The 72089-nt window shown below is 40.9% G+C and overlaps 2 protein-coding genes and 1 long non-coding RNA gene across 3 annotated transcripts in view; all 3 read left to right on the forward strand.

Moving 5' to 3' along the window:
- The first annotated feature begins 9937 nt into the window (after positions 1-9937).
- Positions 9938-26395, forward strand: LOC110530654 (carbonic anhydrase 4-like). The gene is made up of 8 exons (XM_021613871.2): positions 9938-10004; positions 10096-10122; positions 10307-10477; positions 12219-12367; positions 14122-14217; positions 14330-14408; positions 14577-14740; positions 26189-26395. Exons 1-8 carry the CDS (start codon positions 9938-9940, stop codon positions 26393-26395), a joined length of 960 nt encoding a protein of 319 aa, XP_021469546.2.
- A 16596-nt stretch (positions 26396-42991) lies between these two features.
- LOC110529140 lies at positions 42992-44937 on the forward strand. The gene is made up of 3 exons (XR_002474337.2): positions 42992-43103; positions 44252-44328; positions 44507-44937. It is a non-coding gene; the product is annotated as an uncharacterized LOC110529140 (long non-coding RNA).
- A 26160-nt stretch (positions 44938-71097) lies between these two features.
- The window catches only part of LOC110530655 (C-C motif chemokine 2), a 2155-nt gene continuing 1163 nt past the window's right edge, over positions 71098-72089 (forward strand). The window contains exons 1-2 of the mRNA XM_021613872.2: positions 71098-71558; positions 71769-71883. Coding sequence (XP_021469547.1) covers positions 71345-71558; positions 71769-71883 — 329 coding nt within the window. The 5' untranslated portion in view covers positions 71098-71344. The remainder of the gene's footprint in view (positions 71559-71768; positions 71884-72089) is intronic.

Below are 72089 nucleotides of genomic sequence, written 5' to 3' on the forward strand. Positions count from 1 at the left end.
GAGGAGGATGAGTTGGCCAAACAGAAGTCTACCGCATAATTTTTTTAGTGACCGGTATACACCAACACCATTCTGTTGTTGGGGTACTCCCGCATAAAAAAATGTAATGACCGGTATACGCCCACACCATTCTGTTGTTGGGGTACTCCCGCATACATTTTTTAATGACCGGTATACGCCCACACCATTCTGTTGTTGGGGTACTCCCGCATACATTTTTTAATGACCGGTATACGCCCACACCATTCTGTTGTTGGGGTACTCCCGCATACATTTTTTAATGACCAGTATACGCCCACACCATTCTGTTGTTGGGGTACTCCCGCATACATTTTTTAATGACCGGTATACGCCCACACCATTCTGTTGTTGGGGTACTCCCGCATACATTTTTTAATGACCGGTATACGCCCACACCATTCTGTACTCCCGCATACAATTTTTTAATGACTGGTATAAAAAAGCTGTTTTTTTAACATACTTAATTAGCTTTTTTCGAAAGAAAACTATTCATATTGTTATTAATTGCAGGTCCTATTTAATAGAAATCTGCAAACACTGGACAGTAAGTTTAAATGTCGACATTAGGCAAAACCACAAAAATAACAGCTTTAAACTGTATAAAATGTAATGCAATATATATATATATATAAATAAGATTTATATAAGATAAATATGATTTTGGGCTTCAGAAGTGCCATTTCTTACCAATCTCTACAGCTTCCGTACAAAAACAAATCCTGTGAAATGACGTTGTCAACACATTCTGGAGGAGTAACTGTCTAGCTACAAGTGGCTAGCTTAGCTAATGAACTATCTACGTCGGTCGTGGCGCGCATGACCAGAATGACACATCGATAAACCACCAAAGGCACACACCATTTCTGTGTGAAAATTGAGAAAGAGGAGAAGTTGGACCGTTTTTTGTGCCTAAAGTCGACCGTTAAAGTTAATTTCCTGCAATTCTACACATTTTGCCATGGTGTCATGCCCTGACCTTAAATATCTCTGTTTTTCTATATATTTTGGTTAGGTCAGGGTGTGACTAGGATGGGTACTCTAGTTTATGTATGTCTAGGGTTTTTGTATGTCTATGTTTGCCTGATATGGTTCCCAATCAGAGACAGCTGTTTATCGTTGTCTCTGATTGGGGATCATATTTAGGTAGCCATTTTCCTCATTTGTGTTGTGGGATCTTGACTATGTGTAGTTGCCTGTCAGCACGATTTTGTATAGTGTTTTGTTGGTTTGTTCAGTGAGTTTTGATTTATTAAAATTATGTGGAACTCTACTCACGCTGCGCCTTGGTCTCCTTCCGACAACAAATGTGACACATTCCTTATGACATCTGGGTCCCCACCATTGACATGCATCTTCATTAGGATCTACAAATTTTAGCCGAGAACCATTTTTTTTTAAACCTCAGGGATGATTGATTCACTTGGCATATAATGGTGTTCGCCTGAGTTTCCTTGTTTCTATTTCAATATGTTCTTTCAATTCTCCCCACAGTTTATATCAGTGAGTGGTGTAGGCTGTAATGGAAAAGGTGGAGAGACAACCCAGCTAGCACCTAATGTTCTGAGAACCATGTTTCTTACAGCTTATTTAGCATAGAACCTTCCCAGGACATTCTGGGAATAGTGCAGAATAGTTGCTTGGGTTGCTTGGGTTTGGAAAATTCTCAGCGTACATTTTTTTTGTGGTGTTTCATTACTTTAACAGAAGGTTTCCCAGAAGTTGAAACAGTTACATTTGTTTCAATTATTGTAATTTTCTAATAATGTTCTCCAACTGGTTTGTCATTGGGAATGTTCTCATATAGTTCAGAGAACGTTAAAAGTCACTCATTAGTAAGGAACTCCCATCACCTGGTTGTCTAGGGCTTAATTGAAAGGAAAAAATAAAAACTAGTAGGCATTATATTACACAGCATTACACAGGGCGAGACCCAGATGCAGACACAGGAGGCAGATGGTTTGAGTCTCTGATATTTATTAAAATACAAGGGGGTGGCAATAGGCAGGTCGATGACAGGCAGAAGTTCATTAACCAGATCAGAGTCTGAAAGGTACAGGGGGGCAGGCAGGCTCAATGTCAGGGCATTCTGAAATGTCAGGCAGGCGGGCTCAGTGTCAGGGCAGGCAGAACAGATCAGAACCAGGAGGGCTAGAAAACAGAGACTAGGCAAACAGGAGCATGGAAAACCACACTGATAAGTTTGACAAGACAAACTGGCAACAGACAAACAGAGAACACAGCTATAAATACATTGAGGATAATGGGGAAGATGGGTGACACCTGGAGGGGGGTGGAGACAAGCACAATGACAGGTGAAACAGATCAGGGTGTAACACATTAGGCCCTCCGTGGAATGTGTTTGATGCCCCTGCTCTATATTCTTTTGTTTGTCCAGTTGTATTCACCGCGCCTCCTAATTGGCCACACCTAATCATAATCATTGCTGGGAAAAGTACCCAATTGTCGTACTTGAGTAAAAGTAAAGATACCTTAATAGAAAATGACGCAAGTAAAAGTGAAAGTCACCCAGTAAAAAGTATTTGGTTTTAAATATAGTTTAATATCAAAAGTAAAAGTATAAATAATTTCTAATTCCTCATATTAAGCAAACCAGACAGCACCGTTTTCTTGTTTTTTAAATTTACGGATAGCCAGGGGCACGCTCCAACACTCAGACATCATTTACAAACGACGCATGTGCTTAGAGAGTCTGCAAGATCAGAGGCAGTAGGGATGACCAGGGATGTTCTCTTGATAAGTGTGTGAATTTGACCATTTTCCTATCCTGCTAAGCATTCAAAATGTAACTAGTACTTTTGGGTGTCAGGGTAAATGTATGGAGTAAAAAGTACATAGTGTTCTTTAGGAATGTAGTGAAGTAAAAGTAAAAGTTGTCAAAAAATATAAATAGTAAAGTACAGATACCCCAAAAAACTACTTAAGTAGTACATTCAGGTATTTTTACTTAAGTACTTTACACCACTGATCATAATGAGTGCTTGTTACCTTTGAAATGGGGTCTGTTTGAATAGAATAAAATGAAATGCTTTGTATGAGTAGAATAACATAGCATAATAGCTCCATCCTGACAAATTTTCATGGATAGAGAACAGAAGATTATACAGAATCTCACAGATGCCGTGTCACAATAAAACAGACAAGGAAATTCATTCCATGTGTCCTATCTATGCTTGGAGTTCAAGAAAGTTTCATCCACAATAAGCTAACAGTGTTATTCAGTCTTATTGAAACATTCAGTGAAGGTTTTAAGGAAGTTTTCAAAAACCTCAAAATAACCTATCATTTCCATTCTGAGTGTTAATTAAACCTCCCAGGAAAACTTTGAAAGAACCAGAATAAAATGTTCTCCCTGCAACCTAAAAATAAATGTTCCCAGTACAGGTGAAATATTCACTTTTGTTCTCAGAACGTTTATAAAAAACTTCCCAGTTTTACTAACTTCATTCCCCACAACCAATGTGAAATCCAAAAATACACGATCGCACAACTTCCAAGGAATCAAATGTGTTAGCTGGGAAGGAAAGAAAATCTAATTAAATGATTTCTATTGATTGCATGCAACAGTGCGGGCAAGACACAGAATGTGGTCATCGTTTACCATAGAATGTGAAAGAAGAATTAACAACACTTTTTCTTGTGTAGAGCGCAAACATGCTTTTATCCAATAGGGAGTCAAAGATGTGAAGATATTCCCCTAATCTATATTCATCTATTTAGTTTGTCTCTAAGTCAGGTTGGAAATAAAGTGCCATTATGGATGTATTTTGTCTGGAGCAGCTGTATTGTTTAAAATACTGTTATGAACTTCAGCCCAAATAGCCTACTGTCAAATCATGTCACTTTATTTAGGTTGACTGGGTCACTATGAGGACTACTCTGAAGTCAAGATTTTAGAGTTGGCTAAAGCTGCACTGTTTCACTTTTCTTAAGGTCCCATTTAGTCTTGAAATACTGTTATTGCCATAGGAACTGAAAAACTTTCCTGGCAAAAGTCACGTAACTTTCTGTCTTGTCAAATGGGCGTTCTTGTTACAGTACTACACAACTTTGAACCTACAACTTGAAACCCTCCATCCGGGAGAATAAAGGAGGCGTGTTTAGCTTACCTTGTTGAGGTGTGCAACTAAATAAATAGAGTGAGAGCATCAGAGGCTGAGCATACAGGACGGAGAAGTGAAGACAGGTGCAACTTCAAGGTAAGATGATTCTGGCATTGACGCAAACAGACATTTATGGCACTATATGCCCTGCTTTTAAGATATGACATGTTTGAAGTCGCGCACATCTCATTGATTAGGCTGGGCTAATGTGGTAGAGCTGTTTCACTGCATTTATGCCAAATCATGTGATGGGAAAGCAGTGGCTTGATTAATTTGTTTGTTTTCATGCTGCCTAGTATTTTTCCAAGGCATGCATTGCAGAGAGTGTGAGGTTGGGGTCTCGAGTCTAAGGAATTAGTCTACCTTAGCTCTGCAGCAGGGTTTCCCAAACTTGGTCATGGGGCCCCCCCTGGGCGCACGAGATAGTGCTAGGACAAAAAACAAAACGTGCACCCAGGGGAAGCCCTGCTCTAGAGAACCCAAGGGGGCTTACACCCGGTCCTGGTCTTGGGTTCTCAACTGATGGTATGGAGGAAAGCTGGCTACATGTCAACTATAATCCCAACGCTCTCTTTTAGCGTTTTGAAACGAGCTACACTTACTGTATGCAGTTTGGCAAAGTTGCATCCTGGTTGCACCCGCAGGAGAAAGAAAATCACTCCCCACAGCCGAGGTACAAAGCTTCCCATCCAGTTATGCTCCATTGGAGACGTTTGAAGCAGAAATTGGAGGGGATGAAGTAAAGTTTCAGTTGGAGGCGGTGTTCTTGAGAATACAGCGGGGTGCAACTTTCCTAAACTGTGTATAGTAAGTGTATCTTTCGTATTAGGACAATTATTTCTCCTTTACATGAAAGTTAAGTTCCAAATGTTTTCAATACCGTATAGTGTGGGAGACGTATTCACATTTAGACAGCTTTTGGGCAGTCTGAGTGTCAAAGTGTGTTTCTCACAAGGCTAAAGGGGACATCCAATGGCTCAATGTAATGCAATGGAATTGGAATAATGAATAAGGGTTAGCATACCTTTTTCACACCTTCATTCAATTGCTTTATGGTCACATTAGGAATGGCATTTCCAGTGGTGTAAAGTACTTGTGTAAAAATTCTTTAAAGGACCACTTAAGTCTTTTTTGGGGGGTATCTGTACTTTCCTATTTATATTATTGACAACTTTTACTTTTATTTCACTACATTCCCAAAGAAAATGATGTACTTTTAACTCCATACATTTTCCCTGACACCCAAAATTAAATCAAATCAAATCAAATGTATTTGTCACATAGACATGGTTAGTAGGTGTTAATGCAAGCGTAGCGAAATGCTTGTGCTTCTAGTTCCGACCATGCAGTAATATCTAACAAGTAATATAACTTAACAATTACACAACAACTACCTTATACACACAAGTGTAAAGGAATGAATACGAAATTACTCGTTACTTAGCTGCTTAGCAGGGCAGGAAAATGGTCTAATTCACACACTTATCAAGAGAACATCTCTGATCATCCCTACTGCCTCTGATCTGGCGGACTCACTAAACACATGCTTCGTTTGTAAATGATGTCTGAGCTGTCAATTAAAAATGAAATTGCGCAATCTGGTTTGCTTAATTGCTTAATTACATTTACTTTTGATACTTAAGTATATTTGAAACCAAATACTTTTAGACTTTTACTCAAGTAGTACTTTACTGGGTGACTCACGTTTACTTGAGTCATTTTCTATTAAAGTATATTGAACTCAAGTATGACAATTAGGTACTTTTTCCACCACTGGGCATTTCCCACCCCTTGTTGTAGCTACTCATACAGTCAGTCGTATAAACCCTTGATAAATTATGGAGTCTGGAATTATTTTTGCCTATATAGACAATTATGTTGCTTTGCATTTTCATCATCTCACAGGGAGCCAAATTATGTTGAAAATATCTATTTTCTAGACATAAAATCACGTACATGTTCAGTTCTGAATTAAATTTTAAAAGGCGTCTATTCCGAATGTTGAAAAAACATTGTTTTTGGACATTTAAAATACTTTTCCTGATGTTAAAAATACTTATTTTGGGGGGATTAATTGTGTCTATGGCCTATTTTTAGCCTTAAATAAATTTCCTTTCGCTACTTTCACCTTAAAAAAACTTATGTCACATTCAAAAGTTTTATTTCCAATTCAAATAATATTGCAGAATGGAATTACAAACAAGATTGCAGTAGAACTTTTTGAAATATTTGTGACTTGCTTGCCTTTTTCAAATAGCATCAACTGGCAGTGGTCATTTTCTGACACAAAAAAACACAACAATTTAACTACAACCACATTCTCAGTAACAGTTACAGAATCATTTTTGAAAATGAGTGTGGGCACTTGGGTGACTGGTTAGGCCAGGAGGAGAAAATTGGTGAACAGGTGAACCACGGTAAGATGTTTTGGCAGAAGGAAGGACACTGAGAGTTGGCTATTCCTTAGCCTCACCCTTGGTGAGTAAATTTATTCAGCATGTGCTGGAATGAAAATCCGAGAACAAACAATCAATAAAATGTCATAATGCATAAATCAAATGATCATGGACCGTCTCTTTACATTTCAATGCCACATTAAGATATTGACTCAGATACAGACCAAGCCCCTCTCAGATAATACCTCCCATCCTTTCTAAGTGTTATCGTCGTACTGTTGTCTATACTGATAGGGGTGTTGTCATTTGAGTTGGAGACAACATGTAACTTGGTAAAGAACTTGGGTTGATACATCTGAACATTAGGGGCTTACTTGCTAAAGTGAAATACATCAAGATCTTGGCTATGCAGACAAAACGGCACATTCTTCTATTGACTGAAACTTGGATCTCAGGGGACATTCTGGAATCATATCAATATTGAGGGTTATAATGTGTTCAGAGCTGACAGACAGGGTAGAAGTGGTGGAGTGTTCCATTCTTATTCAAAATGTTTTATCTGTCACTTTACTGAAATTAATTTCCCTTATCAATATGTTGGCTATATTATGTAACAGCAACACTTAGGAGTGACAGACAGACAGACAGACAGACAGACAGACAGACAGACAGACAGACAGACAGACAGACAGACAGACAGACAGACAGACAGACAGACGAGCACAAGAAAAAGCAAAGCCAGACAGTGACAGAGAAGAGCAAGGAGAAGGACAGACAAACAGACGATTCAGACTGCACAACAAGGAGGCAACAAAGGCCCAGTTATAGTGGTGAGTTGTATCTCCAGTGGTGTTTTTACATGTTGTATTAGTCTTAAACATGAGAAGGTTGAAAAGAGGACTATGTTTCACCAGTCACTGGTAACATGTTATAAACGCATTACTATAGTTGTTAATGTTATGTGTCATTAGCATTACTTCATGTGTGTGTAAGTAACAGGGGGCCTTCAATTACTTTTTTGTGATGATAAATTAGAGCAGATGGTGCTAACAAACTATAGCCTTCTTGTATTCTGTTTCAATCCAAGCTGAATCTGTCTAGTGACGTGTGCTGTTGAGTTTTGGCCACATAATAATTCTGGGGGGGACTACACAGCTAATCCTCATAAAATCTCATAAGAAATTACTGATGTGGTGTTTTTGATGTAACAGTAACGTTATACTATGCTACTATGCTATTCTATTGGGTTATGTTATATAGAACACTAATTAATATTTATCTGAAATTCTAAGGCAGGGATTCAGCATTGATCTAACTTTACTAAAAGAGCACCATTGTGAGAAGTGGCTGAGTGTCTATAAGCTCCAGCACTACACCCCTACTCCCACGGCACCAAACCAACTAATTGAAGTGCATGTAGCCTACTCTTTTACCTCGCGGAAAATTTGGTCATGCAGAAACAAAAGACCACGTGTGGCTGTTTTATGAAAATCTTGGAATATTTTGCTAAGGAAACATTTCAGGTTGGTCTTTGGGAATGTAAAGCAGTTAGGAAGGGGAATACTTGGCTGAAATGCCAGGGCTGAACTTGTCCCAGTCCGCCCCTGAATATAGCCTAATATGTAATTAGATTGGCTTTTATAACACATAGGTATAGCCATCTACATGACATTTATACAATGCTTTATATTAAACAGAAGTCATCATGTATTACAATAAAACACTAAAAGAATGCCCAAATGCTTAAAAATCCTAGTTAATATGTTAAATTAAAAATTGGGGGCTGTCTGTATATTTTCATTGTTTAATCAATGTTAAATCTATTTGCTTCGCTTCTAAATCTTAGTGTTTCTTCACCCAGTGAGTCAACTAGGGGTTTTGAACTGTAGTGGAGAGGAAGAGTTGTGTATCTGCCCTCTCATTGGTTAGAATATTCAGAACTGATCTCTCCTCCTCCTCCTCGTCTTCCATCTTTGAGGACACGTAGTTCCATTGTTAGAGCGGTCAATCGACATGTCCATATAATACAGTGGTTCCCAAACTTTTTATGGTCAAATGTTGTTTTTTGCCATCATTATAAGCCTGCCACACACACACTATACGATACATTTATAAACATAAGAATGAGTGTGAGTTTTTGTCACAACCCGGCTCGTGGGAAGTGACAAAGAGCTCTTATAGGACCAGGACACAAATAATATAATAATAATACATCATTTTTCTCTTTATTTAGCCATCTTACATATAAAACTTCATTTGCTCATGGAAAATTGTGAAAAACTCACCACAGATCAATGATAAGGGTGTGCTTGAATGGATGCAAATAACTCTGCAATGTTGGGTTGTATTGGAGAGAGTCTCAGGCTTGAATCATTTCCCACACACAGTCTGTGCCTTTATTTAGTTTTTATGCTAGTGAGGGCTGAGAATCCACTCTCACATAGGTAGGTGGTTGCAAAGGGGATCAGTGTCTTGACAGCGCAATTTGCCAACGCAGGATACGCGTTGGGCCAGTAACCGAAAGGTTGCAAGTTCAAACCCCCAAGCTGACGAGGTACAAATCTGTCGTTCTGCCCCTGAACAAGGCAGTTAACCCACTGTTCCTAGGCCGTCATTGAAAATAAGAATTTGTTCTTAACTGACTTGCCTAGTTAAATAAAGGTAAAAAGATAGTGTTGCACTTGTTTCCTCCAGGATATTCATGTTGTTCTGCGATTGATTTGCTCTTTTCGCACCAAAGTACATTCATCTCTAGGAGACAGAACACGTCTCCTTCCTGAACAGTATGATGTAAATGGGTAATTGCACTGTAATAAGGACCTCTTAAATGAAGCATTACCGTTGAATGCACTGACTGTAAGTCGCTCTCGTTAAGAGAGTCTGCTAAATGCCCAAAATGTAAATGTAAGATAAACACTTGCAAAGAACACTGCGTATTATACTAATGAGCTCCACCCCCGAACAAGACCAAATTTGGTTGACCAAATCTGAACCAATCATAAATGTCTGTGTTTAAAGAGTTAGTACAGTACATGGCAGTACAGTAGAGCATAGTTGAGTAGAGACCAAACTTGCCAAGGATGTTAAAAGGTGGTTGAAATTGGGTCAGTCCACCCTGGACTTGATTTCAACATCCACAGATGGCCTTGATTTTAGCATCCATAACGTCCGCAACGTCCACAAACATAGACGTCTATGTTTGCGTCAAATCAAGGCTGGTCCGGACAGGACCAAATCTGAACCAATCACAGACGTCTATGTTTTTGGACGTTGTAGATATTGTGGACATTGAAATCAAGGCTGGTCCATACTGGATCAAAACTGGACGTCTGTGGATATTGAAATAAAAGTAAAATGGATGTCCGGCTTCATTTATAATTGCCGTTTCCTTGCTTTCAGATGAATGGACTTGTGGTTATCAATGCAGCTCTATTTGTCCTCACTGCAATCAGTGCTGCAGGTGGTTGTAAGTGATTATTATATTATTTTGTTGCCCTGTGACTGTCTTCTACTATTATTTTTGAGACACTTTGCATAACTTTTTCCCTTTTTATCAGCGTGGTGTTACCATGATCCTAGCTGTGGTAAGTATTTGTTTTACCCACTGGTTACAGTGTTTTTATTCACAAATTGTACATGAAGCATTTGCTTTGAAATGATTGTGATGGTGGTGGATAACAGACTACAGAATTAATGTGTTAGCATATAATGTGACCCTTATAAACATACGATACATTGACACCATGGTATGATTGATTCCATGTTAAGATGACACCACTTGGTCCACCATTGCCTCAGAACATTGCAATGGATCGCGACAGTCTCCCATCAACATCGTCTCTGCATCAGCAGTGGGCGATGAAACCCTGACTGCCTTCACCTTCACCAAATACGGAGACAATTATACAATGAACAAGATCAAGAACACTGGCAAAACAGGTGAGGCGAATTGATGGATGCCTTGCCTCTCAATCCATAGACTGAAAGTCCCCACTTGAGGAAAATTCCTGGTTTGGTAGAAATAGTGCATTCGGGAAAATATTCAGACCCCTTGACTTTTTTTCTTACATTACAGCCTTATTCTAAAATTGATTAAATAGTTTTTTACTCTTATCAATCTACACAATATCCCATAATAAACAGACATTTTTTGCAAATGTATTAAAAAAAAACAATACGGAAATATCACATTTACATAAGTATTCAGACCATTTACTCAGTACTTTCTTGACGCACCTTTGGCAGCGATTACAGCCTCAAGTCTTCTTGGGTATGACGCTACAAGTTTGGCACACCTGTATTTGTGAAGTTCCTCCCATTCTTCTCTGCAGTTACTCTCAAGCTCTGTCAGGTTGGATGGGGGTGCGTCGCTGCACAGCTATTTTCAGGTATTTCCAGAGATGTTAGATCGGGTCAAGTCTAGGCTCTGGCTGTGCCACTCAAGGACATTCAGAGACTTGTCTACTCCTGCCTTGTCTTGACTGTGTGCTTAGGGTCGTTGTCCTGTTGGAAGGTGAACCATAGCCCCCAGTCTAAGATCCTGATAACTCTCACAGGTTTTCACCAAGGATCTCTCTGTACTTTGCTCCATTAATCTTTCCCACAATCCTGACTATTCTCCCAGTCCCTACCGCATCCCAAAGCATGATGCGGCCACCACCATGCTTCACCATAGGGATGATGTCAGGTAGCCTCCAGTTGTGACGCTTAGCATTCAGGCCCAAGAGTTCAATCTTGGTTTCATTAGTCCAGAGAATCATATTTCTCATTGTCTGACAGTCTTTAGGTGCCTTTTGGGCTGCCATGTGCCTTTTACTGAGGAGTGACTTCCGTTTGGCCACTCCAACATAAAGGCCTGATTGGTGGAGTGCATCAGAGATGGTTGTCCTTCTGGAAGGTTCTCCCATTTCCATAAAAGAACTCTGGAGCTCTGTCAGAGTGACCATCGGATTCTTGGTCACCTCCCTGACCTAGGCCCTTTTCCTCTGATTGCCCAGTTTTGCTGGGCACCCAGCTTTAGGAAGAATCTTGGTGGTTCCAAACTTCTTCCTTTTAAGAACGATGGAGGCCACTGTGTTCTTCGGGACCTTCACTGCTATAGACATTTTTTGGTACCCTTCCTCAGATCTGTGCCTCGACACAATCCTGTCCCGGAGCTCTATGACAATTTCCTTCGACCTCATGGCTTGGTTTGTCAACTGTGCACTGTCAACATGCAACCGTGCACTATCAACATGCACTGTCAACTGTGGGACCTTATATAGACAGGTGTGTGCCTTTCCACATCATGTCCAATCAATTGAAATTACCACAGGTGTACACCATTCAATTTTTAGAAACATCTCAATGATGCTCAATGGAAACAGGATGCAACTGAGCTCAATTTCGAGTCTCATATCAAAGGGTCTGAATACGTATGTAAATAGGGTATTTCAGTTTTAAATTTTTAATACATTTGCAAAATTCAAAAAAGCAGTTTTCACTTTGTCATTATGGGTAGTGTGTGTAGCTTGAGGACATTTTTAAAAATGTATTATCTTTTAGAATAAGGCTGTAACTAACAAAATGTGGAAAAGGTCTGAATCTGAATACTTTCCAAATGCACTGTACCTACCAAACATGGAATTTGTTCGAAATTGAACTAATTCCTCTCGTTTTGTTGGTGTTTTCTTTCTTTCAGTCAAAGTCAAGCTGACGAGTGGAGTCCAGGTTACAGGTGGGGCACTGTCTGAGGCCTATGACAGCCTGCACTTTCACCTCCACTGGGGGAATGGTACCTCAGTACCTGGGTCAGAGCACACAGTGGATGGAACCCGCTACCCCATGGAGGTATTTGGAAGGTTCAACACGACATTGCTGCGTTCTGATTCTCTATCTTTCTCCAGAAGTGTCCCCTCATTCACTCCCCACTCTTTCATGGATTGATGCAAGCATGGCTGGAGGGAGTTTCCACTATATTGCAAACTCTAGTCCATTCCTTTTAAATTCATGAAAGGAAGTGTATGAGTACAGTTATGGAGAAGGGTAGAGAATCTGAATGTAGCCCATGTCACATGGGGTGACACTTCTCATACTGATGGTGCCATTTAAGATGAGGGAGGACGATTAACACAAATTATGAGCATGGCCTTATTTCTATTATAGCATATTGGATGACTGTCATTTATTTTCCATTCACCAAGCTCAATGTAACACAATAGGTTTAGGCTACTACATGATACTCTAGCCTATGAATAAAGTGTTTACAACGTACAGTAGGTGCACAGGTTGAGAGAAAATGTTGAGATGTGACAGACAGTGACACATTCAATACTGCCTTGCACACTCTTGCCTGCATATAGCTGATCTAGGGTGTAATCCTTAGTCCATAAGTTGCAAACAAGAGTTTCTATTGGACAAATGCAGGTATTTTTAGCCCTGTTTCATTCTGTTTGCTTCTGTTTAAGAAGCATTTTTTTCAACAGAATCGGCAGTATAAATACACCCCTGATCACACACAAACACAGTTCACTTTCAAGCAGCCACATAAACAGCATGACTCATTTGCTCATTGTATTGTTCCTTCGCACATCTAAGTGCTCTCCTCCACTCACCTTTTCTATTCGCTTGTGGACTTCAGTGGACAACACATCAGCTGTCTGTAACCAGGCGAAAAAACCTTTCCAAGAAAAACCTTCATATCATAACCGCTAAACCACTACACACAGCCTACATCGTTGTCACCATATTAGCTAATGTCATAGTCAGCATAGCTACTAGAACTAAAGCATTAGTAAACCTGCTACAATCATGCAATCATCTAGTACAGTGTACAGTCAGAAAGCAGTTTAGCAGTTACAATAAATTAATAAAAACAAAAGCTTACCTTGACTTGGAAGAGTTCCAGTGTTGGATAGCCATAGCCAGCTAGCTAACATTACATCCCTCTCTGTTTGAGTAGATTTAACGAGCTAGCTGCATTTGCTAGCTAAGTAAGTGACAGTGAATGTGAACATTTTTTTTAAATAGCTAGCTAGCTCGCTCTCAAACCCCTCTCTTTCTTCTCCTTCATTTTTGAAGAAATACATTTTTTCAAAGCTGTTCAACTATTGTCTTTCTCTCTCTTTGAGTAAACTACTCCCCACATGTTATGCACTGCAGCGTTAGCTAGATGTAGCGTATGCTTTCAGTACGAGATTAATTATCTGATCCATTTATTGGGTGGACAACATGACAGAGCAAGAGCTCTGTTAGGTTGGAGGACATCATCAAGGAGTTGTCATAATTACTGTGTATGTCTATAGAGGGAGGTGAGAACCGGAGGAAGAGGAAAACTAGCTGTCCTTTGGCTGTCCTTTGGCTACAACCCCCCCCCCCCCCCCCCCCCCACGCAACTTGGTTTACTAGAAAACTGACTAATGGGTAAACGTTACCACTCTCAGATTTTCATAGATAGTGCAATAGTCTGACGGTTGACCTGAACTTATGAGGCATTTATAAGTTCTATTCCTCCTCCTACCTTTTTAAATGTATCATTACAACATTTTAATTTTCCAGTGGATTCAGATAACTTTTTAGATCAACTGTTATGCTTCACCTTTCAGTTGCACATAGTAAATGCAAAGTCTTCGCACAACGGTAACACGACCATGGCCTTTACAGACAGCACGGGACTCGCTGCTCTTGGCTTCTTCATAGAGGTGAGAGGATGCTTTAACCTTCCTAGAAATGGCATCCATTTTTCCATTTTAGATTGGGCATTTCCATGTTTTATTGCTGTTTTTTGTTATTAAAGTGATGTTTTTGCAACAGCCCGTACCAGGCAATGTGACTGGTTCACCAGCAGCCTGGAATACTCTGACATCCTACTTGGCCAACATCACACTAAAAGGTGAGAGGAGAGATTTGACTGGTTCTGATTTGATCAAGAACTACTTCCTCAAAATAAAGTTAGGAAGAGGGATTTGTTTTTCTCTTTGAATTCAAAATGAGTGATTTTATTGTTCAATTTCAGTAGCATATGATTTTATTTACGTTTTTTCGTTCTCTCTTCCTCAAGATGATATTGTGAACATTACTCATGCTATTTCATTGGATGAGCTCCTGGAAGGGGTGGACCGTACCAAATACTACCGTTACCTTGGCTCCCTGACCACTCCAAATTGCAACGAGGCTGTGGTTTGGACCGTGTTCAAGGACCCTATCAAAGTCAGCCAGGACTTGGTGAGTTTGTGAAACAATTTCACAATAAACTGAATAACATTTATACATCCTAGAATTGTTTTAAAATATATATATATATATATATATATATATATGTGGTGCCTTTGGAAAGTATTCAGACCCCTTGACTTTTTCCACATTTTGTTAAGTTACAGGCTTACATTTTGAAATGGTTTTTTCCTCTCATCAATCTACACAATACGAAAATATCTATTTTTAAATAATTAGAAAAACGGAAATATCACATTTACTCAGTACTTTGTTAAAGCACCATTGGCAGTGATTACAGCATCGAGTCTTCTTAGGCATGATGCTACAAGCTCGTCACACCTGTATTTGGGGAGTTTCTCCCATTCATCTCTGCAGATCCTCTCAAGCGCTTTCAGGTTGGATGGGGATCGTTGCTGCACAGCTATTTTCAGGTCTCTCCAGAGATGTTCGATCGGGTTCGAGTCCGGACTGTGGCTGGGCCACACAAGGACATTCAGAGACATGTCCCAAAGTCTTTCCTGCATTGTCTTGGCTGTGTGCTTAGGGTTGTTGTCCTGTTGGAAGGTGAACCTTCACCCCATTCTGTGGTCCTGAGCGCTATGGAGCAGGTTATCATCAAGAATCTCTCTGTACATTGCTTCGTTCATCTTTGTCTCAATCCTGACTATATATCAGTCCCTGCCGCTGAAAAACATCCACACACTATGATGCTGCCACCACCATGCTTCACCTTAGGGGTGGTGCCAGGTTTCCTCCGGACGTGACACTTGGCATTCAGGCCAAAGTCTTTAGGTGCCTTGTGGCAAACTCCAAGCAGGCTGTCATGTGCCTTTTACTGGGGATTGGCTTCGATCTGACCACTCTACCATAAAGGCCTGATTGGTGGAGTGCTGCAGAGATGGTTATCCTTCTGGAAGGTTCTGTGTTCTTGGGGACCGTCAATATTGCAGAAATGTTTTGGTTTTGGTACTCTTCCCCCAGATCTGTGCCTCGACACAATCCTATGCCAGAGCTCTACAGACAATTCCTTCGACCTCATGGCTTGGTTTTGCTCTGACATGCATTGTCAACTCTGGGACCTAATATAGACAGGTTTCCAAATCACTCCAATCAAGTTGTAGGAACATCTCGAGGATTATGTTGTTAAGGCTGTAATGTAACAAAATGTGTAAAAAGTCAAGGGGTCTGAATACTTTCTGAAGGAACTGTGTATACATATACTGTATATAGACACTATATATAAAAAAGTATTTGGACACCCCTTCGGCTACTTCAGCCACACCCGTTGCTGACAGGTGTATAAAATCGAGCACACAGCCATGCAATCTCCAAAAACAAACATTGGCAGTAGAAGGGCCTTACTGTACAGCTCAGTGACTTTTAAAGTGGCACCGTCATAGGATGCCACCTTTCCAACAAGTCAGTTCCTCAATTTTCTGCCCTGCTAGAGATGCCCGGTCAACTGTGAGTGCAATTATTGTGAAGTGGAAATGTCTAGGAGCAACCATGGCTCAGCCACCCAAGGTCACAGAACAGGACCGCCGAGTAGCGAGTAGCACGTAAAAATCATCTGGTTGTAACACTCACTACCGAGTTCCAAACTGTCTCTGAAAGCAGAATTAGAATTAGAATTAGAGAGAGCATACTTAAATTCACACAGGACACCGGATAGGACAGGAGAAGTACTCCTGATATATCAAACTGACCCTAGGCCCCGACACATAAACTACTGCAGCATAAATACTGGAGGCTGAGACAGGAGGGGTCAGGAGACAATGTGGCCCCATCCGATGATACTGTTTGGACAAAGCCAAACAGGAAGGAGATAGTGGTCTGGGGCTGTTTTTCATGGTAAGGGCCCCTTAGTTCCAGCGACGGGAAGTTTTAACGCTACTGGTCCTTTGTACTGTAAATCAGTTGGTAGAACATGGTTCTTGTAATATTAGGGTAGTGGGTTCATGTCCCTTGACCACTCATATGTAAAATGTATGCTTTCATGACTGTACAGTGCCTTGCAAAAGTGTTCACCCCCTTGGCGTTTTTCCTATTTTCTTCCATTACAGCCTGTAATTTAAATAGATTTTTTATTTGGATTTCATGTAATGGACATGCACAAAATAATCCAAATTGGTGAAGTGAAATGAAAAAAATTACCTATTTTTACGGAAAAGTGGTGGGGCTGAATACATATGCACCCTTTACTAAAAATCCCCTAAATAAGATCTGGTGCAACCAATTACCGTCAAATAGTTCAACATTAGTTAAATAAAGTCCACCTGTGTGTCACATGATCTGTCACATGATCTCAGTATATATACACCTGTTCTGAAAGGCTCCAGAGACTGCAACACAACTAAGCAAGGGGCACCACCAAGCAAGCGGCACTATGAAGACCATGGAGCTCTCCAAAAAGGTCAGGGACAAAGTTGTGGAGTGTGGCGGAAGAATCAGAATAAGTTGTGTAACAGAAACAGTCTTATCTGCATAATATGCTTGTTACTAGAATGTATCCCTTCGGACTCTGGTGTTGGCAGTTGCACGTCTTCCCTCAGCTGGGGCTCAGTCACCTGGAGCCCAGAGAGGGGAGAGGTCAGACTTATATTTCACATGTCCCTGGTGCAGAATATCAGAAAGGGAAGAGGACAGGAGGGAACATTGTCTTCTTATGTGAATGTGACTACCTATTTGTAAACCATGTGAAGGGATGGCGTGTTGGGGAACCAATTACTTGTCTCTACAATGTCTGTGTGCCAGTCACTCCCTCCTTTGGCATTGGGGATGTGTGTGGTAGTGTCTGGAACCATTGTATGTCATCTCTGATGTTGCACTTCTCCTGGGATAGTGTATGACCTAGAGGCTCACTACCCTCAGTGAGCTTGTCCAGGAGTAGGGTCAAGAAGTAGTTTTACTTGAGATGGGAGTATCTGGAGTTGACAATTGATTTATGCGATTGGATGAGTTGGTGTTTTTGTGCAATTAGGGGCCAAACTGAATGATAATTTATAGCGAATGCTGTCTGGCAACGGGATACTCAATTCTCATTTAAAACATCTTACCTTGTGACTCGTTCAAAACATCTGTGGTTTGTTATGTTGACTAGGGGGTGGATCTTGGCTATGAAAGACCTTTGTACTTTTGTCTCGCCTCTCTCAACGAATCATCAAAAAGACGGTGTTTCGTTGACAAGCCATTGCTATTGCAAAGCTCTCACTATTAAAGATTTAGTTTAAGTGTAACTCTGGCTTGTGTGATAAGTTTGTCTCTCCTCATTTGATAATAAAGATATGAACCACCACAGGAGAAGTACAGATCATGGTTGGGCTTTAAAAAAAATCTGAAACTTTGAACATCCCACGGAGCACCATTAAATCCATTATTACATTTTTTTTAAGAATATAGCATCACAGCAAACCTGCCAAGAGAGGGCCACCCACCAAACTCCCGGACCAGGCAAGGAGGGCATTATTAATCAGAGGCAACAAAGAGACCAACGATAACCCTGAAGGAGCTGCAAAGCTCCATAGCGGAGATTGGAGTATCTGTCCATTGGATCACTTTAAGCCGTACACTCCACAGAGCTGGGCTTTACAGAAGAGTGGCCAGAAAAAAAGCCATTGCTTCAAGAAAAAAATAAGCAAACACGTTTGGTGTTCACCAAAAGGCATGTGGGAGACTCCCCAAACATATGGAAGAAGGTACTCCCGTCAGATGAGACTAAAATTTTGCTTTTTGGCAGTCAAGGAAAATATTATTTCTGACGCAAACCCAACATCTCATCACCCCGAGAACACATCCCCACAGTGAAGCATGGTGGCGGCAGCATCATGCTGTGGGGATGTTAATCATCGTCAGGATCTGGGAAACTGGTCAGAATTGAAGGAATGATGGATGGCGCTAAATACAGGGAAATTATTGAGGGAAACCTGTTTCAGTCTTCCAGAAATTTTAGACTGGAAGGGAGGTTCACCCTCCAGCAGAACAATGACCTTAAGCATACTGCTAAAGCAACACTCGAGTTGTTTAAGGGGAAAAATTTAACCTGTTGATCCTACTTGAGACGCAGACCTGGAAATGCAAATGTGCTACGCTAAATGCTAAATGTACTCATTAAAACTCAAACGTTCATTAAAACACACATGCAGGGTATTGAATTAAAGCTACACTCATTGTGAATCTAGCCAACAAGTCATATTTTTAAAATGCTTTTCCGCGAAAGCATGAGAAGCTATTATCTGATAGCATGCAACACCCCAATATACCTGAAGGGGACGTAAACAAAATAATTAGCGTAGCCGGCGCTACACAAAACGCAGAAATAAAATATAAAACATTCATTACCTTTGATGATATTCTTTGTTGGCACTCCTATATTTTCCATAAATATCACAATTGGGTCTTTTTCCCCATTAAATCCATCCATGTATGCCCAAAATATCCATTTGTATAGCCTGTCTGGTTCAGGAAAAAAGCTATCTTCCAACACGCAACGTCATTTTAAAAAATTATATAAGTTGCCTATATTCTTTGACAAAACACTTCAACCTACTTTTGTAACCCAACTTTAGGTATTTGTAAACGTTAATAAGCGATCAAATTGATCACTGGGCGATCTGTATTCAATAGCAGCTACTCAAGAAAACAATGTCCCTTTTTCTCTCTTCCAAAATCGATTGCTGTAGGCTGGATGGAATGAAGGATCTATTTGTCATGACACAAAGGATTTTTGTCAATGAAAATGACGTTTTTGGCTACATCGTGTGGAAGCTGTAGGAATTGCAATCTCCGCCCTATTTAATTTGGTGCCCCTTAAACAATACATGCAAGTGGCGCATGGATATTTTTTTCAGTTTTCAGTGACCAGTTTTTCTTGCGCTTTTCGATGAAACACACGCTCTGTTATAGTCACAGCCGTGATTTAACCAGTTTTAGAAACTTCAGAGTGTTTTCTATCCACACATACTAATCATATGCATATACTATATTCCTGGCATGAGTAGCAGGACGCTGAAATGTTGCACGATTTTTAACAGAATGTTCGAAAAAGGAAGGGGTAGACTCAACAGGTTTTAAATGTCTTGTTAGGGCCTAGTCAAATCCCAGACCTCAATCCAATTGAGAATCTGTGGCATGACTTAAAGATTGCTGTACACCTGCGGAACCCATCCAACTAGACGGATCTGGAGCACTTTTGCCCTGAAGAATTGGCAAAAATCACAGCGGCTAGATGTGCCAAGCTTATAGAGACATACCCCAAGAGACTTGCAGCTGTATTTGCTGCAAAAGGTGGCTCTGCAAAGTATTGACTTTGGGGGGGTGAGTAGTTATGCATACTCAAGTTTAATTTTTTTGGTCTTATATCTTGTTTGTTTCACAATAAAATATATTTTGCATCTTCAAAGTGGTAGGCATTTTGTGTAAATCAAATGATACAACAAAATAGGAAAAATGCCAAGAGGGGTGAATACTTTCGCAAGCCACTATAAGTCACTTTGGATAAAAGCATCTGCTAAATGGCATATACTATTATACAGTATATTATAATGACATTCTAGACAATTCTGTGCTTCCAACTTTGTGACAACAGTTTGGGTAAGGTCATGTTAAGCCATGAATCGACCTAGAAGGTCTATTTGTCATGTATGATGAGGGAGAAGTGGGTATTTTTTTAACGATAAAAAAAAACAACGTCCAAAATGACCAGAGGCGTCCCCAATTGGATGGGCACAGGTGGGGGGTGCTTCCTACCCAGCCGTGGACCCCTTGCACCCTCCTAAAGGCATTCAAAACTGTTTCAAAATTTGCTCCTGGTAGCCCGTTCCATTCACCAGGCTCACGGCTGTCCATTTGCAATATGTTTTATGTTTTTTGTCCGGGCAGTGATAGTGGTTCCTCTCCATCGCTCGTTGTGTTGATTTCATCATGTCCATTTGGTGATGTTTTGTCACTGTTTAAACTTATTGCAAATGTACAAAAGTCAGCCAGCAAGTCAGCGTCCATCAGTCAATAAGATATAATTCTGACACCAAACTAACACCAAACCCACTTTGTCCAACCTGGTTAGAAGCCAACTGTCACATATTTCAGGGCAAGCCCAAAATTCACAGTGCCTGCCTTCTGTGTAAACCATAATAAAACATAACACACATAGTTACGTTTTAGCTGTGAATCCATTATGTGTAGGCGTAGCTGTGGCGACCCCGAATCCCGAGTTTCGGCTCGATAGGTCATTCGGTACCCGAATGATGGGGAGAGAAGTCAAACCAAACTGTTTGATGTAAACACCCTGTTTTCACTGTTAAGGGTTAATGCCACACGGTCAAGGATAGGCTTGCACAGATCGGGAGGACCTTAGGAATGTTCCTGAGGTTGAATTGTGCTGCTAACCCTAATAGTTCTGCCGCTGTCACCCAAACACCTGAAATTGTTGGTGTGTGTGAATTTTCTTGGACATCTGTTGGGCGAAATGACTGATTTACAGTTCATGAGGGTTTCCTAATCACACATATGAAGTTTAGGAAAGATATGACCTTTTTAACCCTTCGAAACAGCCCCTATTACCCCAATTTAAGGCACTTCCGGTTTACACAGGAAGCTGAAAGTGGACACATCCTCCTTGGGGTAGGCTCTTACAGAATTTTGAATTTTAAGTCTTTACGTTAAGAACTGACTGACTGAGGGTGTGTGATTTCAGAAAATCACAGAAAGCTCGTAGAGCTCCGAAATCCACCTTAACGGTTTCGTCTAAACACACCGCAACTGGATCTGTAACTTTTTTGGTTAAACACATTACTTTGACCATCACCAATTGTACGGTTTCTCGTAAATTACGATAGATAAATGTCCTTAACTCAAAAAGTGATGTTTCTTGGCTAATAGCCCATTAGGCCAAACCTATGCTCACCAAGTTTGTCTTCGAAGTCTTTTGGCCATCATCTTCGAGAAATGGCCATGGTCATGATTGGTGATGTTTTGTACATTTGCAGTAAGAAGTCATTCACCATCTGGTGGAATTAACTGGGACAGAGGAAAAATGACCAATTTGAAAATTTTATAAAATGGAAACCAAATGTCCAAGAGACTTGATTTGATGACTTTCCGGAAAATTTGACCCTGGGGCACGGCCGGAGGCCGTCGGCGAATTTTAAAACATTTGCGGATGTCTAGTAAGGGACCGTACATTTACAATATGGAGATCCTCATCAATCATACAGCAAATGTCATTTGCGTCCCTTATGTAGGGAAGGCCCTTTCCTGTTTCATCATGTCAATGCCCCAATGCACAAAGTGAGGTCCATACAAGGATGGTTTTCCAAGATCGGTGTGGAAGAACTTGACTGGCCTGCACAGAGCCCTGACCTCAACCTCATCAAACACCTTTGGGACGAATTGGAACCCTTTTTGCCAATCGCAGAGGTCAGACGTTTCTTGTAGATGGCCACCAGGTTGGCACACATCTCAGGAGGGATTTTGTCCCACTCCTCTTTGCAGATCTTCTCCAAGTCATTAAGGTTTCGAGGCTGATGTTTGGCAACTCGAACCTTCAGCTCCCTCCACAGATTTTCTATGGGATTAAGGTCTGGAGACTGGCTAGGCCACTCCAGGACCTTATTGTGCTTCTTCTTGAGCCACTCCTTTGCTGCCTTGGCCGTGTGTTTGGGGTCATTGTCATGATGGAATACCCATCCACAACCCATTTTCAATGCCCTGGCTGAGGGAAGGAGGTTCTCACCCAAGATTTGACAGTACATGGGCCCCGTCCATCGTCCCTTTGATGCGGTGAAGTTGTCCTGTCCCCTTAGCAGAAAAAGACCCCCAAAGCATAATGTTTCCACCTCCATGCTTGACTGTGGCGATGGTGTTCTTGGGGTCATAGGCAGCATTACTCCTCCTCCAAACACGGTGAGTTGAGTTGATGCCAAAGAGCTCCATTTTGGTCTCATCTGACCACAACACTTTCCCCCAGTTGTCCTCTAAATCATTCAGATGTTCATTGGCAAACTTCAGACGGGCATGTATATGTGCTTTCTTGAGCAGGGGGGCCTTGCAGGTGCTGCAGGATTTCAGTCCTTCACGGTGTAGTGTGTTACCAATTGTTTCTTGATGACTACGGTCCCAGCTGACTTGAGATCATTGACAAGATCCTCCCGTGTAGTTCTGGACTGATTCCTCACCGTTCTCATGATCATTGCAACTCCACAAGGTGAGATCTTGCATGGAGCCCCAGGCCGAGGGAGATCGAAAGTTCTTTTGTGTTTCTTCCATTTGCGAATAATCGCACTAACTGTTGTCACCTTCTCACCAAGCTGCTTGGCAATGGTCTTGTAGCCCATTCCAGCTTTGTTTAGGTCTACAATCTTGTCCCTGACATCCTTGGGGAGCTCTTTGGTCTTGGCCATGGGGGAGAGTTTGAAATCTGATTGATTGCTTCTATGGACAGGTGTCTTTTATACAGGTAACAAACTGAGATTAGGAGCACTCCCTTTAAGAGTGTGCTCCTAATCTTAGCTCGTTACCTGCATAAAAGACACCTGGGAGCCAGAAATATTTCTGATTGAGAGGGGGTCAAATACTTATTTCCCTCATTAATAAGCAAATCAATTCATAACATTTTTGACATGCGTTTTTCTGGATTTTTTTGTTGTTGTTATTCTGTCTCTCACTGTTCAAATAAACCTAACATTAAAATTATAGACTGATAATTTCTTTCTCAGTGGGCAAACGTACAAAATCAGCAGGGGATTAAATACTTTTTCCCCTCACTGTGTGTGTATATATATATATATATTTGTGTGTATGTTGGAGCCCATGTACTTATTTTATAACTATATATAGATATATATATTACACTACCTTTCAAAAGTTTGGGGTCACTGAGAAATGTCCATGTTTTTGAAAAACAAATCAAACATTTTTGTCCACTAAAATAACATCAAATTGATCAGAAATAGAGTGTAGACATTGTTAATGTTGTAAATGACTATTGTAGCTGGAAATGGCTGATTTTGAATGGAATATCCACATAGGAGTACAGAGGCCCATTATCAGCAACCATCACTCCTGTCATCCAATGGAACGTTGTGTTAGCTAATCCAAGTTTATCATTTTAAAATGCTAATTGATCATTAGAAAACAATTTTTTAATTATGTTAGCACAGCTGAAAACTGTAAAACAGGCCTTCTTTAGACTAGTGGAGAATCTGGAGCGTCAGCATTTGTGGGCTCGATTACATGCTCAAATAGGCCAGAAATAAGAACTTTCTACTGAAACTCATCAATATATTATTGACTAAGAAATGAAGGCCATTCCATGTGAGATATTGCCAAGAAACTGAAGATCTCGTACAACGCTGTGTACTACTCCATTCACAGAACAGCGCAAACTGGCTCTAACCAGAATATATAAAGAGGAGTGGGAGGCCCCAGTGCACAACTGAGCAAGAGGACAAGTAGATTAGAGTGTCTTGTTTGAGAAACCGATGCCTCACAAGTCCTCAATTGGCAGCTTCATTAAATAGTACCTGAAAACACCGGTCTCAACGTAAACAGTGAAGAGGCGACTCTGGGATGCTGGCCTTCTAGGCAGAGTTGCAAAGAAAAATACATATCTCAGACTGGCCAATAAAAGATTAAGATGGGCAAAATAACACAGACACTGGACAGAGGAAGATTGGAAAAAAAGTGTTATGGACAGACAAAGTTTGAGGTGTTCGGATCACGAAGAACATTTGGGAGACACAGAAAAAATGAAAAGATGCTGGAGTTCTTGACGCTATCTGTCAAGCATGGTGGAGGCAATGTGATGGTCTGGGGGTGGTAAAATGGGAGATTTGTACAGGGTAAAATGGATCTTGAAGAAGGAAGGCTATCACTCCATTTTGTAACGCCATGCCATACCCTATGGACGGTGCTTGATTGGAGCTAATTTCCTCATACTACAAGACAATGAACCAAACCACAGCTCCAAACTATGCCATAACTTTTTAGGGAAGAAGCAGTCAGCTGGTATTCTGTCTATAATGGTGTGGCCAGCACAGTCACCGGATCTCAACTGTATTGAGCTGTTGTGGGGGCAGCTTCACCCTATGGTACATAAGAAGTGCCCAGGAAGCCAATCCAATTTGTGGGAGGTGCTTCAGGAAGCATGGGGTGAAATCTCTCCAGATTACCTGAACAAATTGACAACTGGAATGTCAATGATCTACTTGGCTGTAATTGTTGCAAAGGGAGGATTATTTTACGAAAGCAAGGTTTGGAGGACACAATTTTTTTTCAATTATAAATCATTATTTAGAACCTTGTCAATATCTTCACTATATTTCCTATTCATTTTGCAACTCATTTCATGTATGTTTTCATGGGAAACAAGGACATTTCAAAATGACCCCAAACTGTGGAATGGTACATTTGGGCAGTCTTGATAAAAAAAAAAGAACATACATGCAAAGGTTCATTGGATCCGTCTAAAGCTTTGCACATACACTGCTGCCGTCTAGTGGCAAAAATCAGAATTGCGCTGGGGTGGAATAATACATGGCCTTTCTCTTGCATTTTGAAGATGGTACAAAAACATTTACAAAAAAAGTTTTTTCTTTCTATTATCTTTTACCAGATAAAATGTGTTATATTCTCCTACATTACTTTTTACATTTCCACAAACCTCAAAGTGTTTCCTTTTGAAATGGTATCAAGAATATGCATATCCCTGCTTCAGGTCCTGAGCTACAGGCAGTTAGATTCATTTTAGGCGAACATTGAAAAAAAATGGAAGATCCTTCAGAGGCAAACATATTATGTTTTGTTGATATTTGGAAAGTTTACTGACCAATTTTTCTGCCGTAAAACATTTATATCTGACATGTACTTTAGGTTGGATGGAAACCTGGTCTATGTGATTTACTTTATTAATTGGCTCTGCAAGAAGTCATTAACATACAGATCCTGTATCCTGATTTGAGCCAGTTTCGGACAGCAGGAAAATAGTCCTGCATCAACTGGAAGTATTAATTGTTATCTGAATTATACATTTTATATAGGGGTTGGTACATTTTCTGTAAGGAAAATCAACTCTGAAATGTTTAAGTGGAAATTAAACTTTATAAGTCTTTTAAAGTATTGAAGACCGTACAAGTTTGCATGTTTTACTCTGCAGGAAGGATCCTGCAACAACAGGATGATCAAATTAAGATATGGCCTATGTACACACATTTCAGAAATGTGTCTTGTTTTGATCCAATGCAATGATATGCATTAAAGTTGTTTTTGTGATCTATTTATTTATTTATTTATTTATTTATTTATTTATTTGGAGAGCAATTTGCCTTAAAGTTTAGTTGATTTCACGTTACTTTGCAGATCAACTGAAACTAGATGTTGAACTGACAGTGGGTAAACCATTGGGCCACCCTGATGTCATACTTACGTCTATGATCCAATAATTAATTAACCTTTTCCACTCAGATTGATCTATTCAGCACAACATTGCACATTGACCACAACTCCACCTCTGACTTGATGACCAACGTCTTCAGAAACAAAAAGCCTGTCAACGGCCGGGTGGTGACAACCCAGGGCAGCTCATCCACAGCCCTGCCACCGTCGGGAGCCTCTACAACGAACTCCTCTCTGGGCCTCATGGCCCTGGCCTGGATGCTGCTGATGGTTTAGTGTCTGAGTAACGCCTTACCTGAAGTGTATTGCCATGTCTCCCTTAACCCACAAGCTACCAATGTATTTCACAAACGCCAACTACCAACTTGGGTCAAATTTACCCAAAGGAGAAACTATTGGAAAAAGCAACAATCATAGAAAAATACAATCTTATTAAAACATCATTATTTAGACATGTAATTCATGTTGTCTGAAATAAATTCTACTTATTTTAGCTAGATTTCCTAAAAGAAAATATAAAAATGTTCCTTTATATAAAGTGCAGTTTTTTTCCAAAGTACAATCCATATTATTTCCATGGAAGTACAAGGCTAATTTAACATAATTTGATAAGTATTATTTAGTTTTCAGAATGTAAGTAAATATGAATGTTTTCATATTTATATGGTAAAAACAACTGCCATTTAAAAGGGTAGTACACAAATTCTAAATATACTTAATTTTATTGACACAAAGTCATTAAATTCACTTCAAAAAGTGATCCTGAGAGACATTGACTTAAGAGATTGCTTAGTTTTCTTTATTTACTTACTCCACAGCCAGCACCAGCATCACTGTTGGTGAAACAATGGGTGTGGTGGGTGCTATGGCAGCATTTTTCAGAAAGCACCCTCAAATCCTCTAAGTCACTTCAGACCAAATAGCATAGCATCCACTATGCCAAAATATGTTGCACATATACAATATTGGAGGATATTATAGGAATTCTGGTATTTATATAACCTTTTCAGTAGAAACTTACTTTTTCTGAGAATCCACACCAATGCAAACTATGTATCCATTCAGAGGGTAGCTGGTTTGTGTATTACAGTTCTAAGTATTCATACCATTGACAGACATTTATAAGCTGGTTTGACTGCAACTAAGCTACAGTGGGGCAAAAAAGTATTTAGTCAGCCACCTAGTGGTTAGAGCATTGGACTAGTAACCGAAAGGTTGCTAGTTCGAATCCCCGAGCTGACAAGGTACAAATCTGTCGTTCTGCCCCTGAACAGGCAGTTAACCCACTGTTCCTAGGCCGTCATTGAAAATAAGAATTTGTTCTTAACTGACTTGCCTAGTAAAATAAAGGTTAAAAAAAATACAAAATAAAAAAATAATAATTGTGCATGTTCTCCCACTTAAAAAGATGAGAGGCCTGTAATTTTCATCAAAGGTACAATTCAACTATGACAGACAAAATGAGGGAAAAAAAATCCAGAAACATCACATTGTAGGATTTTTAATGAATTTATTTGCAAATTATGGTGGAAAATAAGTATTTGGTCAATAAAAAGTTTATTTCAATATTTTGTTATATACCCTTTGTTGGCAATGACAGAGGTCAAACGTTTTCTGTAAGTCTTCACAAGGTTTTCACACACTGTTGCTGGTATTTTGGCCCATTCCTCCATGCAGATCTCCTCTAGAGCAGTGATGTTTTGGGGATGTTGCTGGGCAACACGGACTTTCAACTCCCTCCAAAGATTTTCTATGGGGTTGAGATCTGGAGACTGGCTAGGCCACTCCAGGACATTGAAATGCTTCTTACGAAGCCACTCCTTCGTTGCCCGGGCGGTGTGTTTGGAATCATTGTCATGCTGAAAGACCCAGCCACGTTTCATCTTCAATGCCCTTGCTGTTGGTAGGCTGTGTTACTTTGGTCCCAGCTCTCTGCAGGTCATTCACTAGGTCCCCCCGTGTGGTTCTGGGATTTTTGCTCACCGTTCTTGTGATCATTTTGACCCCACGGGGTGAGATCTTCCGTGGAGCCCCAGATCGAGGGAGATTATCAGTGGTCTTGTATGTCATCCATTTCCTAATAATTGCTCCCACAGTTGATTTCTTCAAACCAAGCTGCTTACCTATTAATTATTTAAAAATCATACAATGTGATTTTCTGGATTTTTGTTTTAGATTCCGTCTCTCACAGTTGAAGTGTACCTATGATAAAAATGACAGACCTCTACATAATTTGTAAGTTGGAAAACCTGCAAAATCGGCAGTGTATCAAATACTTGTTCCCCCCACTGTATATACAAAACAAGATAATGTTGGTTTTGTACTTACGATGAGTGGTATATAAAAGTACAATTTTAGGTAATTACATAGGGAGCTACAGTGCATTCAGAAAGTATTCAGACCCATTCGGTTTTTCCACATTTTGTTATGTTACAATCCTTATTCTAAAATTGATTAAATTGTTTATTTTCCTCATCAATCTACACACAATACACCATAATGACAAAGCAAAAACAGGTTTGCATGCATTTTAGCAAATTGATAAAAATACAAAACTGAAATATAACATTTGCATAAGTATTCAGACCCTTTATTCAGTAATTTGTTGAAACACTTTTGGCTGTAATTAAAGCCTTGGGATTTCTTGGGTATGACACGACAAGCTTGGCAAAACTGTATTTGGGAGATTCTCCCTTTCTTCTCTGCAGATCCTCTCAAGTTATGTCATGTTGGATGGGGAGCATCGCTGCAAAAGTTTGGGGTCACTTAGAAATGTTCTTGTTTTTTAAAATAAAATTGTAAAAATTGTCCATTTTTACAATAACATCAAATTGATCAGAAATACAGTGTAGACATTGTTAATGTTGTAAATTATTATTGTAGTTGTAAATTATTATTGTAGCTGGAAACGGCTGATTTTGAATGGAATATCTACAGTTGAAGTCGGAAGTTTACATACACCTCAGCCAAATACATTTAAACTCAGTTTTTCACAATTCCTGACATTTAATCCTAGTTAAAAAATCCCTATCTTAGGTCAGTTAGGATCACCACTTCATTTTAAGAATGTGAAAGGTCAGAATAACAGTAGACAGAATCATTTATTTCAGCTTTTATTTCTTTCATCACATTCCCAGTGGGTCAGAAGTTCACACTGACCCCAATTAGTATTTGGTAGCATTGTCTTTAAATTGTTTAACTTGGGTCAAACGTTTCGGCTAGCCTTCCACAAGCTTCCCACAATACGTTGGGTGAATTTTGGCCCATTCCTCCTGTCAGAGCTGGTGTGACTGAGTCAGGTTTGTAGGCCTCCTTGCTCACACACCCTTTTTCAGTTCTGCCCACAAGTTTTCCATAGGACTGAGGTCAGGGCTTTGTGATGGCCACTCCAATACCTTGACTTTGTTGTCCTTAAGCCATTTTGCCACAACTTAGTAAGTATGCTTGGGGTCATTGTCCATTTGGAAGACCCATTTGCGACCAAGCTTTAACTTCCTGACTGATGTCTTGAGATGTTGCTTCAATATATCCACATAATTTTCCTACCTCATTGTTAGGAGTGTGTATTGGAGGCGAAGACAGGTGCAGGAGAGCAGAATGTAGTGAACAGGCGCAGTTTTTAATTCCGGTCAAAATGACAGCACAAAATACATAAAATGTGCCCAAAACATGGAACATAGCCAATAAGTAATGCGCGTATCAAAATACACGTAACACAAATGATCCAACACAAAGACATGATGGGGAACAGAGGAATGCATTCATGTGAATTGATTGGGGAATGAAAACCAGGTGTGCAGGGACCAAGACAAACCAAATGGATACCTGAAAAATGGAGCGGCTATGGCTAGAAAGCCGGTGACGTCGACCGCCGAACGCTGCCCGAATAAGGAGAGGAGCCGACTTCGGGGGAAGTCGAGACACTCATGATGCCCCACAACATGATGCTGCTACCCCCGTGCTTCGCGGTTGGGATGGTGTTCTTGCAAGCCTCCCCCTTTTACTCCAAACATAACAATGGTTGTTATGGCCAAACAGTTCTATTTTTGTTTCATCAGACCAGAGGACAATTCTCCAAAAAGTACAATCTTTGTCCGTAAGTCTGGCTTTTTGCTCCCAAGGATGAACCAGACTTGTGTAGGTCTACAGACAGAAACTAAAACAAGAGGCTCCCACGCTGAGGTCTGTCCAACGCTGGTCCGACCAAGCTGACTCCACACTCCAAGACTGCTTCCATCACGTGGACTGGGAGATGTTTCGTATTGCGTCAGATAACAACATTGACGAATACGCTGATTCGGTGTGCGAGTTCATTAGAACGTGCGTTGAAGATGTCGTTCCCATAGCAACGATTAAAACATTCCCTAACCAGAAACCGTGGATTGATGGCAGCATTCGTGTGAAACTGAAAGCGCGAACCACTGCTTTTAATCAGGGCAAGGTGTCTGGTAACATGACCGAATACAAACAGTGCAGCTATTCCCTCCGCAAGGCTATCAAACAAGCTAAGCGCCAGTACAGAGACAAAGTAGAATCTCAATTCAACGGCTCAGACACAAGAGGCATGTGGCAGGGTCTACAGTCAATCACGGACTACAGGAAGAAACCCAGCCCAGTCACGGACCAGGATGTCTTGCTCCCAGGCAGACTAAATAACTTTTTTGCCCGCTTTGAGGACAATACAGTGCCACTGACACGGCCTGCAACGAAAACATGCGGTCTCTCCTTCACTGCAGCCGAGGTGAGTAAGACATTTAAACGTGTTAACCCTCGCAAGGCTGCAGGCCCAGATGGCATCCCCAGCCGCGCCCTCAGAGCATGCGCAGACCAGCTGGCCGGTGTGTTTACGGACATATTCAATCAATCCCTATACCAGTCTGCTGTTCCCGCATGCTTCAAGAGGGCCACCATTGTTCCTGTTCCCAAGAAAGCTAAGGTAACTGAGCTAAATGACTACCGCCCCGTAGCACTCACATCCGTCATCATGAAGTGCTTTGAGAGACTAGTCAAGGACCATATCACCTCCACCCTACCTGACACCCTAGACCCACTCCAATTTGCTTACCGCCCAAATAGGTCCACAGACGATGCAATCTCAACCACACTGCACACTGCCCTAACCCATCTGGACAAGAGGAATACCTATGTGAGAATGCTGTTCATCGACTACAGCTCTGCATTCAACACCATAGTACCCTCCAAGCTCGTCATCAAGCTCGAGACCCTGGGTCTCGACCCCGCCCTGTGCAACTGGGTACTGGACTTCCTGACGGGCCGCCCCCAGGTGGTGAGGGTAGGCAACAACATCTCCTCCCCGCTGATCCTCAACACTGGGGCCCCACAAGGTTGCGTTCTGAGCCCTCTCCTGTACTCCCTGTTCACCCACGACTGCGTGGCCACGCACGCCTCCAACTCAATCATCAAGTTTGCGGACGACACAACAGTGGTAGGCTTGATTACCAACAACGATGAGACGGCCTACAGGGAGGAGGTGAGGGCCCTCGGAGTGTGGTGTCAGGAAAACAACCTCACACTCAACGTCAACAAAACTAAGGAGATGATTGTGGACTTCAGGAAACAGCAGAGGGAACACCCCCCTATCCACATCGATGGAACAGTAGTGGAGAGGGTAGCAAGTTTTAAGTTCCTCGGCATACACATCACAGACAAACTGAATTGGTCCACTCACACAGACAGCATCGTGAAGAAGGCGCAGCAGCGCCTCTTCAACCTCAGGAGGCTGAAGAAATTCGGCTTGTCACCAAAAGCACTCACAAACTTCTACAGATGCACAATCGAGAGCATCCTGGCGGGCTGTATCACCGCCTGGTATGGCAACTGCACCGCCCTCAACCGTAAGGCTCTCCAGAGGGTAGTGAGGTCTGCACAACGCATCACCGGGGGCAAACTACCTGCCCTCCAGGACACCTACACCACCCGATGTCACAGGAAGGCCATAAAGATCATCAAGGACATCAACCACCCGAGCCACTGCCTGTTCACCCCGCTATCATCCAGAAGGCGAGGTCAGTACAGGTGCATCAAAGCTGGGACCGAGAGACTGAAAAACAGCTTCTATCTCAAGGCCATCAGACTGTTAAACAGCCACCACTAACACTGAGTGGCTGCTGCCAACACACTGACACTGACTCAACTCCAGCCACTTTAATAATGGGAATTGATGGGAAATGATGTAAATATATCACTAGCCACTTTAAACAATGCTACCTTATATAAATGTTACTTACCCTACATTATTCATCTCATATGCATACGTATATACTGTACTCTATATCATCGACGGTATCCTTATGTAATACATGTATCACTAGCCACTTTATACTATACTATGCCACTTTGTTTACATACTCATCTCATTTGTACATACTGTACCCGATACCATCTACTGTATCTTGCCTATGCTGCTCTGTACCATCACTCATTCATATATCCTTATGTACATATTCTTTATCCCCTTACACTGTGTACAAGACAGTAGTTTTGGAATTGTTAGTTAGATTACTTGTTATTACTGCATTGTCGGAACTAGAAGCACAAGCATTTCGCTACACTCGCATTAACATCTGCTGCATACCATGTGTATGTGACAAATAAAATTTGATTTGATTTGATCTCAATTTTTTTCTGAGGTCTTGCTGATTTCATTTGATTTTCCCATGATGTCAAGCAAAGAGGCACTGAGTTTGAAGGTAGGCCTTGAAATACATCCACAGGTACACCTCCAATTAACTGATGTCAATTAGCCTATCAGAAGCTTCTAAAGCCATGACATCATTTTCTGGAATTTTCCAAGCTGTTTAAAGGCACAGTCAACTTAGTGTATGTAAACTTCTGACCCACTGGAATTGTGATACAGTGAAATAATCTGTCTGTAAACAATTGTTGGAAAAATTACTTGTCATGCACAAAGTAGATGTCCTAACCGACTTGCCAAAACTATAGTTTGTTAACAAGATATTTGTGGAGTGGTTGAAAAACGACTTTTGATGACTCCAATGTAAGTGAAGAGGCAACTCCGGAATGTTGGCCTTCTAGGCAGAGTTCCTCTATCCAGGGTCTGTTATTTTGCCCATCTTAATCTTTTATTTTTATTGGCCAGTCTGAGATATGGCTTTTTCTTTGCAACTCTGCCTAGGAGGCCAACATCCCAGAGTCCCCTCTTCACTGTTGACGTTGAGACTGGTGGTTGCGGGTACTATTTAATGATGCTGCCAGTTGAGGACTTGTGAAGCATCTGTTTCTCAAACTAGACACAATAATGTACTTGCCAGGTGGCAATGCCTGTGAGCCTGCCAGAGGCAGGTTGGTGCTGATGTTGATTTGTTTTTATCTTTCTTACCGAACCAGCACTACTTGTTTATTGTATTTTATTGTGTATTAAATTACTATGCTGGACAAACAAGTGAAAATTATAAAATATTTTTGAATAATTATGTAATTAATTGTTGATTCTTGTCTTGAGTAATCTGTCCCAGGTACTAAATGAAAGTGGTCCTTTTAGACAAGTTTACGGTTGACCCTCCTTGTTTTGTTCAATTTGTATTCCGTTTGGTGCCTACAGTAGTAGTGAATACGACCCAAATGCTTCTGAAAGTAGTGTTGGGTGGCTTGTAGGGAGCACTCTGATCTAAATGTTATCTGACAGGGAGCACTGCCCTGCAAAGAGAGTCCTCATTTGACATTAAACTGAGTTCCTGTCTCTGGCCTTTCTACATCCCATGACACTTATACCAAGACTGGGGCTCTTAACCCTGGTTTCTAACATGGCTGCTCATCATAAAATACCATTGTGGTGAAAAAATTCCCCTCTGGTTCTATCTGGTTGGATCCCCAACTTCAATGGTTGGCATTGTTAATGTGAATGGTATTGTTAATGTGAATGCATTATTTAATCTATTCAAGCCAGTATCAGCATCAGGTCAGGATGACCCAGATACTTGCTATAAGCTTTTCAAAGAAGGGATTTTAAATGTTCATGAAACATTGCCTCAACAAAAGCTCCCATGACAACCAGCTAAATATTGTGAAGAAAAAGGTGTTCAATTTCAAACCACGAAAACAAATTCCTGTCTGCTGTTATAGTGACAATAGTGGGTGGTTCATTTGTCCTTGTGGTTTTTGTTTGCTTGGAAAGGGATTTTTTTTTTCATGCACTTGATCCATTTGATGTAATTAATAAGAATGGATTACATGTTAAGAACAGTTATTAATAGTCTTGCCCCTCAAAGAGAAGAGCAGGGCTTCGTGCTTGGCAATACAATATATTGTTTTAGGATTAGAATCATTCCACATTGTGCAATTTTTAAAATGTATTCTTGATTCATGAGAAAATGTGGTTTGGCATTTGAAATTAAACTGTTTAAAAAATATATGGAATGAAAATGGACATGAATGAACAAAATGTCAGTATATAATTTGGGTGAACTATCAAGTGCATTTCTTTAATCGCAAAACTTAGTTACAAAATTAGCAGTTGTTGAGAACATTTTCAGACGCAACGAGGGAGGCCGGATATTCTACCCTCCTTTGATCAGCACTGTAGAACAATGTTAAGAATGTGAATTTCCTTGTTGTCTGGGCAGTTTTGTTATCTTTGACATTTGAGGAGGCTGCAGGCAACAACTATTGTACAACACTGATATGTGTAACACAATGGGGAGTTTGTCTGCACAAAAAAATGGACACATAGATCTTCAGGAATAGTAAACATGAGGGAGAGCTAGAGAAATGGTTTATTATCAAGTGGAGACAGTCACTGTAAATTAATGTTGCTGTTTCTTTATTTTTTTATTTAACTTGGCAAATCAGTTGAACAAATTGTTACTTTATAATGACGGCCTTCCCCGGCCAAACCTTCCCCTAACCCAGACCATGCTGGCCAACTGTGCGCAGCCCTATGGGACTCCCAATCACAGTCAGTTGTGATACAGCCCGGGCTCAAACCAGGGTTTGTAGTGACACCTCTAGCACTGAGATGCAGTGCCTTAGACCGCTGTGCCACTCAGGAGCCCCTGTTACATTATTGCATATGTTTTATACTACAGCTCATTTTCTATCGAACATTTCTAACAGGAAAAGTCAGCAAGAACAATGATGTTCAGCTAAATTAAATAGTTTCGACACCATTCAATATCATTCACCTTTAAATGAATTCACGAATTTCAGCCCATCTAACATCCTGACAAAATAATTGGGAGCTCAAAGTCAAATTGCAATTGAAGGCAAAAAGCCCTGGAGCAGATACAGATATACACTGATGTTGGGACTTTGACAAACTTATCAGTGAGTGAATGATGATCATGAAAACACACAATATTGATGGCTATAGCTATGCTCAACAAGTATCCCACTGGGCACAGATGGCAATTCAACACCTATTCCATGTTGGTTCAACTTAATTTAAATTAAATTATGTGGAAACAATGTTGATTCAACCAATGTGTGCCTAATGGGATATTATTATTCTGGTTTATTCTATTAAGCTCTTTTTGTGATATTTTACATTGCCTCGCTGGCTCGCTAAGTAATCAAGCCTACAATGATATCTACGATGACGTAGACAATAACAATTTGATTACGTGTTGCATCTGAAGTAGGATTCTTAAATGGAAAGAAGCCTTTTTCTGGTGCGAACAACTTTTCATGATGTGGTTGGGAAATGAGTGTTCAACAGTGCACTACATGTGACCAGAGCACAATTAGGCCCTGGTCAAAAGTGGTCCTCTAAATAGGGAATATGGTGTTATTTGGGACAGGCCCTCTGTCTGGGTATTCCTCACTGTATTCAGACATGTCTTGAATCAAAAGGCTGCAATTTGAACACACACAATCAATTAACTTGGTTATTAAAGTCCAATATCCCTCGAGGAAATGGAGGCCAGGCTTGGGTAGGTTACTTTCTAAATGTATATATGTTTTATTGTCACATACACCATATAGGTGATTTGAAATGTGTTGTTTTATGCCAGATGCCAGATTTTTCACCTTGTTGGCCCGGTTATTCAATCCAGTGACTTTCAATTTACTGGCCCAATGCTCTAACCGCTAGGTTACCTGACACCCGTACAGTTACAATACCTGTCCAGAATTGTAATCCGTAACGTTTGGAATATCCAAACGCAGTAATGTAATCTGATTACTTTCCAAACTAAATCAAAAGGATCCATCAAACACATTTGGTGTGTCAATATAGTGGTCTCTGACTTGTCAGACTCGCTCAGGTGGAACAAACTTAAACTCGCGCGTATTTTCACTGCTGATTTTGAATCTCATTGATAAAACAGAAATGTGTACAAATGTATTTTTCGCAAACATCCTTTATTTTTGTGACCTTTTTTGTCCTTTATTTTCATTGGAGGTGGGGGGTTACAGGTATAATATACTGTCACTTCGGTATGAATAATCCAGGAGACAGATGCAGGAATGCGTAATAGTTTTTTTTATTGTACCCAAATTACAGCGTGCCATGTAAAGGCACGGGACGAAGACCAAACAAACACTATACAAAAACACAGGGTTGAAGACCAAACAAACACTATACAAAACAAAGGGTTGAAGACCAAACAAACACTATACAAAAACACAGGGTTGAAGACCAAACAAACACTATACAAAACACAGGGTTGAAGACCAAACAAACACTATACAAAAACACAGGGTTGAAGACCAAACAAACACTATACAAAACACAGGGTTGAAGACCAAACAAACACTATACAAAACCACAGGGTTGAAGACCAAACAAACACTATACAAAACACAGGGTTGAAGACCAAACAAACACTATACAAAAACACAGGGTTGAAGCCCAAACAAAAGAGAGAGGAGGACCTCGGAAAAATAACACATGCGCATGATGATTAACACACGGGACGGGACCTGTAATCATCTGCACAAATCCTCAATGGCACGAAAGCCAAAACACACAGCACAGGCACTCACACACACCAACGGACATAGTAACAATAATCGACAGCAACATGGTCAACAAAGGGCACACTTATACAATTACTAATCAGTGGGAATAGGGGACAGGTGTGCGTAATGAAAGTTCCGGAGGGATCCGTGATATATACAAATTCATATAATTATATAATCACTTAATATTTACCTGTGGGCTGCCACTCACAAAGACAAAAAAGGCAGATAAATACAGTACATAAATACAGTACGTTAGAGTTTATAATTGTTTTAGAATATATTTAGTATGTAAAAGAAAATAAACTAAATGGATTACGTGTTGCATATCAAGTAAGATTCTTAAATGTAAAGAAGCCTCATTCTGGTGCCCATCCCATTCCCCCAGAAAACCCTCCCCATTACCACCCCTTCCCTGTGGATCTGAAATCAAAGAAGGTAAAAAAATATGAATATATACAGTACTGTCAAAAGTTAGGACACACCTACTCATTCCAAGGTTTTTCTTAATTTGTACTATTTTCTACATTGAAGAATAATAGTGAAGACATCAAAACTATGAAAGACTATGAAAGAACCCAAATTGAATCATGTACTAACCAAAACAGTCCCCCACTGTTTTGGTTAGTACATGATTAGTACATGATTCAATATGGGTTCTTTCATAGTTTTGATGTCTTCACTATTATTCTTCAATGTAGAAAATAGTACAAATTAAGAAAAACCTTGGAATCAGTAGGTGTGTCCTAACTTTTGACAGTATTAAATAGATTTAATATTTTCCGTTCTTCAAAGTAGCCACCCTTTGCCTTGATGACAGCTTTCCACACTCTTTGCATTCTCTCAAAGCAGCTTCATGAGGAATGCTTTTCCAACAGTCTTAAAAGTGTTCCCACATATGCTGAGCACTTGTTGGCTGCTTTTCCTTCACTCTGCAGTCCAACTGATCCCAAACCATCTCAATTGGGGTGAGGTTGGGGGATTGTGGAGGCCAGGTCACCTGATGCAGCACTTCATCACCCTCCTTCTTGGTCAAATAGCTCTTACACGGCCTGGAGGTGTGTTTTGGGTCATTGTCCTGCTGATATACAAATCCAGATGGGATGGCGTATCACTGCAGAATGTCGTGGTTGCCATGCTGGTTAAGTGTGTATTGAATTCTAAATAAATTACAGACAGTGTCACCAGTAAAACACCCCCACACCATCACACCTCCTCCTCCATGCTTCACAGTGGGAACCACACGTACAGAGATCATCCCTTCACCTACTCTGCGTCTCACAAAGACACAACGGATGGAACCAAAAATCTCACATTTGGAAGCATCAGACCAAAGGACAGATTTCCACTGGTCTAATGTCCATTGCTCATGTTTCTTGGCCCAAGTAAGTCTCTTCTTATTATTGGTGTCCTTTAGTAGTGGTTGCTTTGCAGCAATTTGACCATGAATGCTTATTCACGCAGTGTCCTCTGAACAGTTGATGTTGGGATGTGTCTGTGAAGCATTTATATGGACTGCAACCTGAGTCTGGTAACGTTAATGAATTTATCCTCTGCAGCAGAGGTAACTCTGGGTCTTCCTTTCCTGTGGCGGTCCTCATGAGAGCCAGTTTCATGATAGCGCTTGATGGTTTTTGCGACTGCACTTGAAGAAACACTCAAAGTTCTTGACATTTTCCGGATTGACTGACCTTCATGTTTTAAAGTAATGATGGACTGTCATTTCTCTTTGCTTATTTGAGCTGTTCTTGCCACAATATGGACTTTGTCTTTTACCAAATAGGGCTGTCTTCTGTATACCACCCCTACCTTGTCACAACACAACTGAATGGCCCAAACTCATTAAGAAGGAAAGAAATTCCACAAATTAACTTTTAACAAGACACAGCTGTCAATTGAAATTCATTCCAGTTGACTACCTCATGAAGCTGATTTGGAGAATGCCAAGAGTGTGCAAAGCTGTCATCAAGGCAAAGGATGGCTACTTTGAAGAGTCTCACATTTGTTTAACACTTTTTTGGTTACTATATGATTATTGTGTTATTTCATAGTTTTTGTGTTTTCACTATTATTCTACAATGTAGAAAATAGTAAAAATAATGAAAAACCCTTGGATGAGTAGGTATGTCCAAACTTTTGGCTGGTACTGAATATCTACTCCCAAATACTTCAAATGGGAAACAAGATGGGAAGTAGATCGGGGTCTTGAGAGAAAGTAGGGCTGATTTGGTTAGATGCATTTTGTAACTTGCGATAAAGCTGAATTCATATATGATCTTCAATGCATTTGGAAGTGATTGAGATATATTGTCCGCGTATAATGAGATTAAATGATCAGTATATTGGGAAATTTGTGTCATTTATTTTGATTCACGGATTGCCTGGGCTCGCTTTGTCTGCTTTGTCTTCTAGTGATTCTAAACGGAGCAGATCAGATATTGCTTGTTATAATTATGGCTATAACTATAGGCATATAGTATGTTAATAAATATTAATGAAATTGAAACCAATTCCCATATGTTCCAAGACAGACCCGAGATATGACCATTTTAGTCTATCAAAATACTTTTCTGCATTAGGAGATAAAACAGCCCAAGGAGCTAATGTTTCTGATGAATCATTTCAGATATCTACTAGTCGATGGAGGTTATCCGATGATAAAAGTTTTATCAGCAAACCTGCTTTGGTCCGTGTGGACCAAAAGGGTAAGAAAGTCTCGAGACGGGATGGCAACATTTTGGAAACAGTTTAATATCTTTGTTTATCAACGCCAGGGTGCGACAGTGAGGACACTGGGTCAAATCAAATCAAAGTTTATTTGTCACGTGTGCCAAATACAACAGTTGTAGACCTTACAGTGAAATGCTTACTTACAGGCTCTAACCAACAGTGCAAAAAAGGTATTAGGTGAACTATAGGTCGGTAAAGAAAAAAAACCCAGTAAAAATACAGGCTATATACAGTAGCGAGGCTATAAAAGTAACAAGGCTACATACAGACACCGGTTAGTCAGGCTGATTGAGGTGGGAATCCTTGCCTTTTTGTTTTATATAGAACCGTAACTCTTTCTGTATTCACATCTCCCCAAATTAACCTTTGTGAATGGCTGTGTTAGTAATTTTGAGCAATAGTGGACCAAAATCAGGGGGAATACCATCCCATTCAGGTGATTTGCCTTTTTTTGTATTTATTAAGGTTCCCCATGAGCTGCCAATGCAGCAGCTACTCTTCCTGGGGTCCAGCAACATTAAGGCAGTTATATACAAATTAAAATATTAAATTACATTACAAAATATTACATGACATTACATTTCACAACACACTAAGTGTGCTCCCTCAGGCCACTACTCTACTACCACATATCTACAATAGAAAATCCATGTGTAAGTGTGTGTAGGGTTGTCTTATCATGTGTAAGTGTGTGTAGAGTTGTCTTATCATGTGTAAGTGTGTGTAGAGTTGTCTTATCATGTGTAAGTGTGTGTAGAGTTGTCTTATCATGTGTATGTGTGTCTGTGTGTTTGTCTCTTCACAGTCCCTGCTATTCCATAAGGTGTATTTTAATCTGATTCTACTGCTTGTATCAGTTACCTGATGTGGAACAGAGTTCTATTTAACCATTGCTCTACATAGTACTGTATGCCTCCCATAGTCTGTTCTTGACTTGGGGATTGTGAAGAGACCTCTGGTGGCATGTCTTGTGGGGTATGTATGGGTGTACGAGCTGTGTGCTAGTAGTTTAAACAGACACCTCGGTGCATTCAGGATGTCAACACTTCTTGCGAAAACAAATAGCAATGAAGTCAATCTCTCCACCACTTTCAGCCATAAGAGATTTACATGCATATTATTAATGTTAGCTCTCCCTGTACATTTAAGGCCCAGCCGTGTTGCCCTGTTCTGGGCCAATTGTAATTTCCTTCTGTCCCTCTTTGTGGCACCTGTCCACACGACTGAAGAGTAGTCCAGGTGCGATAGGCCTGTAGGACCTATCTTAGCTTCTGTTGAATCAACATGTTTTGACCATGACAGTTCACAATCGAGGATTACTCCAAGCAATTTACTCACCTGAAATTGCTCAATTTCCACATTATTTATTAGAATAAGGTTTAGGGTTTAGTGAATGATTTGTCCCAAATACAATGCTGTAGTGTTGCAGTGATTTCACTCACTGTAGTAGCTGACATGTATAGTCATCCGTATTCATAGACACACTGACATTACTCAAAGCATGTCATTAGTAAAGATTGAAATAAGTAAGGGGCCTAGACAGCTTCCATTAAAGAACACCCTCTGTGTTCTGTTAGACAGGTTGATCCACAATATAGCAGGGGGTATAAAGCCATAACAGATACATTTTTCTAGCGGCAGACTATGATCGATCATTAAAGAACACCCTCTGTGTTCTGTCAGACAGGTAACTATTGATCCACAATATAGCAGGGGGTATAAAGCCATAACAGATACATTTTTCTAGTGGCAGACTATGATCGATCATTTCAAAAGTGCCACTGAAGTCGAACAAAACATCTCCCACAAACTTATCATCAATTATTCTCAGCCAATCATCAGTCATTTATGGAAGTGCTGTGCTTGTTGAATATCCTTCCCTATAAACATGCTGAAAGTCTGTTATCAATTTGATAAGTGTCTTCAATATTGGTGTTACTAGAGAAATTCAAACCTTTTTGTTAGAACATAGTATATGGGTTTGATTTTAAGATATTTAGCTTAATTAATTTGATTAATATTATGGTGTTTCTATTCCAAGAAAAAAACGAAAAACAAAACCCTCAGGGTTCCCATTAGGATGGAAAGGAAAATATGGCATTTTACAACGTGACAGTCTGTAGGCTGGGAGTAGGCTGTAGTACTAAAAGCATAAGAGGTTTGGAGGATTCTAAATTAATATTTAAAGGGCATTTTTTTGTTAGGGCAAATCTGATCTGTGAGAGGGGCTTTTATATAATTCACAATAATAATAATGATAATCGCTATGTTAAAAAATGAACAATATTTTGGAGATGATTTTATTTTCATGTTAACCTAGAGTGAGCAAGAAAAAGGCCATTCTTGAACATGGCGTGAGACATTCTCACAAATTTGTAAATAAAGCCAGTTGATATTTAGAATGATTTATTTATGTTTTTAGAGGGAGAGAAACCAAAAGCCGCCTCATGGGTCTCCCAGTGGCAGCTGGCACGGGTATCGAACCAGCATCTGTAGCACCACTCGGGAGGCCCCATCCAAAAAGTTTTTAATGCTGATCAATTGCCTTGCACAAAATGTCAAAACACAGAGAGGTGTTGGTAAACATACATTGTCCTGCTAATAGCCCATTATGGGCTAAACTTCAAAACTTTGGGGTGACTGAGAAATTACCGTGTTTTGAAAGAAAAGCAATGTTTTTGTCCATTAAAATAACATCAAATTGACCAGAAATACAGTATAGACATTGTTAATGTTGTAAATTAATATTGTAGCTGGAAACAGCTGATTTTTAAAATAGAATATCTACGTACAGTGGGGAGAACAAGTATTTGATACACTGCCGATTCCTACTTAAAAAGCATGTAGAGATCTGTATTTTTTATCATAGGTAAACTTCAACTGTGAGAAAATCCAGAAATTCACATTGTATGATTTTTAAGTAATTAATTTGCATTATATTGCATGACATAAGTATTTGATCACCTACCAACCAGTAAGAATTGCGGCTCTCACAGACCTGTTAGTTTTACTTTAAGAAGCCCTCCTGTTCTCCACTCATTACCTGTATTAACTGCACCTGTTTGAACTCGTTACCTGTATAAAAGACAAAGAAGAAGTTCAAGATGACGGTCAATCACCCTCGGTCTGGGGCTCCATGCAAGATCTCACCTCGTGGGGCATCAATGATCATGGGGAAGGTGAGGGATCAGCCCAGAACTACACGGCGGGACCTGGTCAATGACCTGAAGAGAGCTGGGACCACAGTCTCAAAGAAAACCATCAGTGTTGCTTTCCAGTGAGGGTGATCATACCACACTAGAAAGTCAGGACAGAGGTCAGAGTTCATTCAAACCATTCAAATAAGTGTCTCTTATTATATTAGACAACTAATAAAAAAACAGTCAAACATTTCATACATTTCGTATCCCACGTTTACAGTACGTTTCTTTAATACATTTCTTATCAAAATCATTCACAAGGTCAATGTGTGTGTGTGTCTTTCAAATACCTCGCCACTAACCCATATCATAACCAGTAAGTTGTGTGTGTGTGTGTGCTGGTGTGTGTGTGGTAAATCATATGGCAAAAACAAACATAATTTCTTAACATACGGCCTAATCTGGATACCTTTATACTAACTACACTGCAGAATTTCACTCACTGTTCTACCAAGACCATAGCCTCAGGAAACGTTTCAAAGAGAGAGAACATGACTACCCCCATTCTCCTGGAAGATAAAGGCCAATTGCTTTAGCATTCACTATACTAATATCATAATCGGAAACCAAAAGGTTCTAACTACAAACAAAACATGATAACAATAAGCCCACTGTACTCCCTCATATCATTAATTGTTTAGACACGACAACATGTATCTCGCCACCGACTCTAACAATTCACTCCCTTATCATATGACTGGTCTCTCTTTTCCATAACCATAACCATGTAAGATTATCTTGGCATCATTACTAGACCACTGACCAACAACATATAGCTGTTTCACCTTAGATTGTTCCTATTAACCTCTATCTAACTAGGTAAGTCAGTTAAGAAAAAAATCGTATTTACAATGACTGCCTACCCCGTCCAAACCCGGACGATGCTGGGCCAATTGTGCGCCGCCCTATGGGACTCTCAATCATGGCCCAATGTGATGCAGCCTTAATATTCAATACTCATTTCAATCTACTTAAAACAGATTATAATTTTTAAATACATTAATAATTAATGGAGTTATTATTGGTAATGATTCTAATTCGATTTTGTTGTTTAAAAAAATATATATTAATCAGTAGTGTTGTTGTTTTTACACATGACTCACTGTGGTGAGTCTTGTGTCAAAATGGGGGAATTGACCAATTTTGGGGGGTTTTGGATGGAAGTTTACCCACCTTGACTGATATGTAGAAATGTATTGAATGATGTATGAAGGAGTGTATTTTTGTGTCTTCTGTTCTGTTTTGTTTTGATACATCTCACCAGATTGGGTCTGCTGGATGACTGGGATAATTTCCTGATCCTATGACTCTGCGATGAGGTTGACAGTGTGATAAGGGGAGGTGAGGTTGACCGTGTGATAAGCTACATGTGACATGTGCTTTAGAGATTTGCATTAGGAAAATTGGTAGTAGTAATAATTTGTCATACAGTAGATAATTTGTTTGGATTTCTTGAAACTTGTCTGGATTAGAAATGCACTGAACTAAACTGTTGTTCTGATATGCTGTCTCTCTAAAGGTTACTACAGATGGTGTCTTGAGGAATAGCAGGGACAATTTGACCAAAAACGGTATGGACCTCAAAACCCCCTCGAAAACGACTGAAGAAATGGCATTCACTACGGCCTTGTCCTGCACCACTTCTATCGAGAGACCTGAGTCTGAGCCAGCAACCGGTGTAAAGCATCAAGTTGAAGTTATCGACTGTCTTTTCTCTCAGGAGTGCAACAGAAGTCCACGTGGAGGTAGCATGGAGAAAGATCCCTTCCAAACTTCCCTCATATTGCTGGTATACTGGTTGTCAAATGTGCAAGACATAATGAGTTGTGGTTGGGTTCAGGTGAGACATCCAAATTGGGACATTGTCATGGGTCATCCACTTTGAACTGTGAAGCTATCTGAAGAAGAAAATTAATAAATGCCAGAAGATTGAGTGCCGGTGGATGGGGGGGGGGGGGGGGGGGGGGGTCAACTGTGCCCGTAATTGATTTAGTCTTGTCTGAAATTGTTATGGTGGGGTTTCAGGTTGATTGAGGTCTACATTGCTAAATGTATAATGATTTAGGCAAAAAATGCATTGGGATACTGATCTGTAATTATAACCCTGATTAGATAGTTAATTGGGTTAATTATGACATGAATATAATGTATGTTAATATAAATGTACATTCTGCCAGTATTGATGTGTGTTAATTAACCTCTCTGGGATATGTGGGATGCTAGCTGGCCCAAAGCCAGGGAAAATGCAGAGCGCAAAATTCAAATAAATTACTATAAAAATCAAACTTTCATTAAATCACACATGTAAGATAGCAAATTAAAGCTAGACTTGTTGTGAATCCAGCCAACATGTCAGATTTCAAAAAGGCTTTTCGGCGAAAGCAAACAATGCTATTATCTGAGGATAGCACCATAATAAACAAAGGGAGAAAAGCATATTTCAACCCTGCAGGCGCGACACAAAACGCAGAAATAAAAATATATGTCACGACTCCTATCAAAGGTGGCTCCCCTTCCAGTTCGGGTGGCGCTCGGCGGTCGTCGTCACCGGTCTACTAGCTGCCACTGATCTTTTCCTCCCCCTCCTTGTCTGTTTATTAGTTACACCTGTTGTTAATTAGGTTTATTAGTTGGGCATTATTAGCCAGCCGGCCCGCCTGCTGGGTGTGCGGGATTGTTTTATGTGTACTCGTGTACACGCCTGTAAGTCACGGTTGTTCGTATACGTGAGTTATTTTCGGGATTGTTTAGTTCCCCTGTGTTTTGGGTCATTTGTTTTGAGTGGCGTCTGTTTTCACCTGGTTGGTGAATAAAGAAGTAGCGCTACTCTGAACTCTCTCTCTCCTGCATCTGACTCCTTCCTCCACTACAACCCGGGCATTACAGAATCCCGCACCAGTAAATATGGAGTCAGCAGGAGCAGCTGCCAACCCCCTCCCATCGATGGAGGAACGTGTCCTCCACCACACCAACGTCCTCCATCGGATCGGATCCGCCATGGACCAGATGATGGAGAGAATGGACCGATGGGAGAGGAGTGGTCTCCTCTCTCCACCTTCGGCTTCCCCAGCTCAGGATTCTCCTTCTCCTCTCTCCCCATCCCCCTACTCCAGCGGCTACCATTACCTCACTGCTGAAGGGGGGCCCGGTGCGTTTGCGGTGGTCAGCAGAGGCGGACAGAGCCTTCAATAGGTTGAAGGCGCTGTTCACGGATGCACCCGTGTTGGCGCACCCGGACCCCTCTCTAGAATTCATAGTGGAGGTGGATGCGTCCGAGGCTGGGGTGGGTGCCGTGCTATCACAGCGCTCCGGGTACGCCACCAAAACTCCGCCCCTGTGCTTTCTTTTCGAGGAAGCTCAGTCCAGCAGAGCGTAACTATGATGTGGGGGACTGGGAGTTGTTAGCGGTGGTCAGGGCTCTGAGGGTGTGGAGACACTGGCTTGAGGGGGCAAAGCACCCCTTTCTGATCTGGACCGACCACCAGAATCTGGAGTATATTCGGGCAGCTAGGAGACTGAATCCACGTCAGGCAAGGTGGGCCATGTTCTTCACCCGATTCCGGTTTACTCTGTTATATAGACTAGGCTCCCAGAACGTAAAGGCTGACGCACTGTCCCGCCTTTACGACACGGAGGATCGGTCCACCGAGCCTACTCCCATCCTTCCCGCCTCGAGGCTGATGGCACCAGTGGTATGGGAGGTGGACTCGGACATCGGGGTGCCAGAGGACATCGTCTCTGATCGGGGTCCCCAGTTCACGTCCCGGTATGGAGGGCGTTCATGGAGCGTCTTGGGGTCTCGGTCAGCCTGACCTCCGGTTATCACCCCGAGAGTAATGGGCAGGTGGAGAGAGTGAACCAGGAGGTGGGTAGGTTTCTGCGGTCATATTGCCAGGACCGGCCAGGGGAGTGGGCGATATACATCCCCTGGGCTGAAATGGCCCAGAACTCACTAAGCCACTCCTCTACCAATATATCACCGTTTCAGTACGCGTTGGGGTACCAGTCAGTCCTGCCACCGTGGCATTCGAGAGACCGAGGCTCCAGGAGACCTGGAGGGCTGTCCTCGTAGTGAGGCCCCCCTTCCCGTTCGGGTGGCGCTCGGTGGTCGTCGTCACCGGTCTATTAGCTGCCACTGATCTTTTTCTCCCCCTCGTCTGTTTATTAGTTACACCTGTTGTTAATTAGGTTTATTAGTTGGGCTTTATTAGCCAGCCGGCCCGCCTGCTGGGTGTGCGGGATTGTTTTATGTGTACTCGTGTACATGCCTGTAAGTCACGGTTGTTCATGTACGTGAGTTATTTTCAGGACTGTTTAGTTCCCCTGTGTTTTGGGGCACCTGTTTTGAGTGGCGTCTGTTTTCACCTGGTTAGTGAATAAAGAAGTAGCGCTACTCTGAACTCTCTGTCTCCTGCGTCTGACTCCTTCCTCCACTACAACCTGGGCATTACAATATAATTAATGCCTTACCTTTGATGAGCTTATTTTGTTGGCACTCCAATATGTCCCATAAACATCACAAATTGTCCTTTTGTTTGATTAATTCCGTCAATATATATCCAAAATGTCCATTTATTTGGCGCGTTTGATCCAGAAAAACACTGGTTCCAACTTACGCAACGTGACTACAAAATATCTCAAAAGTCACCTGTAAACTTTGCCAAAACATTTCAAACTACTTTTGTAATACAACTTTAGGTATTTTTTAAAGTAAATAATCGATAACATTGAAGACGGGATGATCTGTGTTCAATAAAGGAGGATAACAAACTGTAGCAAGCTTTCTGGTCACGCGCCTCTATCTAACAGTACACTTCAAGTTATCCTCGTTCAAGATGGTCGTACTTCTTCATTACACAAAGGAAAAACCTCAACCAATTTCTAAAGACAGGTGATATACAGTGGAAGCAGTAGGAACTGCAAGAAGGTCCCTTAGACATCTGTATTCCCAATGAAAACTAATTGAAAAGAGAGTGACCTCCCCAAAAAAATCTGAATGGTTTGTCCTCTGGTAAATAGGTTATGTTATAGTCACAGACGTGATTCAAACAGTTTTAGAAACTTCAGAGCGTTTTCTATCCAAACCTACTAATAATATGCATATGTTATCTACTGGGGATGAGTAGCATGGAGTTGAATTTGGGCATGCATTTCAACCGGACGTGAAAATACCGCCCCGGGTCACCAATAAGTTAAGTTGAGGGTTTTCATTTTGAGTGATAAAACCAATATGAATCACTGAGCAATATCATTCTGGATTTTGCTTGTATAATTAATTGGGGTTTAAGAGTTTCTCAATCGCTTGGCTAATTTTTTAAACAGTCTTAACCTCTCTGCGCACCGGACCCGTTAGCGGGATTAAATTCGACAACATACGGTGATCGCTACATAAATAGTCATATTAAACAAGATATTTTGTCATGTAAAGATGCTCGACTATGCATATAATTGACAGCTTTGGAAAGAAAACATTCTGACGTTTCCAAAACTAAAAAGATATTGTCTGTGAGTGCCACAGAACTGATGTTACAGGCGAAACCCAGATAAAAATCCAATCAGGAAGTGCCGCATTTTTTGAAACCGACTCATGCCAATGACTCCTTATATGGCTGTGAATGAGCTACGAATGAGCTTACGTTTTCCATGCATTCCCCAAGGTGTCTACAGCATTGTGACGTGTTTTTAGGCATTTCCATTGGAGAATGGCTGTAAGGGATCATATATAGCGAGTGGTCACATGGTGTCTCCCGGAGAAAATCTTGCGTAAAATACTGAGGTAGCCATTTTTCCAATAGTTTCTTATGAGAAACCAATTGCCTCAATGGATATATTATCGAATACATATGTTAAAAACACCTTGAGGATGGATCCTAAACAACGTTTGCCGTGTTTCTGTCGATATTATGGAGCAAATTTAGAAAAAAGTTTGCCGTTATAGTTTAAGTATTTTTCGGTCGATTTCTCAGCCATGCATGATGAACAAACGGGAGCTTTTTCGCCTACAAAAATATTATTTTTGAAAAAAGGAACATTTTCTATCTAACTGGGAGTCTCCTGAGTGAAAGCATCTGAAGTTCTTCAAAGGTAAATAATTTAATTTGGTTGCTTTTCTTATTTTCGTGAAAATGTTGCCTGCTGCCAGCAGAGTCTAGCATAGCATTATGCCATGATTAACTTACACAAATGCTTGTCTAGCGTTGGCATTAACGCATATTTTGAAAATCTGAGATGACAATGTTGTTAACAAAAGGCTAAGCTTGTGTTTGAATATATTTATTTCATTTCATTTGCGATTTTCATGAATAGGAAAAGGATCCAGCAAACCATTCCCTAACAATGTTGGTTCGGTGGAAGCTGACATTATCCCACACAATTACATACTTTGCAAATCTGGTCAAACTAAACCTCTTTTGTGTTCTGGTATTAGGTCTCTGTAAAGTGTATTTAGGAAGGCCAGGAGAAGTTAGGTGTTATAGGGCCCTATGTGTTGAATATGTGTGCTCACACCATTCTCAGAAATGTCAGCACACATTGAAATATTGCCCCCAAGTTGGGCTGGTGTGCCAATTGTGGCTTGGTATGCAATGAGATTGTTGACACGTCTCCTGCCTTTGGCCAGATCGAACCCAGCATCGTCCCCAAAAACAAGAATGTGGGTCATTTCATGTCCTTCCTGCTCCATTATTCTCTGCATAGTAACACAGAAACAAAATGTTTTTTTACAAAATATACTTTTACATAGCCTATTCTAGAATCAGACAGTTTAGTAAAGTATATTTTTTTTCTGTTCTTATGGGTATCTACAACCTCAAGACATATATACAGGCATCATTGAAGTATAGTAAAACTCCCTGTACAAAATCTAATGAGCACACCAATGGTTTACCTGGACATACTGGTACCGCAGCTCCTTCACTTTGTCACTATTCCTCTCAAATGGCACATTGTAGAGTTGTTTCATAGTCCGATTTTTTTCCAGAATTCTGTCTATAGTGGAAATGCTGGCAGAATTAATATTTGGGTCAAAGACATAAGGTTTTCAAAGTAACAAAACAATTAAACAGCCATTACAATTCCCTAAAAGGCTTTTTAATGTCCATTGGAGTGTCACCTATGCCCTTGTATTGGTTATATTCAAGAATAAATAAAATAATTCATTTTTATTGTGGTTCATATGAATGTACCCTAGTAAAATGTCATTAAGTATAACACTAAGTGCTTTTAAAAATAATCAATATATAATAAGGTTATATATCCATGCTTAGACTGGCAGAAATATTACTACCCCCCCCCCCCAAAAAAAAAACATTATTTTATTTTTAATACCTGTCACGTCCTGGTCTTAGTATTTTGTGTTTTATTTATTATTTTGGTCAGGCCAGGGTGTGACATGGGTTATTTATGTGGTGTTTTTTGTCTATGGGTTTTTTGTAGGTTATGGGATTGTGGTTAGTGGGGTTGTCTAGAAAAGTCTATGGTTGCCTGGAGTGGTTCTCAATCAGAGGCAGGTGTTTATCGTTGTCTCTGATTGGGAACCATATTTAGGCAGCCATATTCTTTGAGTGTTTCGTGGGTGATTGTTCCTGTCTCTGTGTTTGTTTGCACCAGATAGGGCTGTTTTGGTTTTTCATGTTACGGTTATTGTATATTGTTTGTGTTTTCATCTTTATTAAAGATGTTTACAAATAACCACGCTGCATTTTGGTCCTCCTCTCCTTCGACAGAACCTTAACAATACCACATATTTTATGTGTCATGGGTACAACTCAAAATTTGTTGAAGTTTTTTACTAACACTTCCTGCCTTACACTGGAATAAATACAAAAATATATGAAAATATCTTTCACTTCATCCTTTGATATTTGTTTTTGTCTCTCTGAGTCAACAAAACTAAGTAAAAAATACTGGTTTTATACTGCATAACAATATTTCGTTACCCTGAATGATACATATCACTATGGCCCACAAATATTGATTAAATGTGATTCCTTCAGCAATAACAATAATTTCGGCACTGCTCAACTTGCAACAGCCAGTTAAACTGTTGCCTCTCAAGAGCATCCAGTTTCTCGTTGAAGTTTTTAACCAGATTGAGCCATGTGCCCGTCTCTTCTTTTCACAAAAATGACCTTTCTCCATTGCTTGATTTCTCCCTCACCACTGTTGCCATGAAAATCGGTGCATTCTCTTCAGGTAGGGCCAGCTCTATTTCTTCACGGCAGCACTTTGCAAAAACACATATGCATTGATTGTTCTTGAGATCTTTGACAATGGAAGACAGTAACTCGGAAACGCTTGAGGTTTTCAGCAACCCGCTTTGGCTCAACCTGTCAACTAGAAGTTTCACATTCTCATGAACGAGACACACACAGGTGTTGCGGTCATCTGTCTTTGGCTCTGTAATGTAAAATGGCCGCAGTCCTGAAAACTGTCTGTATGACAGTGAGTGTCCCATCCACCTCTGAATTGTACTCTGCATGGAGGTCTTTTAGAGATTTCGAGAGTATGCACCTCTGAACCTTCTACTTTTGCATGTTTTCCTACTTACAAAGCATGTAGAGGTCTGTCATTTTTATCATAGGTACACTTCAACTGTGAGAGACAGAATCTAAAACAAAGCCAGAAAATCACATTGAATGATTTTTAAGTAATTCATTTGCATTTTATATCATGACATTTGATCACCTACCAACCAGTAAGAATTCCGGCTCTAACAGACCTGTTAGTTTTTCTTTAAGAACCCCTCCTGTTCTCCACTTATTACCTGTATTAACTGCACCTGTTTGAACTCGTTACCTGTATAAATGACACCTGTCCACACACTCAATCAAACAGACTCCAACCGCTCCACAATGGCCAAGACCAGAGAGATGTGTAAGGACATCGGGGCTAAAATTGTAGACCTGCACAAGGCTGGGATGGGCTACAGGAATATAGGTAAGCAGCTTGGTGAGAAAGCAACAACTGTTGGCGCAATTATTAGAAAATGGAAGAAGTTCAAGATGATGGTCAATCACCCTCGGTCTGGGGCTCCATGCAAGATCTCACCTCGTGGGGCATCAATGATCATGAGGAAGGTGAGGGATCAGCCCAGAACTACACGGCAGGACCTGGTCAATGACCTGAAGAGAGCTGGGACCACAGTCTCAAAGAAAACCATTAGTAACACACTATGCCGTCATGGATTAAAATCCCGCAGCGCACGCCAGGTCCCCCTGCTCAAGCCAGCGCATGTCCAAGCCCGTCTGAAGTTTGCCAATGACCATCTGGATGATCCAGAGGAGGAATGGGAGAAGGTCATGTGGTCTGATAAGACAAAAATAGAGGTTTTTAGTCTAAACTCCACTCGCCGTGTTTGGAGGAAGAAGAAGGATGAACTACAATCCCAACCGTGAAGCATGGAGGTGGAAACATCATTCTTTGGGGGATGCTTTTCTGCAAAGGGGACAGGGCAACTGCCCCGTATTGATGGGAGGATGGATGGGGCATTATTTTGTTTGCAAATTACGTGAAGTGAGCGAGGAAAAAGGCCCTCTTGAACATGGGGTGAGACATTCTTACTAATTTGTCAATTAAGGCAGTTTGTTATTTAGAATGATTTATTTCTGTTTTTAGAGGGAGAGAAATAGAAAGCCTACCATCACCTCATGGGTCTCCCGGTCACGGCCAGACAGGTATTGAACCAGCATCTGTAGCAATTCAGTTTGCACTGGGATGCAGTGTCTTAGACCTCTGCACTACTCTGGCAATGTACAACATGAGTGGTAGGGAATAGGCTACAGAACTACAGTAAGAGCAAGGTAATCATAATATTCCCACACCCTAATTGTAGTCTAAATTTCTCTTCGAATTAAAACCTTTTAAAAATTGTTTTAGTAAGTAATACTGACAAGTAGCAACAAACAAATATGTGTATTTTTCCGGGTGTGCGCTTACAGGACAGAGGAATTGAAATTAATTGAAATTCAATTTTGAAGTTGTGCTCAATTATCAGTTTCTGTTTGGTTTATGTCGCCCCTTCATTGTCAGTTAGAGACACAGTCATTTTAAAGAATCCAACCGGCCTCACAACCGCAGACCACCTGTAACCACGCCAGCCCAGGACCTCCACTCCCGGCATTTTCACCTGAGGGATCATCTGAGACCAGCCACCCGGACAGCTGATGAAACAGTGGGTTTGCATAACTAAAGAATTTATGCACAAATTGTCAGAAACTGTCTCTGGGAAGCAAGCTTGTCATCCTCAAGGGTCTTGACCTGACTGCAGTTCTGCGTTGTAACAGTGGGCACATGCTCACCTTCGATGGCCACTGGCACTCTGGAAAAGTGTGCTCTTCACGGATTAATCCAGGTTTCAACTCTACGCTACAGATGGCGTCGGGTGGGCGAGCGGTTTGCTGATGTCAATATTTTGAACAGAGTGTCGGTGGGGTTATGGTATGGGCAGGCATAAGCTACGGACAACAAACACAATTGCATTTTATTGATGGCAATTTAATGTGCAGAGATACCGTGACGAGATCCTGAGTCCCATTGTGGTGCCATTCATCCGCCTCCATCACCTCATGTTTCTGTATGATAATGCACAGCACCGTGTCGCTAGGACCTGTACACAATTCCTGGAAGCTGAAAATGTCCCAGTTCTTCCATGCCCTGCATACTTAGCTGATATGTCACCCATTGAGCATGCTTGGGATACTCTGGATGGACATGTACGATAGCATGTTCCAGTTCCCGCCAATATCCAGCAACTTTTCACAGCCATTGAAGAGGAGTGGGACAACATTCCACAGGCCATAATCAACAGCCTGATCAACTCTATGGGAAGGAGATGTGTCACTCCAGATACTAACTGGTTTTATGATCCACACCCCTACCTTATTTGTTAAATGTATCTGTAACCAATAGATGCATATCTGTATTCCCAGTCATGTGAAAACCATTAATTAGGGCCTAACAAATGTATTAAAATGTACTAATTCCCTTAACTCTGTAAAATATTTTAAATTGTTTAACGTTGCGTTTATATTTGGTTTTCACTGTATTTCCGAAAGGACAGTCTGGCTTGGTTCAGATTTAAAATTAAGGTGTACAGTTATTAATAGAAGCGGGAGAATCTTTGACAGCTGCAGGCTAAAGTTAAATCTAGACTTTGTTTCCTCTATTGTAATCGCTCCCCTTTCACCCCAGCTGCCGAACTAACCCCACTTCAGATGACCCGCCTACCCACGCTAGATTACGAAGACATCATTCATAGATCGGCAGGTAAGGGTGCTCTCGAGCGGAAAGATGTTCTTTATCATTCGGCCATCAGATTTGCCACCAATGATCCTTATAGGACATATCATTGCACTCTATAATCTTCTGTTAACTGGTCATCTCTGTATACCCATCGCAAGACCCATTGGTTGATGCTTATTTATAAAACCCTCTTAGGCCTCACTCCCCCCTATCTGAAAAATCTGCTGCAGCCCTCATCCTCCACATATATATCCTATTCAGCCAGTCACATTCTGTTAAAGGTCCCCAAAGCACACACATCCCTGGGTCGCTCGTCTTTACAGTTCACTGTAGCTAACGACTGGAACGAGCTGCAACAAACACTCAAACTGGACAGTTTTATCTCAATATCTTATTTCAAAGACTCAATCATGGACCCTCTTATTGACGGTTGTCTCTACCTTCTTTCCCCTTGTGCTGTTGTGTTTGCCCAATAATGTTTGTACCTTGTTTTGTGCTGCTACCATGTTGTGCTGCTGCCATGTTGTGTTGCCACCCTTTTGTTGTCATGTTGTGTTGCTACCATGCTGTGTTGTCATGTGTTGCTGCCATGCTATGTTGTTGTCTTAGGTCTCTCTTTATGTAATGTTGTGTTGTCTCTCTTGCCGTGATGTGTGTTTTGTCCTTTATTGTTCTTAAATGTATTTTTATTTTTAATCCCAGCCCCTGTCCCCGCAGGAGGTCTTTTGCCTTTTGGTAGGCCGTCATTGTAAATAAGAATTTGTTCTTAACTGACTAAGATTAAATAAAATAGAGATTAGGAGAGAGACTGGGATAGCAAACTGGGTAAAATAACAAAAGTAAATAAATGGTTGCTGGATGAACCTTAGCCAGCACAGTTTGGTTCAGGTTTGCACAATAGTTGTGAGACTGCAGTGTTTCTGTCTTGTTTTAAAACATTGCCTTTTACACGCGATATAATAAAATGCTTCACAGTAGGAGAGTGAAACCATATAAGCATGATGTGAGGGGTTGTTTATTTATTTTTTCTCTAAATGAAATAGGGTTAACATAGGGTTCAGATGTTTTTGGGGACTTTAAAAGATCTCTTAAGATAAATAATGTTAAAGATTGGGAAACACACCCCAGGACAGGATACGTTCAAAAATCATTAGTATCAACATTTGCAAATTTGCCTATGTTTTACCTTGAAGGACAATGTTACCCTCCAGTGGTATAAGGGCAGGACTACAGAAGAGAGAGAGAGAGAATCCCTCTTTATTGAAAACATCCATTTGAAATGATCATTCAACATTTCCCAAAGGAGTAGACATGACTGTGTTACACTACCAACTCTTTAATTTAAAGCTGCAGTATGTAACTTTTTGGGACGACCTGACCAAATTCACATAGAAATGTGAATTATAGATCTGTCATTCTCATTGAAAGTAAGTCTAAGAAGATATGTTCTGTGTGCGCTATTTCTATGGTTCCTATTCTTGAGTTTCATTTTTGCGTCTTTTACTTTGTTTTATACACCAGTTTCAAACAGCTGAAAATACAATATTTTTGGTTATTGAAAATATATTTCACAGCAGTTCAGATGGTACTTTGAGTCTCTACACTATACATTGCTTGTTTTGTCACAAACTGAAATTAGGCAAACCATTAGAATTTTAGCAAGAAGCAAAATGCCGCAGCGATTTCTGCGTGTTGCACCTTTAAAAAAAAATCCAGTGGGTGTCACGTTCTGACCCTAGTTCTTGTGTTATTTGTTTGTTTTAGTTGGTCAGGACGTGAGTTGGGTGGGCATTCTATGTTTTGTGTTTCTAGGTTGGTTTTCTGTGTTCGGCCTAGTATGTTTCTCAATCAGAGGCAGGTTTCGTTAGTTGTCTCTGATTGAGAATCATACTTAGGTAGCCTGGGTTTCACTGTTGTTTTATGGGTGATTGTTTCCGTGTCTGTTTGCCACACGGTACTGTTTCGGTCACGGTTATTGTTTTGTATTCCTTGAGTGTTCAGTTTATGTTTTTAAATAAACAACCATGGACACTTAGTACGCTGCATCTTGGTCCGATCCTTGCTACACCTCTTCAGACGAAGAGGAGGAAAACCCTTACAGTGGGTGAATACTAAGGTGAGAGATACTGTATTAGTATCAGATCAGCCAACTGCAAATGGGCCTTGCAGATGCTCTGCTCAAGGCACAGCTCTAGTCTCTTCCACATAGATGGTGATTTGCTAGAAGGTGGGGTGTGGGCACTTGTGGGGTCTGGGGGTGTCACTTTTTCAATATTATCACTTGAGCCCACCATCTCACCAAGTCTTTCTCCAGCTGATGCTGTCATCAGTGTCCATGGGCACTCCTCTCCAGACGCCGGCGTGAAACAAGCAACACGTCACATTTGGGCTTGAGTGTTGCCTGTGTGTTTCATATGTAATATAACAAAAATCTATGTTTCAAATCATGAAACTGCAGAATCCTTAGTTATTGGACCAACAATATGTGTTTGCTAATAGGCATGGGTAGGTGTGCCCCCTTTCTGTCCAATGAGTTCATTTCTGGGCAATATTTCTGCCCATGTAGGCAACCCCTTTTAGCTAATGAGCACACCCAGAGGCAATACTTCCATATAACCTCTTCATTGTCAATATAAGATAGATTTAGTTTTTTAAGAAGGTAATTCTGCAGACAAAATAGGCCATTCAACTAAGCATGTATGTCTGTGTAATTGTGTAAACACATTATCAATGCTAGTGTCACTAGTGTTGTATTTGTCTTACCCTTAAAAATAGACGACCTCTCCTTTAATATTTTCCACAGTGTCAAAGCTGCCTTTAACTCTCTCTTGCTCCATTCACTGTTTGTTGGCCTTGGAGGTGAAGGACTGGGCAGGAGTGGGTAATTGGGAATTACACCACCGCCACCAGGGTGCACTCTAGGCTTGCTCTCCTCCCTACCTGCGGGAAAGGCAAAGGGTGAATCCTTAGAGGACTCATCTTTGTATCTGGCCTGTAGATCTCCTTGTGTGTCTGAGCGCAATGGAAGCGCAGTTGAGACCATCTCCATTTTTAAGTAGTCCATTTTTTTTAATCTACTTCTATGAGTTGCTAAACAAACTGAAAGGGTGCAAACTGCCACCTCTAGTGTGTTGTTTAAACAGGTTAAAGCCAAGGTTGGAAATTTACTGCCACCTGTAGTTAAGGAATGTTTGCTCACTAGTATAATTAATGGCTGATCCCTCCTGATGACATGGAGGGAATTATTTGATTCTCCCTTATCTGATTGGAATTCCCACCCAATTGACTACATTAAAATGGTGATTGTGCTGCCCATGCTAAAATGGGCTTTTAGGTGCTAGAGTACTGTCTCATTCTCTATGGGTGAATCTTACTTATATTTCCTTGGCAGATTCTCAATTGGTTTTGCTTGACTCCTCTCGTCCTCTCCTCCATCCTCTCCTTGGATCCTTTTGAAAAAGGTTCAAGGTAATTGAGGAGAGGTGGTGAGGAGAGGAAATGTGGAAACAAATGTGCTGGTACTTCCACGTCATCATGCAAATTATGTTTACAGGGGTGGAATCCCAAAATAAATGTGTAAAGTAGTGCAAATAAATGTAGCTAGTTGTGCGAGATATTGTATAGACAAAATGACAAGTAGCATAAAACTAAGGGACATGATTGACTAAATAACCTACACTAAGGTGTGAGGGTAAAGGTTCTGCATTCAGGAGCCTCATTTTTAAACATTGTGTACATCAGAAATTTACTCCAAAACATGCATGCGCCAGTTTTTACACAAAAGTTGGTATATATAAAAATGGAACTTGATGTGAGATTTATGAAGTTTATAATGATTTGAGCTTATAATTATATTTGTAGTTGTAAACACATTCTCAAACCTGTAACTGGTTAGTTGTGAACATGAAAAAAAAACTCATTTGTAGATGTAATTGCATTCGTAAACTGTTAACTTAACATTTCCAAGCAATAATTGCATCTGTACACCTGCGCATGTCAATTTCGTGTGCTAAGACTTCGGTTGTACTTTAACACCCTACCATGACAAAAAGATTTGTAGATGTGAAAAGTGATTTGCAAGCAAAGAGAGCGAGAGAGAAAGCAGGAGCTCTGGAAGGTGGGACCTCTTTCTTCTAACCAATCAGATGAGGCTTTCAGTACACCAGCATACTCTGCACTGGTTGGTTGGTGACAGCTCACATGGTCCATGTTGTCTGGCGCAACCACCGGTCAATCACAACGTACATTACCAGGTTACCGCTGAGACCGAATGTGCAATGTCCAACAAACCCCAACTGTTAGCTGTCATGGCTAGTATGTTTAAATGTGTTTATTTTATGGCTAGGTAGCAAACTTTTTTCTTCTTTGTAATGTGTTATTGGAAGCTATTGTCCAAGTCATTGTTATTAAGTGTTTATAACTCTAACATTGTCAGATACTAGCTAACAAAGTCGATTAGCTAAGTCAAGTTATTTTGCAAGCTATTTTTAAGCTAACTAGCTAGCTATATTCTGTATGGATCCATACAGAATAGCTTGCTATGGAGTTTTAGTGGAAGCATGACTGAAGGTAGAAAATAATTTGTTTAGCTCTGACATTGGCTGTATTCTATGAATCTGCACTGGCCTTGGATTAATGTAAAGCCCTATCTAAACCATTTACAATTGTCTGTCTCCACTCTCCAGGCAGCAATCCAATCCCAGTTAGATGGGGTCCATTAGGCCTCCATCAGCTCCACAATGCCCTGGGGGATGTGAAGAACATCCACAACTCCCTGGCAGAAGTCAGCAATGACTGGAGGCAAAGCATCAACACCATTGAAAACCTGAAGGCCGTGAAATATGCTGGGTTGCATCCTGCAACACAGTCAGATTGCCTCAGCCGTGGAGAACCTGAAGAATATGTATTTAGGTAGACTACGGTGGTGAGTGTTGCAACCGAGGACAGACGATTTGTACTCGCTTCAGCAGTGCCATGCTCTGAACTTGTTTGGCCTACCACTTTGCAGCTGAGCCGTTGTTGCTCTTAGACGTTTCCACTTCACAATAAAATCACTTACATTTGACCGGGGCAACTTTAGCAGGGCATACATTTTACGAACTGACTGTTGGAAAGGTGGCATCTTATGACGGTGCCACGTTGAAATTCACTGTAAGGCCATTCTACTGCCAATGTTTTGTTATGGAGATTGCACGGAGATTGCACGGCTGTGTGCTCGATTTTATACACCTGTCAGCAACAGGTGTGGCTGAAATAGCCCTAATTTGAAGGGGTGTCCACATACTTTTATATATTAAAATACAAAAACATGGTCATGGTAAGCACAAATAAAGCACAAATAAATAACCTCACAAATCACCAAGAAAACAGTTACATTCCTCCACAAATAATTTACCAATCAAAACCTTAAAGTGCCCGAGCGGCACCAGAACATCAAGATTAAATTAATTTAGTCCCATTAATATGGTGCATTAAAATTAAAAGCAGACTTACCTAGCTTGGTGGAGACCCTAGGAACCAATCCTGTGAACGGGTTAGGCCACTCTGGTGTCTATACTTCAACAGCAAAATTAGATAAGATGGAAGTTTATGAAGTAGGGCATTGAAATCAATAAGGGAGTAATGTAAATATCTATGGGTCTTTAGTGAAGTCCAGACAACCTTTTTATACAGGATGCAGTGATTATCAAAACTGTCAACTGTAACAAAATGATGGGCTCTATGGCATCCGAAGTGTTAAGAGTAGTAGCAGCTGCACTTTGATAAATAATATCACCATTATAAGGAACAGATAAAAGGTTGACTGAACCTGCTTCCTACTGCTTAGAGAAAGCCACAATCTGTTTCTATAGAAAAAGCCAACTTAAAATCTTAGCTTCTTAACCAACTCAACTGTATATTTTTTCAACATATTATCCATGTAAAAACAAATGCCTAAGTATTTATATGTGAGAACACGTTCCATTAGAGAACCATCTAATAAGTGAACATGTCGTTCATCTGAATCATTCCTACAAGAGTTTAAAAGCAACATCTATTTAGTTTTGGCCATATTAAGTTTGTTAAATCAGCAAGGGATTCCTGCATAGCTATAAAATCTGACTAGTTTTAACACATCACCAACAAACTATCATGGTCCAAACACACCAAGACAGTCGTGAAGAGGGCATGACAACACCTTTTCCCCTTCAGGGGACATAGAGAGACATCCTCGAGTTCTACAGCTGCGCCATCGAGAGCATCCTGACGGGTTGCATCACTGCTTGGTATGGCAACAGCTCGGCATCTGACCACAAGGCGCTACAGAAGGTAATGCGTAAGGCCCAGTACATCACTGGGACCAAGCTTCCAGCCATCCAGGACCTGACTTGGTGTCAGAGGAAAGTCACCAAAAATTGTCAGAGACTCACCTAAGCCATAGACTGTTCTCTCTGCTATCGCATGGCAAGCGGTACCGGAGAGCCAAGTATAGGACCAAAAGGCTCCTTAACAGCTTCTACCCCCAAGCCATAAGACTGCTGAACAATTAATCAAATGGCCACCGGACTATTTACATTGACACCCCTCTGCATTTGTTTTGTACTCTGCTGATATTCACTGTTTATCTATGCATAGTCACTTCACCCCTACCTACATGTACAAATTACCTTGACTAACCTGTACACCCGCACATTGACTAAGTACCGATACCCCCTGTATATAGCATTGTTATTTTATTGGGTTACTTTTTATTATTAATTTAGTAAATTTGTTAAATATTTTCTAAACTCTTCTTGACCTGCGCTTTAAGGAGTTTTGTTCCGTTTGCTTCCGTTGAAGAAATGTTTTTCAACCGAATTGGCGAAATGAATACACTTGTAACGACAGTCGTATGAATAATTGGACCAAGGCACAGCGTGAGTAGAGTTCCACATTTTAATGAAACTTCCAAAACAACACAGATATAACAATTGTGAAATACGTGGTGCACATTGGCACTAAAACAAAACAATATCCCACATCGCAGGTGGGAAAAAGGACACACTAAGTATGATCCCCAATTAGAGGCAACGATTATCAGCTGCCTCCAATTGGGAACCATACACACACCAACATAGAAATATAATACCTAGAAACCCCTCTAGTCATGCCCTGACCTATTACACCATAGAGAACCCCCTCTGTCAGGGCGTGACAGTACCCCCCCCAAAGGTGCAGACTCCGACCGCAAAACCAGAAACTAGATGGGGAGGGTTGGGGTGCAGGACGTAGCACCCGCTCAGACTGCGGATCCAGACATTGAGCTGGGCTGAACGCCGTGCCCGGACTGGGCACCGGCACAGAGGAAGGCTCTGGCCATGGAGCGCGACCCCCGAGGGCTTTCTATGGTCAGGGCGTAACAACAATCCTGATCCTTTTCATAGAAGCCACATACAAACACATGATCATTTGTGCTTTTCTAATAACCAATTTCTGTGTTCATGCATGTGACTGACTGAACGTGCCTGAGAGGAATCCTCACTATAAGTATCTGCAATTTGGCAGTACGCCCATAATTTTGGGGGGAGAATGGAAAGGGATATCTCAGTTTCAAGGTCTCAGCTTGGCGAGAAGAAGCCTTATGAGGTATTGGTCAGTCATTAACCAAACATTAATTAATTAATTATGAATAATGAATGAGCTAAATCATATAAATATAACTTGTCGGTGTAAGCAGTATATATTTTTATGTATTTATTTGTATTTTATTTATTTAACTAGGCAAGCCAGTTAAGAACAAATTATTATTTACAATGTGTTCTGGTTTGCAGTCAGCATTGCAATTCAGCCCAAAGGTGTTGGATGGAGTTGAGGTCAGGGCTCTGTGCAGGCCAATCAAGTTCTTTCACACTGAGCTCAACAAACCATTTCTGTATGGACCTCGCTTTGTGCATGGGGGCATTGTCATGCTGAAACAAACTGTTGCCACAAAGTTGGAAGCACAGAATTGTCTAGAATGTCATTGTATTCTGTAGCATTAAGATTTCCCTTCACCGTAACTAAGAGGCCTAATCCGAACCATTAAATCCGAACCATTAAAAACAAAACATTATTCCTCCTCCATTTTTCAGGAAGGGTTATACTGCTTGTTCACATGTGGACAGTTTCAGTTGTTTTCTTTGTACCCCTTTTCAATGTAAATGAAATAAACATTTTATAACAACAACAAAAATAGAGAGGGGGAAGGACAAGAAAGATAGAGGGGAAGTTATGCACACAGTGTCCTAATGTCTATGCCACCATAGGAATCCCCAGACAGACAGAATTAGAACAGACAGGGAGATACAGTTACAAAGACTGTTATATGATGCAAGACGGCCAGCGATAATTCCATTGCAGTTGAGATGTTCTGCACATGTAATATGTTAAATCTGACTTAGCTAATGTAGCCTGGAGGCACATTAACATAGACTAGCCCCGAGGCTATACTCTCGGTGTCTCTCAGCCAGAGTGCAACCACCAGCCTTGGAACAGAAGCCTGTGTGTGTGTGTGTGTGTGTGTGTGGGCAACATGCAGTTTTTCTTTGATCAAACACTGACTGTAGGAACAAGCTGAACTCACCTGGGCCTACATGTTTGTGGTGAGTCTACACCTCTGTCCTCTGATCTCTCTTGCTCTCTTTCACTCACGTTCTCACTGGCGTGCTTTCGCTCTCTTTCTCTCGCTCTCGCTTTCTTACTCTCTATTTTTCTTTCTTTCTCGCATTCTATTTCTTTCTTTTTCTCTCGCTTTCTTACTCTATTTTTCTTTCTTTCTCGCATTCTATTTCTTTCTCTTTCTCTCGCTCTCTTTCTCTCTCTTTCACTCTCCCTTTTTCTCATCCTTTATTTCTGTTCTACACAGATGCATGCATACATGCCTACACTGTATGTATCTACATGGTCTGCCTTGTTTGCATTTATAGTGCGAATAGGATACTCAATCAAAAGTGTGAATGCTGTTTACATATCTTTCTGTACCTACTTCTTTAAATGTGTTGGTACTTATTTTATGCAAAAAATTATGGAATGACTGAGTTGACCAACAACGATCACCAATACTCCCACCACTGCCTTTCTTGTAAAGGAAAGGACTAGCTTGTCTCTTCCACTAACGCATGCGTCTTCTGTTCTTACAGAGTCACACCTGGGGCCTGGCCTAAGAACATGTGACCACAGACACATCACGACCACACCAGTGTTGGTTGAACACTGTGTTTGTGTTTGTGTTTGTGTGTGTGTGTGTGTGTGTGTGTGTGTGTGTGTGTGTGTGTGTAAAATGCTTACTTACTAGCCCTTCCCAAAATTATAGAAAAATAATAACAATAATAAATACAAAATGGGTAATGATTACTTGGCTATATACTGTACATGAGGTACCAGTACTGACTTGACGTGCAGGGGCACGAGATAATTGAGGTAGATACACTACATGACCAAAAGTATGTGGACACCTGCTCGTCGAACATCTCATTCCAAATCATGGACATTAATATGGAGTTGGTAACCTCTTTGTTGATATAAAAAAAATAAGTATTTAGTCAGCCACCGATTGTGCAAGTTCTCCCACTTAAAAATATGAGAGAGGCCTGTAATTTACATCATAGGTACACTTCAACTATGACAGAGAAAATTAGATTTTTTTTTCTCCAGAAAATCACATTGTAGGATTTTTTTATGAATTTATTCGCAAATTATGGTGGAAAATAAGTATTTTGTCATCTACAAACAAGCAAGATTTCTGGCTCTCACAGACCTGTAACTTCTCCACTCGTTATCTGTATTAATGGCACCTGTTTGAACTTGTTATCAGTATAAAAGACACCTGTCCACAACCTCAAACAGTCACACTCCAAACTCCACTATGGCCAAGACCAAAGAGCTGTCATAGTAGGACACCAGAAACAAAATTGTAGACCTGCACCAGGCTGGGAAGACTGAATCTGCAATAGGTAAGCAACTTGGTTTGAAGAAATCAACTGTGGGAGCAATTATTAGGAAATGGAAGACATACAATACCACTGATAATCTCCCTCGATCTGGGGCTCCACGCAAGATCTCACCCCGTGGGGTCAAAATGATCACAAGAACGGTGAGCAAAAATCCCAGAACCACACGGGGGTACCTAGTGAATGACCTGCAGAGAGCTGGGACCAAAGTAACAAAGCCTACCATCAGTAACACACTACGCTGCCAGGGACTCAAATCCTGCAGTGCCAGACGTGTCCCCCTGCTTAAGCCAGTACATGTCCAGGCCCGTCTGAAGTTTGCTAGAGAGCATTTGGATGATCCAGAAGAAGATTGGGAGAATGTCATATGGTCAGATGAAACCAAAATATAACTTTTTGGTAAAAACTCAACTCGTCGTGTTTGGAGGACAAAGAATGCTGAGTTGCATCCAAAGAACACCATACCTACTGTGAAGCATGGGGGTGGAAACATCATGCTTTCGGGCTGTTTTTCTGCAAAGGGACCCGGACGACTGATCCGTGTAAAGGGAAGAATAAATGGGGTCTTTCAGCATGACAATGATCCCAAACACACCGCCCGGGCAACGGAGTGGCTTCGTAAGAAGCATTTCAAGGTCCTGGAGTGGCCTAGCCAGTCTCCAGATCTCAACCCCATAGAACATTTTTGGAGGGAGTTGAAAGTCCGTGTTGCCCAGCAACAGCCCCAAAACATCACTGCTCTAGAGGAGATCTGCATGGGCCAAAATACCAGCAACAGTGTGTGAAAACCTTGTGAAGACTTACAGTAAACGTTTGACCTCTGTCATTGCCAACAAAGGGTATATAACAAAGTATTGAGATAAACTTTTGTTATTGACCAAATACTTATTTTCCACCATAATTTGCAAATAAATTCATAAGAAATCCTACAATGTGATTTTCTGGATTTTTTTTCCTCATTTTGTCTGTTATAGTTGAAGTGTACCTATGATGAAAATTACAGGCCTCTCTCATATTTTTAAGTGGGAGAACTTGCACAATTGGTGCCTGACTAAATACTTTTTTTGCCCCACTGTAGGTATTACAGAATAGGTCAGGGAGAGTTTAAAAATGTCAGTGAAGACACTTGCCATCTAGTTATGGCATGCTCTGAGTAATCCGTCTCGTCCTGTGGCCTTGTGAATGTTAACCTGTTTAAAGGTCTTACTTTAAAGGCTACGGAGAGCAAGATCACACAGACGTTCAGAACAGCTCGTGCTCTCATGCATGGTTCAGTTTTGCCTGTTGGGCTGGCGTCCCTGGGCAGCTTGCAGCTGAGTGTCCCTTTGTAATCTGTGATATCTTGCAAGCCTTGCCACAGCCAATGAGCTTTAGAGCCGGCATAGTAGGATTCAATCTTAGTCCTGTTTTGACATTTTGCCTCTTTGATTGCTCGTCGGAGTTGTAGCGGGAATCCTTTTAAGCGTCCGGATTAGTTTCCCACTCCTTGAAAGCGGCAGCTCTAACCTTTAGCTGAGTGCGGATGTTCCCTGTAAACCATGGCTTCGGGTTGGGAAATGTGCGTACGGTCACTGTTGGTACGATGTTATTGATGCACTTATTAATGAAGCACGTGACTGATGTGGTAAACCCCACAGTGTTATTTAATGTGCTAGCGAAATCGTACCATGGCTTAGGATCCATTTCATCTGACCACTTCTGTATTGAGCGTGTCACTGGTACTTCCTGTTTGAGTTTTTGCTTGTCAGCAGGAATCAAGAGGATCGAGTTATGGTCAGATTTGCCAAAGGGAGCGTGAGGGAGAGCCATGTATTTTTCTGTATGTGGAGTAAAGCTGATCTAGAGTTTTGTTGCATCTAGTTGCACAGGTGACATGCTAGTAAAAATGAGGTAAAACAGATTTCTGTTTCACCGCATTAAAATCACTGGCCACAAGAAGCGTCGCTTCAGGATGTGCATTTTCTGCGTTTTGCTTTTGGCCCTATATAGCTCACTGATTGCAGTCTTAGTGCCAGCATCAGTTTATGAGGGTAAATAGACAGCTATGAAAAGTATAGATGAAAACTCTTTCCTTAATAGTATGTTCTGCATCTTATCATGAGGTATTCTAACTTAGACAAGAAAAAAATGGAGACTTCCTTAACATTAGAGATTGCGCATCAGCTGTTGTTAATAAAGAGACACACCCCTACCCCTTCTTACCCAAGGCTGCTGACCGATCTTGACTATGCATGGAAAAAACTGTACATTTTATATTGTCCATGTCCTTATTCAGCCAGAAACATAGAATATTACAGTTATTCTGGTCCCTTCGATTGTATAGTCTCAAACAGTGCTCGTCCAGTTTATTGTCTAGTGATTCGCAAATAGAACGTAAGGTAAAGGTGGTTTACTTGCTCACCAGTGTAGTTTCGTCAGGTTGCCGGCTTATCCGTCTCGCTTGTGCTGTTTCTTCCTCCTTCAAATCCCATGGATTAAGGCCTGGTACGGAGTTAGCAGAATGTACAGAGCTGTCGACTCGTTGAAGTAGAAGTTGTCATCCAAATCAATGTTATTGATCACTGTTCTGATGTCCAGAAACTGCTTTTTGGTCATATGAAATGATGGAGGATACATTATGTACAAAAGACGTTAGGATCAGTTTAAAAACACACACAAAATGTATCACTGCAGCACCATCCTTTATGTGTTTGTGTGTGTGCACGCAGAGAGGTCTAAATAACTTGAGCTGACAAGATGAGTAGCTACATCACTTGTTAGATAAAAACCTACCTCAGAACCCACAGCAACACAAAACACATATCTAATAATAACCAATGATTCATCTGGTTAGTAATAATCTTATTTTTCATATATATTATGACCAGAGTTATCACTGTCAGTTTACTTTCAAAGTTTCCTGGCCACCTTGCACTCTTAGAAAAAAGGGTTCCAAAAAGGTTCTTCGGCTGTCCCCATAGGAGAAACCTTTTTGGTTCCAGGTAGGTCCCTATTTGGTTCCAGGTGTAACCCTCTGTGGAAAGGGTTCTACATAGCACCCAAAAGGGTTCTACCTGGAACCAAAAGCATTCTACATGGAACTTCAAAGGGTTCTTCAAAGTTTTCCCCTATGGGGACAGCCGAAGAAGCATTTCAGCTTCTAGATAGCACCTTTTTTTCTAAAAGTGTGGTGCATAACATCATCAGTTGACCTATCATCATAGTATCTGTATGGCCAGACAGAATCTGTGGGGGAGATTTTTTATCAAAGCCCTTGCAGAACAGCTTGGAACGTAATCAAACTCAACATATTGCTAACATAACTTTAAGGTCTGCTTATAGATTACTCATTACAGGCAACATTCACACTGAGATAAAGGGTAGAGCTGCCACTTTCAAGGAGCGAGCCTCTATCCCGGAAGCTTATAATAAATCCCGCTTTGCCCTTTGACGAACCATCAAACAGGCAAAGCATCTATACAGGACTAAGATCGAATGGTACTAAAGAGGCTCGTGGGAAGTGGCAAGGCCTACAAACTATTACAGACTACAAAGGGAATCACAGCCGAGAGCTGCCCACGTGACACGAGCCTACCAGACGAGCGAAATAACTTCTATGCTCGCTTTGAGGCAATTAACACTGAAACATGCATGAGAGCATCAACTGTTCTGGACGACTGTGATCACACTCTCCGCAGCCGATGTGAGTAAGACCTTAAACAGGTCAACATTCACAAGGCCTCAGGGCCAGACAAATTGTCAGGACGTGTACTCCGACCATTCACTGACCAACTGGCAAGTGTCTTCACTGACATTTTCAACCTCGTAATACCAAAATGTTTCAAGCAGACCACCATAGTCCCTGTGCCCAAGAACACTAAGGTAACCTGCCTAAATGACTACCGACCCGCAGAACTCACATCTGTAGTCATGAAATGCTTTGAAAGGCTGGTCATGGCTTACATCAACACCATTATCCCAGAAACCCTAGACCCACTCCAATTTACATACCACTCCAACATATCCACAGATGATTCAATCTCTATTGCAGTCCACACTGCCCTTACACACCCGGACAAAAGGAACACCTATGTGAGAATGCTATTCATTGACTACAGCTCAGCGTTCAACACCATAGTGCCCTCAAAGCTCATCACTAAGCTAAGGACCCTGGGACTAAACCCCTCCCTCTGCATCTGGATCCTGGACTTCCTGACGGGCCGCTCCCCGGTGGTAATGGTAGGTAACAACACATCCACCAAACTGATCCTCAACACGGGGGCTCCTAAGCCGTGTGTGCTCAGTCCCCTCCTTTACTCCCTGTTCACTCATGACTGCACGGCAAAGGCACGTCTCCAACACCATCATTAAGTTTGCTGATGACACAACAGTAGGCCTTATCACCAACAATGATGAGACAGTCTATAGGGAGGAGGTCAGAGACCTGACTGTGTGGCGCAAGGACAACAACCTGTCCCTCAATGTGACCAAGACAAAGGAGATGATTGTGGACTACAGGAAAAGGAGGAGTGAGCAAACCCCCATTCTCATCGATGGGGCTGTAGTGGAGCAGGTTGAGAGCTTCAACTTCCTTGGCGTCTACATCACCAACAACCACATCAACACAGTCATAAAGAGAGCATGACAAAACCTATTTCCCCTCAGATCCTCAAAAGGTTTTACAGCTGCATCATCGAGAACATCCTGGCTGGTTGCATCACTGCCTGTTATGGCAACTGCTCGGCCTCCGACCGCAAGGCACTAGTAGTGCGTAAGGCCCAGTACATCATCGGGGCCAAGCTTCCTGCCATCCAGGACCGCTATACCAGGCCGTGTCAGATGAAGGCCCTAAAAATTATCAGACACCAGCCATAGATTGTTCTATCTGCTACCGCATGGCAAGCGGTACCGGAGCACCAAGTCTAGGTCCAAGAGGCTTCTAAATATCTTCTACCCCCAAGCCATAAGACCCCCCCCCCCCCCCCAAAGAATACTGCTGCCTCTCTCTGTTATTATCTATGCACAGTCACTTTAATAACTCTACCTACATTTACATATTACCTCAATTACCTCGACACTGGTGCCCACACACATTGACTCTCTACCGGTACCCCCAGTATATAGCCCCGCTATTGTTATTTACTGCTGCTCTGTAATCATTTGTTATTCTTATCTCTTACTTTTGGGGTGCATTTTCTTACAACTGCTTGTAAGTAAGCATTTCACTGTAAGGTCTACACCTCTTGTATTCGGCACATGTGACAAACACACTTTGATTTGATAAACCATTATGAAATAATAAATTAGCTATTGGTAAACGGTTTATATTGTAACAGTACAGATATACTTTCTTCATTTGAGCCAGTTTGCTACAGCCGGAAAACAATCCTGCAGCAAAAGGAGATGTTAATTATTATGTGGATTAAAATTATTAAATGTTTTGTTATGGCAAAACAAGTTAGACATTTTTAAAAGGATTTTAAAACACTTCTTGGGGCTAGGCGCCCCGCCAGCCGGACACCTGTCGACAACTCCCGGTGAAATTGGAGGGCGCGCAATTCAAATAAATAATCATAAACTTATGGATATTAAACTATAACGTACTTAAAAGCTTAAACTCTTCTTCATCTAACTGCATTGTCCGATTTACAATAGGCATTACAGCGAAAGCATGCCATGTGATTGGTTGTGGACTGCGTCCCATATCAACATGTTTTTCCACCGGCACAGGCGTCATAAAATTACAAATAGCGATTCAAATTCACTTACTTTTTGAAAATCTTCCTCTGATTTGCAATCCAAAGGGTCCCAGCTACAACATGTAGGGTCGTTTTGTTAGATAAAATCCTTTTTTATATTCCAAAAAGTCAGTTTAGTTGGCGCCATTGATTTGTGTAATCCACTCGTTCAACATGCAGAGAAAGGAATCCAAAAAGCTACCGCTAAACTTTGTTAAAACAAGTCAAAATATTTTTCTAATCAATCCTCAGGTAACCTAAAATGTAATTAAACTATAATATTTCATACGGAAAGAAGTATGTTCAATATGAAAGCAAAATTAGCATGTGTGCGTCCTCTTCATCGCGCACGCACAGACTGATTTCCAACTCTGACTTACAGTACTAAAACTCAAAATGTTTCCTTGTTTGGGAAGAAACAAGCCTGAAACTTTGAACAAAGACTGTTGACATCGAGTGGAAGCCGTAGGTATTGCAATCTGGGAGCAGGATTTGGATATGACCCTATACGTTTCATCGGAAGAGCATGGGGTCTCAAAAAAAAACAATTTGGGTTGGTTTTTCTTTGTATTTTCTCCTACCATATCTATTGTGTTATAGTCTCATACATTATTTTAACATTTCTACAAACGTCAGTGTTTTCTATCCAATGGTATCAATTATATGCATATCCTAGCTTCTGGGCCCGTGTAACAGGCAGTTTACCTAGGGCACGTCAGTCAGTCGGAAATTCCGAAAAAAGGACCTTAACCTGAAGAAGTTTTAAAACGTTGAATACACTACAAGTTTTCATTTCCTGCCGTGCAGCAAAAAGTCTCTGAAACAAAAGTGCTCAAATTAAGATCCTACAATTGTAGCATACTGTATTTGGGTGTATATGAGTTGATTACATGTATTTTCACTGCTGCAAACTGGTGATATGAAGAGAAAAGGTAAATGGCAACTTCTAACATCTTGTTTTACGGTTGTGGTAAGTCACTGACACCCACACAGTGAGTGAAGTTTCAGTTTTTGTCATCTGCCGCTGTAGAAACTAACACCACTACTGTACACTATTAAATCTCCCTTAATCTTTTCAGTTTGTCAGGGTTGGGGTGTGAATTGTTTAACGTCCCACTCAAACCCAATTTTCCATTTGGGTGTGTGACACCTCTGAAAATTGTGTTCTCACCTTACCTTGTGCTGAGCCTCAAATGCTATAGTACATGGGGCTTTCATTCAACCCTCTTACCAACACCAATACTAAGACACAGTCATGTATTTTGTCATGTCATTTCTTACCAAAACAGCACTACTCTCTGTTTTTCCTTCTGCACATGCATTAAACCAGTCTCTCAGTATAACTACAAATCTATTGCTACAGGAATGGAAATCTGTCCTGTCATCAGTGATGAGAGAGAGTGAGAGTGGGGGGAGACAGTTGGGGGGTCTGTGGGAGGAAACCAGATTTTGATGCTGTCTGAGTGTAGGAAAGTATTTGTGTATGGCATGTCTCTCTCTGTGTATGAGTGTGTGGTGTTGGTGGGCTTAAAAAGAGCTGCAGTTCTGGTGAAAGTCACACATCTGCAAACTCTCAGAGTGAGCGATTCAGACAGAATGATGGGCCTCCTCTCTCTCTTGCTCCTCTTCAGCACAACTCTACTGATGTCCACCTCTTCTTCTCATGGTGCGTGTATTCTCTTATCATGCATTGTATTATATCGTGTTAGATTTCACTTAAGATGCTGTTTGTTTTAGCATATGAAGTAAATTTCTGATTCAAATTGATGATAATGGCGATGATTATGTTAAAATGCTTGAAAATAATGCGTTTTAACTACAATGTAAATGGAGGATTATGATGATGATGATGATGAAACTCTTCTCTCGCTTCTAGCCAGTGGAGCAGTAACTCCGTGCTGTATAGAGATGAAAGGCACTATGGTGCGTCGTGACCTGATCAAGCGCTACTACATACAAGACACAGCCATGTGTAACATCAAGGCAGTGACGTAAGTACTTATAACCTCTCATAGGTGTTTATTTGAGCTGCTGTGAATGTTTCAATCAAGTCAAGCAGTGAACATTTTATAAATGCACTGCCGGGGATAGAAGACACTATGATGCGTTCATATGCATTACATACAGGTGCACCGAGTACAAAGAAAGTGTTAAAGTCCTGATTGTGTGTCTCTGTTGTGACCATTCTCCCCCCCCC

This window comes from Oncorhynchus mykiss, chromosome 8, assembly GCF_013265735.2.
Source record: "Oncorhynchus mykiss isolate Arlee chromosome 8, USDA_OmykA_1.1, whole genome shotgun sequence".
Classification (NCBI taxonomy): Eukaryota; Metazoa; Chordata; class Actinopteri; order Salmoniformes; family Salmonidae; genus Oncorhynchus; species Oncorhynchus mykiss.

Coding starts and splice junctions, on each gene's coding strand:
- LOC110530654 (XM_021613871.2), top strand. CDS start 9,938: ATGAATGGACTTGTGGTTATCAATGCAGCTCTATTTGTCCTCACTGCA. Junction 12,368..14,121: donor GAACCCGCTACCCCATGGAG/GTATTTGGAAGG, acceptor TTCACCTTTCAG/TTGCACATAGTAAATGCAAA. Junction 14,409..14,576: donor GGCCAACATCACACTAAAAG/GTGAGAGGAGAG, acceptor CTCTTCCTCAAG/ATGATATTGTGAACATTACT.